Source organism: Rattus norvegicus, chromosome 19, assembly GCF_036323735.1.
Source record: "Rattus norvegicus strain BN/NHsdMcwi chromosome 19, GRCr8, whole genome shotgun sequence".
Taxonomy (NCBI): Eukaryota; Metazoa; Chordata; class Mammalia; order Rodentia; family Muridae; genus Rattus; species Rattus norvegicus.
The window spans coordinates 49,095,842-49,167,930 of record NC_086037.1 but is presented as its reverse complement, the minus strand read 5'-3'; the positions used below and the strand labels follow the sequence as shown (position 1 = coordinate 49,167,930).

At 37.9% G+C, this 72,089-nt stretch overlaps 1 long non-coding RNA gene across 1 annotated transcript; it reads left to right on the top strand.

Annotated features, from left to right (window-relative positions):
- The first annotated feature begins 13,504 nt into the window (after nucleotides 1–13,504).
- Nucleotides 13,505–65,147, top strand: Cdh7l1 (cadherin 7 like 1). The gene is made up of 3 exons (XR_010060203.1): nucleotides 13,505–13,710; nucleotides 53,392–55,844; nucleotides 64,628–65,147. It is a non-coding gene; the product is annotated as a cadherin 7 like 1 (long non-coding RNA).
- The last annotated feature ends 6,942 nt before the right edge of the window (nucleotides 65,148–72,089 follow it).

Here is a 72,089-nt window from a genome sequence, read left to right as displayed (position 1 = left end):
AGAAATAAACCAGGAAACACATCCCACTCATAATAGATTCATCCTGTACAAATATCAATTTCAAACTGGATACCATACTTTAATTTAAAATTGGGATCACTGAAACTGATAAGAGAAAACCTAAGGGAACAACATCAGGACATAGCTATAGGCATCATGTTTCTGAATAAAAGCACAATAGGAAAGGAGAGAATTGATAGGTGCATGAAGTTAACAACTTTTTGTAGCAAAATATACTGCTAACTGACTCAACAGTCTATAGAATAAGGAAAAATCTTTTCCAATAAGACCTTATCTCAGAGGTTAGTATTAATATCCATGGTATACAAAGAGAGGTAGAAATTAATCACCAGGGAAACAAAGTTGCGAATAAATAAGTGACACAATGATCTGGGGAGATGTTGATCAGTAAGTGCTAGGATGGCATTCTGGTATATTACTACTGCATAGGATGCCACCTTTAGGTAATGATAATAAGTTGTATATTTTAAGAAGCTAGGAGAAAATAATTTGAATGCCATACAGTGAAATAATGAAAGATGTATGAGAAAATTAGACACATTTGCTGAATTAAATATTAAATAGTGCACCTAAGTATTGAATCATCATGTAGCATCTCATAGATATATGCAATTATTATGTTTTATGTATCAGTTAAAAATAATCACAATTTAGAAAAATTAAGAGTTAGAAATTAGTTCAACATTTAAAACAATTAAAGGAGACTAGAGACAAAACACTAAGACAAGGTGCTAGGGGTTAGAGCACCAGGAGTTACCCCATCAGGTCTGTATTAGTTATTTTTCTCACTGAGGTGACATTATAGGAGCAATGCTAGGGAGAAAGGATGTATTTCGTCTTTCAGTTTCAGAGGGTAGTCTCTTATTGCAGAGAAGGTATAGTGTCACACTGTAGCTTACATCATGAACTGGCAGAAAACAGAGAAAGGGTCAAGTTAAGATATAGCTATAGGGACATGGCTTGAGTGACCTCTGTCTTCCAACAAGGTCACATCTTTTCATACATTTTACTGTTCTACTGATACCATCAAATTACAAATCCATCAAAGGACCAATTCCATTCATTAGGTCAGAGCCCTTCAGATGCTAGCATCTCGGTCTCTGGAAACCCATCATAAAAACCGTCACAAGTATGCCTTTTTAGTCTCCTAGATGTTTCTCAGTTCAATCAGGTTGACATTCAAAATTCGCTCTCACAATCATTCCAAGAGACAAGTTCCAAACTCATAACAGTCAATTCACCATTTTGTTGCTTTTGAACAGAAGGAAACTGTTGTTTTTCTATTAGCTCAATCATGCATTACAAGTATAATTTAGTTTTAGTATTGTCTTTAGATTTTTTTGGTATGGTCATGGGATTTGTTATCATGTACATATTTTGGGAAATGACAGTTGCCTTACCTTTTTACAAATAGCTCCATCTTTCAGATAGACTTAATGGGAAGCAATCTCCTCCCTGCCTCCTTTTAGCCTTTGTATCTAAGTGCTGTATTTAAATCCTGTGTATAGGGAGGTAGGCTGGGGGTTGTGGGTGGGGAGGGTACTGGTGGAGGTGGGAGGATGGAAAGTAGAGGGCTGGAGGGGTGATAGAGTGCTTGCTAGGTACATGTTAGACTCAGATTCCAGAATGGACAAACACAAGGAGTAAATCCCTACACTTTTGGTTTTGGAGGTTGGAGTGAAGTTTGCTGAGTCATCTGGTCTAACAGCCCCTATTCTGAAAGGCAAATGGCTAGTGTAGAGTTACTGCTTTCTCTTTGGAACTTGTGGTGCTTTTTCTGTAAAGATATAAAAGGAAATAACGCAATTGAGATCACCTTTTGTACGGAGGTGAGTTTGGTTTTGGGAACAGGTTTGGTGACATATACCTGTACTTTGAGGATTACAGCCTGCATTGAAGATGCTTGTATGCTTTCAAGGCTCCCCTGTGGTTTATGTGCATTCTGGATACTCTTAAATTCAAGAATACAAAAGAAGTGATTTTATAAAACCCATCCAAAATGTATTTGGTGACTTTTGATGCAGCATGTGTGATAATGATTAACCTTTCTTCGCACTCAAGTCATTTCTCACACAGCAAGCATTGATATTGTAAGAACCTTGTCTCACTGCTCCTTTGCAATTGATAGGGGCATGGCTGACTTCCACAGAACAAGCTGTTAATAGTCCAGTCTGGCAGGAAAGCTTCTCAGATAATGTCTCATGGTTTTATGTGCAGCTTAACTTCATATGTATATACTAGAAATGATCTCTTTTTACAGATGCCTCTTTGAAAATTTATTATTTTAGTTTGAATGGTATATTTGTATATCACATTCTATATGTAGTCAGGCAAGGACATAAGACTGTTTAAAACTATGAAAATTCTTTATGGTTTAGAAAATAACCCTTTAACCACATTTGGGATGCTAGAGAATAGTATGTCAATTATAGAATACCTTTTTATAGCAAATATATTTCAGATATTCACAGCAGTAGAGTAAAATAGCAATCTGTGTAACAGTAACATGCAAAATGGAAGGCTAGAGGGGTTCTATAGTTAATCAGTGTAAGAGTTTAATCATTAAACTGTGAGGAACTGTCAGAAAAAAAACAACAAATTTTCGGGAGAGGATAGGAATTGATAGCTTAGGCAGCTGTTTTTTTTTTAAAGGAAGCCTGAGGTGCATTAATATTGTGTAAATTCCAGAACTGATTCTCTGTTCCAGCTACTTCTGATATTTGAAGGGAAATGTGGGGCAAGGAGTCTGGGAAGTGATGGGGATAAATCTATTCAAAATAATTGAAAGCAGTGTCAGGAGAGTTTGATTAGCAGCTTATATATTCTTCATCCAAGTTTTTAGGGAACACGAAAGCTGTGTTGCTAGGCAGAAAGATGGAGCTTAAGGAAGCAGGTGGCAGCTGTGCAAAGCATTTCAAGGGAAATGCAGTTGAAATATCGAGGGAGAGTGCACTTGAGATTTGAGTATAGAAGTCTGTAGAAGACTAACACTTAGGAGGGAAAAGCTTTTAAATAAAAACTGGCATTTATGGTTCAAAAAAGAAACTACAAACAAACAACAAATTAATCAGGAAACCAAAACCAAATTCCCAAATCTTTTCTAGTTAGCTTAGGAAAGAAGACAGGGCACAAATGGAGGAAGTGACTCCATGAGTTTACAGAAGAGGAAAGGGCAATGACCAGGAGGCATCCTAGGAAGGGTGGTCCTCATATTGCACCCTTTGTTATGGACAGCAAGAGGCAAGACAGAGAACAAACCACAACAACAGCAGTTAAAGTACTACCCTCACCGGGGCAGGACGTCCCAAGCTAAAACTAGTTCCTGCAAAAGGTTGCAAATACTAAGAGTTAAGATTTATGAACCATTAGTAGTTTGGTAGCTAAGAGTATCTGTCATGGAACATTATGAAGGCAACAGTGAAAAAAGCTTGGCTTTGGGGTTTAGTCTTGTTTATGGATTGTGCATAAATTTAAAAATTATATTATTTTCGGAGAGCTGTTTACTTTGAAAAAAATGTTTTATCCAGATAATCTGAAAGTACCAATCTGTTTTCAAGGCTCTTGTTTTCTCTTTCTTTCTTTTTAATTTTTAAATTCTCCCATACATTACATCCTGATGACAGTTTCCTCTTCTGCCACTCCTCCCAGTCCCTCCCACCAACTTCCCCTCTCTCTCAGACCAATTTCTCCTTTTCTCTTAAAAAAAAAAAAGAGTGCTTACATCCCTACCCACCCCTTTACCCCCACCCAGGGATATTAACTGAACATAGCTTTACAAGTTATAATGAGACTAAGCACAAACACTCATATCCAGGCTGGACAAGGCAAACTAGTAGGAGAGTCAGAGATACCTACCATTTCCACTACTGGAAGTCCGACAAGAACACAAAGCTACACAACCATAATGTATATTCAGAGGACCTAGCTCAACACATTCAGGGTCCAAGTTTGTGGCTTCAGTCTCTGTGAGCCTCTATGAACCCTGCTTAGTTGATTCTGTCATCTATGTTCAATTGGTGTCCTCAACCACACTAGCTTCTACAATCCTTTCTCTCCTTCTTCTGCACAGTTTTCATGGCCCTGTCATATATTTGCTGTGAGTCTCTGCATCTGCTCCTATCAGTTGCTGGGTGAAGCTTCTCTGATGACAATTTGGCTAGGCACTGACTGATGAGTATAGCAGAATATCATTAGGAGTCATGTCATTGACTTCTTTGGGGGGTTAATTAAATTTATTTATTCACTTTACATCCCAATATCAGCCTCTACTCTCACCCAGATCCTCCCCACATTCCTCCTAGCTTTCTCCTTTGAGATGGGGAGTTCCCACCTAAGTTACAGCCTGGAAATATCCCCTCCATTGAATTTTCTGTTTAGCTCTGTACTCCATTTTAATTGATTTATTTGGTTTGTTGGTATTGAACTTACTGAATTCTTTATATATTTTGAAAATTAGCTCTCTGTCAGATATAGGGTTAGTGAAGATCCTTTCCAAATTTGTAAGCTGCTGTTTTGTCCTTTTGCCTTAGAGAAGATTTCAATTTCATGAAATCCCAGTTACCAGTTGTTGATCTTAGAGTCTTAGCCATTAATGTTCTATTTAGGACATTATCTCCTGTAACAATGTGTTTAAGACTATTTCCCCACTTTCTCTTGTATTAGACTTAGTGTATTTGGTTTTATGTTGAGATTCTTGATCCACTTGGACTTGAGTCTTGTGCAGGGTGATAAATATAGATCTGTTTGCATTCTTCTACAGGCAGAGATCTTGTTAGACAAGCACCATTTGTTGAAATTTTCCCTATTGTATGGTTTTGGCTTCTTTATCAAAAATTAAATGTCCATAGGTATGTAGGTTTATTTCTGGGTCTTCAATTCTATCCCATTGAACAATCTGTCTGATTCTATACCAATATCATGCAGTTTTTTATTGCTATTGATTTGTAGTACAACTTGAAGTCAGGGATAGTGATACCTCTAGAAGTTCTGTTACTGTTCAGGACCATTTGGTTCTCCTGAGGGTTTTTTTGTTTGTTTGGTTGGTTTAGTTTTGTTTTTTGTTTTTTGTTTATTTTTCAATATGAAGTTAAGAATTTTTCTTTCAAGATCTGTAAAGAATTGTGTTAAAATTTTGATGGGAATTGCATTGAATCTATCAATTGCTTGTGGTAAGATGGCCATTTTCACTATGTCAATCCTACCAATCTATGAGTGTAGTAATATTTAAATTTTCAACCCAGGGCTTATTCCCAGCCTTAGACCATGCGTGGTCCTGGATGAAATACACAGTCTTTATATTTTAATATGCCTTGGGCAGCACAATAACTGGGCCTACCCTCTGTGTTGTTAGAATGTGCTTTCCTGTCGATAAGCCCAAGTTATCACTTACTATTTACTATGTTCCATATGAGCTGCTTTTAGTTTTAATTGGAGAGTCCAAATGGCCATGTTTCTATGGCTCAGTACTCCTATGGTGGTTCTCCTCCCTCCTGAATATTCTTCTTCCATGGTGGCTTCTCTGTGCTTTTCCCTCCTCGAGGTCCTCTCTTCCCAAGCCTATGGAACTTCAACCCCACCTATGTCTCTTCTTCCCAGCTATTGACTGTCAATAACTTTACTCTCCAATCAGAATTAATTTAGGGTCCCAGGGGCTATATGCAGATTCCAGGTCTTGGGGGCCCCCATTTAGCCTTACAGTAGAAGGTAAAAGACAAAACCTCAATAATTTTTCCTTTAGTCCCATTAATTATAATTATAATTATGAAAATTACAAGGTATGACACAGTTATAACATCCAGTGTACCATATTTAACAATTTAGATATTCTATTTTTTATCCTAACTTAATGAGTTATAATTCTGTAACTCAATCATGTCTGATTTTAATTTGTATTACCATCTGGAAAACAACTTTTTGAATCTAGAATAGCTTCTGTATTGTGATATAACTTAAGTTCAATTGTGAGACTGTAACTATCCTCAATCCTGTCAGATATTTGAGAAGGAATTAAATAAACCTGAGTATGCAGGGAGCACAAAGACACAGCTTCCAAACTTAAGTAATTGGCAGAGAGTGCCTTGACAGTCCTTAATATTCCTATTAGTGTTTTGGCATCTAGCTTCAGCTTTCTGGCCCAGAACATCTAATAGACCTTAAGTGAAGCAGGAATTATGAAGAAGTAGTCACCTGTCTTGGGAGAGCTTACCTTTCAAGTATCCTGCATTCATTTGACCTTTTAGTATTCTGTCTGCAAATATAATTAGGGCATTGCTTGCCCAGTGGCTAGCCTGGCACAACTGAAGCATCTCCACATGAAAGTATTAATGCCCATTATCTTCTTTGAGGTGGAATGGGGGAACTGTCAGGAGCATGCCTGCCGCATAATCTACAGATCTTTAAACAATGAAATTATTTTAAGTATCATATTTTATGGATCGCAACACTTTTGAAGACCATCTATGTATTTAAAGATGTTAAACATTAATTTATTTTTAGCTATTTACTATAACCTTGAAAACACTTTATTGTAACTAGCTAAATTAAAATCTAATATGACTATGAGTTTACTATGTATTAACTTGCATTGCTTAATAATCATCCTAAATAGTTTTTAATAACAGCTATTAAAAGGAAAGGACTGAGTCTAAGCTTTATATTCTTAAATGAGTTGCATAGTCACAATGCATATATAAGAGTAACAAAATTAATTTTAAATTTTATATGAACATACAAAGATTTATAGCACTGAAAAACTTAAACCTGTATAAATATCTCAAATTCTGTACCAATGTAAGAAACTGTAGCTTCAATTTTGCATCAAAATATAAAGGCTTCTACCAATATAAGATTATGGCTATCCAAATCATGAGATATTTTCATCTTCTGATATCTTTCTAAATTTCAGTTTTTAGTGACTTGAAGTTTTTGTCATATAGATCTTTTACTTGCTTGGTTAGAGTTACACCAAGATAGTTTATGTAATTTGGGGTATTATGAAGGATATTATCTCCCTAACTTCTTCCTTAGCCCATTTATCATTTATATAAAGGAGGGCTACTAATTTCTTTGAGTTACTTTTGTATTCAGTCACTTTGTTGAAGGTGTTTATCAGATGTAGGAGTTCTCTGGGAGAATTTTTGGGGTTTCTTATGTATACTATCATATTATCTGTGAATAGAGATATTTTGAGTTCTTCCATTCCAATTTGTATTCTTTTGATCTCCTTTAGTTGTTTTATTGCTCTAGCTAGAACTAACATCAAGTATTATATTGAAGAGGGAGAGAGAGAATAGACAGACTTGATTTGTCCCTGATTTTAGTGGGATTGTCTTAAGTTTCTCTCTATTTAATTTGATGTTAGTTATTGGCATGCTGTATATTTTCTTTATATTTCTTCTATATTTCCTTTATTGTGTATTGCATGTGTCTTGTATCCCTGATCTCTTCAAGACTCTTAAAATGAAATTGTGTTGGATATTGTCAAAGACATTTCAGGGTTTACTACATGATCATGTGGACTTGTTGTTATTGTTGTTGTTTGTTTATACGGTGGATGAAAATGATGGATTTTTGTATGTGAACTACTCCTACATTCCTGAGAAGAAGCCTACTTGATCACAGTTGATGATATCTTTGATGTGTTCCTGAATTCTTTTTGTGTTTATTGAGTATTTTCCCTTCAATGCTCATAAAGGAAATTGGTCTAAAATTCTCTTTCTTTGTTAGGTCTTTGTGTGCTTTAGGTATCAGGGTAACTGTGGCCTCATAGAATGCATATGGCAATGTTCCTTTTTTTCTATTTTTTTAATAGTTTGAAGAATATTGATATTAGCTTTTCTTTGAAAGTCTGGTATAATTCTGCTCTAAAATCATCTGGCCCTGGGCCGTTTCCTTTTTCCTTCTTTCTTTCTTTTTTCTTTTTCTTTTTTCATTTTTATTTTTTTGGTTTGTTTAAGGATCCTTAAATACTGCTTGTATTTCCAAAGGGGTTATAGTTTATGGGACTATTTAGTTTACTTGACCTTATTTTAACTTGGTAAGTGGTATCTGTCTAGAAAATCATCCGTTTCATTTAGATTTTCCAGTTTTGTGGAGAAAAACCTTTGAAGTGAGACCTAAGGATTCTTCTATTTTTCTGACTGCCTGTTGTTATGTCTCCCTTTTCATTTGTGAATCTGTTAATTTGGATACAGTCTCTCTGCCTTTTAGTTAGTTTGAATAAGGATTTGTTTATCTTGTTGATTTTTTTCAAAGAACCAGCTCTTGATTTTTTTTATTGATTTTTTTGTATTGTTATCTTTGTTTCTAATTGATTGACTTTAACACTGAGTTTAAGTATTTCCTGAATCTACTGCTTTTGTATGTGTTTGGTTCTTTTTGTTCTAGATATTTCAGGTGTACTTAATTTCTTAATACAGGGACTCTCCAATTTCTTTAGGATGGCTCTTAGTTCTGTGAACTTTCCACTTAGCACTACTTTCATTGTGTCTCATAAGTTTAGATATCAACATATCAGTTTCATTGAATCCTAGAAAGTCTTTAATTTCTTTCTTGACCTATTATAATTGAACAGAGGACAGAGAGTTATTCAGTTTCCATGAGTATGTAGGTTTTCTGTTGTTTTTGTTGTTTCTGAAATCCAGCTTTAATCCATGGTGATCTGGTAAGATGCAAGAGGTTATTTCAATCTTCTTGTATCTGCTTTGGCTTGCTTTTTTTTTTTTTAAAGATTTATTTATTTATTATATATAAGTACACTGTAGCTGTCTTCAGATACACCAGAAGAGGGCATCGTATCTCTTTACAGATGGTTGTGAGCCACCATGTGGTTGCTGGGAATTGAACTCATGACCTCTGGAAGAGCAGTCGGGTGCTCTTAACCGCTGAGCCATCTCTCCAGCCCTTGGCTTGCTTTGTGACAGAGTTTATGGCCAATTTTGGAGAAGGTTCTGTGAGGTGCTAAGAAGAAAGTATATTCTTTTTTGCTTTGATGAAATGTTCTATAAATATCTGTTAGTTCCATTTGAATCATAACATCTGTTAGTTTCATTATGTATATGTTTAGTTTTGGTCTTGATGACCTGTCAATTGGTGAGAGTGGACATTGAAGTCCCCCACTATTATTGTCTGAGGTTTGACTGTGATTTAAGCTTTATTTAATATTTCTTTTATGAATATGGGTGCCCTTGCCATTGGGGCATAGATGTTCAGAATTGAGGTATCCTCTTTGTGAATTTTTGCTTTGATGAATATGAAGTATTCTTCCACATTTTAAAAATTAGTTTTGGTTAAAGCTCTATTTTATTAGATATTAGAATGATTACTCCAGCTCATTTCTTAGGCCTGTTTACTTGGAAAAGTTTTTTCTTGTCCTTCACACTGAGATAATGTCTATCTTTGTTGCAGAGATATGTTTCTTGTACACATCAGAATTATGGCTTCTGTTTATGCATCCATCTTGTTAGCTTGTATCTTTTTATTGGAGAATTGAGTCTACTGATATTGAGAGATATTAATGTTGGTTATTTTTTGATGTTATTGGTAGAGTGTAAGTGTATGTGTGCTTCTTTTCTATTGGTTTTAATGATGTGGAAAGATTTATTTCTTGAGTTTTCTAGAGTGTAGTTAGATTCATTAAGTTGGAGTCTTTTTTCTAGTATCATTTTTATGACTTGATTAGTGGAAAGATATTGTTTAGATTTGGTTCTGTCATGGAATATCTTGGTTTCTCCACCTATGATGATTGAATGTTTTGATGTATATAGTGGTCTGGGCTGACATCTTTCGTCTCTTATGGTCTGCAAGATCTCTGCTCAGGACCTTCTTGCTTTTAGAGTCTCTGTTGAGAAGTTTGGTGTAACTCTGATAGATCTGCCTTTTTATAATAGTTGAGGTTTTTTCTTGCAGCTTCTTTCTTTCTTCTGTAATTTGTTATTTGATTATTATGTAGATGGAGAATTTTCTTTTCTGTCACAATCTGTTTGGTATTCTGTAAGCTTCTTCTACTTTATAAGTGTCACTTTCTTTAAGTTATGGAAATTTTCTTCTATGATTTTGTTGAAGATATTTTCTGGACCTTTGAGCTGGAAATCTCCTTCAATTTCTGTTATTTTTAGGTTTGGTATTTTCATAGTGCCCCAGATTTTTATGTCATGAACTGTTTGAATTTAACATTTTTTTCAGCAATGTATTGATTTCTTCTATGCCTGAGATTCTCTTTTCTACCTCTTGTATTCTGTTAATGATGCTTATATCTGCAGTTCCTGTTTTCTTTCTGATGTTTTCCATCTCCAGGATTGCCGCAGCTTGTCTTTTCTTTATTGCTACTGTTTCTAGTTTCAGGTCATGGACAATTTTATTCATTTTGTTCATCAGTTTGATTGTATTTTCCTTTGTTTCCATAAGGGATTTATCAATTTCCTCTTTAAAGGCCCCTATTATCTTTATAAGATCGAATTTAAGATCTTCTTGTGGTTCAGATTCATTAGGATATTCAGGGCTTGCTGTAGCAGGATGCTGATTGTGTTCTCATGCTGTCCTATAGGCATCTAGATTTCCCTGGTGTTGGCTAGATGATCTTGATGGTAGTAGGACTTTTTTGGAAGGGAGGCACCACAGGCCTGACTATGGAGGTCTGGGCACTGGACTCTGCTGGCTGTGCCTCTGGCAGACCCCACTAGCAAGGGATTTGTGGGGCAATGTTCCAAGCTGGTAGTTCTTGGAGACCCTTGCTGGCCTCTATGTGGAGGCAAGAAGCTCTTAGAGTTCTGCAAGGCTCCTCAGGACCAAAGAGCAAGCCCAGTGCTAGAGGTCAGTGGATTGTGTACACTCACCTCTGCCAGTTCTGACACACACAGACCCACCTGGGAAAGGATTGGTGGGTTACAGTTCCAAGCTGGTGAGGCTTGGGTCCCCAGAGGCCTTCACAGGGGAGCAGTACGCTCTTGGCCAAGGCTCCACAGGATGGAAGAGTGAGCCCAGTGCCAAACAATGGAGGTCAGGAGACTGTGGACAACTCTACGCTGCTAGCTCTGAGAAAGGATCTTCTGTTTAATTGACTTCTTTTCTTTTTTTACCAGTCCTGTTTAGTTCTATCCTGCGTCTCTGGGCTATACTTAACCTCTGATTTCTGTTCTTTTAGGCAGTGCAGGCATGGGCTCCCTCTCATGGCATGGTCCTGAAATTTGGCTAGTTATTGGTTGGCTGTTCCTACAAATTTTGTGCCACCTTTACTCCAGTACATTTTGCAGGCAGTATAGATTATAGGTCAAAGATTTCGTGGTTGGGTTTATGTCCCAGTCCCACTACTATGAGCCTTGCCTGGTTATAAAAGATAGAGAGTTTGAGCTCCATAGCCTCCATTAGTAGAGTCTTTGGATAACTCTTATAGATTGCAGTGATCTTTATCAATGCTCCCTATCTCTTCCCTGGTCTTATCCCTCCTGTTCCCATCCCCACCTACCCTAACTTCACCTGAAAAATTTATTTCATTCATCCTTCTCAGGGAGATCTGTTCATCACCCCTTGAACACTTTATGTTCCTTAGCAACTCTGGGTCTGTGGATTGTAGCATGATTATTCTTAACAGCAGTATCCAAAATATACAGAACTCAAAAAACTCGATGTCAAAAAACAAACAAACAAACAAACAAACAAACAAACAAAAAAATGATCCAATTAAAAATGGGTACACTACATTTAAATAGAAAACTTGAAACAGGAATTTCAAATTGCTATAAAACACTTAAAGAAGTGTTCAATACCCTTAGATATCAGGGAATTACAAATCAAAACTACTTTGAGATTCTGTCTTGCACCTCTCAGAATGACTAGGATCACAAATAAGTGACAGCTCAGGCTTATGAGGTTGTGCAGCAAGGAGAACATTCCTCCACTGCTGGTGGGAGTGCAAATTTGTACAGCCACTATAAAAGTTAATATGGAAGTTTCTCAGAAAGTTGGGGGTCCATCTATCTCAAAACCTAGCTATACCACTTTTGTGTATACATCAGAGAGAAGCTTTATCTTTTCTCAAGCACACTTACTCAACTATGTTCATAGCGGCTTTATTCATAATAGCCAGAAACTAGAAACAACCTAGATGTCCCTCAACTGAGAAATGGATAAAGAAAATGTGGTACATTTACACAATGGAATATTACTCAGCTGTTGAAAACAAAGACATCATGAAATTTGCAGGCAAATGAATGGAAGTAGAAAAGATCACCCTGAGTGAGGTAACCCAGACCCAGTAAGACAAACATGTTATCTTTTCATGTAAAAGGTCTTGTTTTCTAATGCAATTGTAGAAAAAGAATCGTAGTAAATATCACAAGAGAGTATGAATATATACAACTAAGATTGTATCTGAAGAAATATAAAATGAAGCTTAGCTTTGTAGGTGAGAGCTATAATTTCAAATAAACAATAAATGTGTCTTCAAACATTTGCAACATCTTTACATTTAATCTTTATGTTGCCTTTTATATTTTCTGAGTATTTATATAAGGTATGTTTTGGCTTTAGTTATCAAATACACACTTGAAGCTTACCTGTGAATAGAAAAGACAAATTTTCCAGACAGTATGTACATGCGATATTACACCACAAAGCCTTCTATTAACAATGACCTTCCATGCTCCATTTTTCACTCAGTTATCAGGATTACTTCAAGTTTCTCACACCTATTTTTTTTCAAAAGTAATGATCATGGGCAATTATGAAGTGGATGAAGTGTATTCACTTCACCTTTGCCTCACACTGATCGGAGACAATGACTGGTTATTCAAAGCTACTATGGGTGATCTTCCCATCTAGTCTTATCATTGATTAGTAATGTAAATTGGTTTCTCTTACTGAACTGTTTTCCTGTGTGATTTTATATTAGTATTCTAGGGTTGTGGTAACAAAGCACAACAATGTATATGACCTAACAAACAGAGTCATTATCTCATAATTCTGGAAGCTGAAAGTCTAAGTTTATGCTGCCAGCAAAAGTATTTCTCTCCCCTTATTTGGAGCTTTTTTGCCTTTTTGCCCAGTGTCATCACAGAATCTTATTCTGGTATCTGTTCCTTTTCTTACAAGTCCTGTTAGATTAGGACCTCACCCTTGAACTTCACACAGTTTTTGAAGCCTCCGAGAAAAATATATACATAGGAAATTGAGGCTTTAAGAATTTGAGGGTAATGCAGTTTCATCCATAATTCTTTGACACCTAGGAATTTGATATCTAAATCTGATAGACATACAAAATAATATCAGGAAATATTTCATATCATTCTTCTACTTATATTTCCTTATTAACCTGATTTAAAGTTATTTTCATTTTTTATAGATGACATTTGTTTTGTAAAATGTTACATCAGATCTTTTGTAAAATTTTAAAGATTTATGTGCAGAGTCAAATAAATAAACGTTATCTGTAATACATTTAAAAACACTTGCTTGCCCAAATTATTACTAGAAGTTATATATCTGGGTGCAAAAAGACACTGAAGAAGATTCAACAATTATACTACTTTTAGCATACATAGATGTTCATATGAATATGTGGGTTTATGATATATATTAGAATAAAAGTTTATAGGTAGCCAATTTATTTTCTTCTTATCTCAACTCTTTCCAGAGACCCTATAAGAAGAAAGAGCTACAACCTATCAAGAAAGAACTGAAGCCTCTAGACAAAAGGTTGGTCTTTTATACCAGAGAAGAAAGACACTAATCAGTGTGTTTATTTTTCATGTTGACAAATATACCTGGTGACTTTAATGCTGAAATATAAGAAAGCATAAGTTGTTGAGCACTCAATTAATTGTGTTACATGTATGCAAGTATGTGAATCTTTGTGTATGCATGCTGAAGCCAGAGTAAGACATTGAGCATCTTTATCTATTGCTAGTCACTTTATTACTTTGAGACAAGGTTTCACATTGAACCAGAACCTCAGCTAGACTGGCTAGCCAGTGAGCACTTCAGATCCACCTGTCTTTTTGCCATGAGGATGGTATGTGACTTTTTACATGAGTGCTAGGGATTTGAAATCAGGTCTTCTTGCTTACAGAACAAATTCTATGAAAAGGTCAGCGTCCAGATGTGTGCTTTTTCATAAACTTGGAATGTATTCATTTATTAATGTTATTGGAGAATCTGAAGCTATAGAGTGATTGGAAACTAATTATGGGGTTCTCCAAAGGAGAAGAGTTCAGAGGGGGAGTTCTAGGTCCGAATGTAAACTCTTCTTCAATGACTAACTGGCCTCTGACCTATACACGTGCAAATCAAACCACAGAGTCAATCCTAAAGGAAAAACTTGAACAATTAATTTTTAGTTGGATTAATTGGCTACATTAAAAGGAGAGGATTTAAGCTGAAAAGATTGCTCAGTGGTAATGATCCTGTGCTACTCGGAAGAAGATGTTGGTTCAGTCCCTAATACACACATTAGGTGGATCATGGCTGCCTGTAACTCAAGGGCATATAATATTCTTTCTGGCCTCTGTGGGTGACAGCATGCATAACCCCTTCCCATATACACATATTTAAAAATAAAAATAAATCTTTAAAGAATTAGTCTAGATATTGGAATATGTTTATCATAAAGAAAATTTAATGCATAAGATGATAATAAAGACAGGGCCTCTCCAACATCGAAAATGAAGCTTTGTTCTTCATTATTTGTTAAAATAATGAAGAAAATTCTAGACATAGGACATTTAAAGACAAACCACCAATTAATTATACCAATGTAGATGTAAACAAGCCTACATTCAACACTTTATTTTTAAAAAACAACGAAACATAAAACAGAAACAAAAGCAAAAGAAAACCCCAAGCAAGCCCAAGAGACCCCCAAACCAAAAAACTAAACCAAAAAACTAGCACAATTATAAAAATCAAACAAAAAATTAAAATTTAAGATGATGAAACAATTAACAAATCCAAAAGTTCTTTGAAAAGATGAATGAAATTTATAAGCTTCTACCACATTTGATTTTCAAAAGGATTACAGAAGATGCAAAATGATAACATCAAAAATGAAAGAAAGGCTTATTTTATACCCTGTGACATGAGACGAAAAGTAGACAGTATGCAAGATATTTCATGACAAATACATTCAGGCAAAAGACAAGGATTAAATTTTGTAAGAAAAAATATGACAAAATTGATACAAGAAGAAATAGAAAATTAAGCAACCCATGTCTGTTAATTGGATGCTATTCCAACTTCCCATAAACTTGTTTTAAAAATAATAAATGTTAACTGTCACAAGTGAGTCATTTCTGAAGTATGTGATAGTGTTTTTCTCACAAATATTTTTCTGCTGGATAGTTTGATTGGGAAGTCCTTTTTCCTTATAGGTGTTACTGAATTAAAATTATTATAGCCCTATCATTAGTAAAAATTTCACATTCTCAGATATTATCATTTGTTACAGCTGCTTTCATAGATCTAGCCAATTAATCTGAATTCTAAACATTTCCTTATATAAGCCACCACCTGCTAGAGCAATGGTTCTTAATCTGTGGAGTGTGTCCCCCACAGGTGTTGCATATCAGATAACTTACACATCAGTTATATCCAATATTTATTTAACATACATTTAATAGATGATAATTCATGAAGTCAAAATTAATAAGATCCGAACAAACGTCTTTATTTCTTTAAATAGGTTATGTCTGTGTGTTTATGTACATGTGCATACCGATACCTGCAGAAGCTAGAGTTGGTCATCAGATCCCATGAAGCTGTAGTTACAGGTTGTATCATGGATATTGGGCACAAAACATCAGTCTTCTGAAGACCAATAATTGTTATTAACTTCTTAGTCATCTATTTCCATCCGTTTAATTAAAAAACCTTTTATACAATATATTTTGATTATATTTTCTCCTCCATCAATTTCAACTAGATTCTCCTCAACCCCCTTTTTCACCCCATTTATGTTCTTTCTCTTTTACAAAAACTCCCACAAAAGTGAAAATCAAAGCAAACAATCAAAACTCTAGTAATATAAAAAGTGCCCAAGCAAAACAAAATAAAAAGCATATATATCTCAAAACTGGAGTGTATTTGTATTATCTAACTACTTTTGGGTTTACGGTCTGCCCTCTAGTGTGGGTTATAAACCTAGTGACACTTTTTTTGGAGAAAATTGATTTTTCCTTTTGCTAGTGGATATCAAGGGTAGATAGCTTCTTGGTTAGGCTTCACGTTGATTTTCCCAACTCAGTGCTGGGACCCAAGCAGGACCCCACGTATACCCCATGCTTGGATCCTTCTTGTTTGGAACTGAGCAGCTCTAGTGCATGCTAACACAATCTGTCTGAATGTATATATCCTGTTGTGTTTGGAAGATCATCCTCAATCTCCTACAGCTCCCTCCTCTTCCGCAGAATCCCCCAAACTTGGGGGGGGGGAGGTATTGGATGAAGACATCTTTAAATTATAACCTTTGAAAGCTTTTAAGCTCTGTGTATGTTTAAGAGGACTGTTAGAAGCTGATAAGATTAAGATATGCTTGAGAAAGCTCTAACTATTTTTAAGGAGAAAGAAGAAACATTTTGAAGAAGATCAGTCAGTTTCAGTTTAGACAGAATTGCCTAATTAATATTTTTGGACTTTAACTGAAATAAGCAATGTTGAATTTTCTAAACCAGAAAGAATAGTTCTCAAGGAGGTGACTTTTTTATTTCTAATTTTTAGAAAATAAAGTGTGTGCATGAATTTCATATATGTACATTCACAGATCTCAAATTTTCTTAAATACATGTAAAACTTATTATTTTGTACTGACACTGAAGTGAAGTCTCCTTTCTGAGAATACTATTTGACATTTTGTAATTTCTCTAGGCTTAATCTATTTTTTCACTATTCTTATACTTAAAAATCACCAAACACCAAGCTCTTTGACTCTATGTCTAATGTCAGAGGGCTTAGATGGAGTTGGTTCTCCATCTTTGCTACCCATAGCATGCATTTATCTTGGGCTTGCTTGACTCTCTGCCTCCAGTTTTCCTTGGCAGATATCTCATGGTCCTGCCATTTTTAATATCTTATGTTCTGTAACACAACCCAGACTTCACTTCACAACTCCACTCAATGGCCTCTCAGGGCCTCTTGCCTCTCAACAACTTTCACCCAGGGACTGCCCTGCCACATAGTACTAAGAAGCAATGGCTCTCTGAAACCATGGGAAAGACCACAGAATCACTTATCTTTCTAAACTCTGAAGCTAGTGCCAAATGGTGATTACTGCCAGGATGACTGTGAGCTTGGCATGGCCTTGGCCCTTGAACTATCTTGCCATTAGCTTTTGCTTGCAGTTGTCTTCCAGGAGCAGAAAAATGTCTTGTGTTCTCTTTCACAAGTTGGAAGCTTATTGGGGTAGGATCTTGACCTGAGAACACAAATTTTTCCAAGGCAGATCTGTCCTCTCCTTCTGACACTTATCTTAATAATTGTTGCTTCTCTTCTAGCATAAACCTTGACTGGAATATTAATCTTGTGGTGTTCTTTGTTCCTCTCTGTACATTTTGTATTTCTTCCTGAACCATTGTAGGTTGATTTCAATTGTAGCTTCAGGTATAGTCTTAAGTCATGGACAGAAAGCATTGCCAATATAGGAATAGTGGGTCTCTACCCCAGATACCAGTAGTGTTCTTCTCTGAAACCTGTTGAGCAAAGCCCACACAGTCTTCATTACTCTCAGTGCTGTATCCCAGACGCTTACATAATTGTTCTTCTAGTACAACCACTAAAGCCTTCCACAATCCTCTAAGAAGTAGCATGGTCAGCAAACATTTCTTGGCATCTGCAATAGTGACTGGGTTTGGTGTCTGTGTATGGGATGGATTCCCAGGTGGGGCAGTCTCTGGATGGACTTTCCTTCAGACCTTGCTCCACACTTTGTCTCTGTATTTCTTTTAGACAGGAACAATTCTGGGTTAAAAATTTGGAGATGGATGGGTGGTCCCATACTCCAACCAGGGGCCTTCTCCCTCCCTTTTGTGGAGTATTTCAGCTTAGAATTGCTTGTTGACATGAGTCTGATATAGCTGTTTTCCAGAGTCTGACAAATACAGATGTGGATGCTCACAGCCAACTACTGGACTGAGCATGGGGTCCCCTATGGAATAGTTAGTTAAAGGGCTGAAGGAGCTGAAGGGGTTTGCAACCACATAGGAAGAACAACATCAACCAACCAGATACCCCAGAGCTCCCAGGGACTAAACCACCAAGCAAAAAGTACACAGGAAGGGGACCCATGGCTCCACCTGTTTATGTAGCAGAGGATGTGCTTTATCTGGCATCAATGGGAGGGGAGGCCCTTGGTCCTGTGAAGGCTCCTTGTCCAGTGTATGTAAATGCTAGTGTGGTGAGGTGGGAATGGGTAGTTATGTAAGGGAGCACCCTCATACAAGCAGGGGGAAGGGGAATGGGATGAGGGGTTGAGGAGGTGAAACAGAGAAATGGGATAATCTTTGAAATGTAAATAAATAAAATATCCAGTTAAAAAATAAAATAAACAAATGGTAACTGTAAAAAGGAGAGAAAGGAAAAAAATGTTCTTAGACAAATACAGGTAAGACTAACAGTAAAACCATCTTAACACCTACTGTGGTGATATAGAAGTCATTTCCTCTTTTCAATCTGTTTTCTTTTTTCTTTATAGGTTTCTCTCTTGATTTTAATTGTAACTACAAAAATATACCATGTAAGAAATTTTTAAAAAATTAGAAGAAGGAGTAGATGGTCAGACCTATCATAGAAATAGTCCATTCTCTTGTACCAAATTCTGCATTATTTTTCTATTACTGTAAAAATATACCAGTGACTAAGGCACCTTATAGAAGGAAGAGTATATTTGGGCTTATGGTTCCAGAGGGATAAAAACTCATGATCATTCTGGTGGGGAAGCAGGACTGGAGCAGGAAGCTGGGGACTCCCATCTTAAACTTCAAGCATGAAACAGAGTTGGCACCAGGATGGTGAGGGCCAGCTTTGAAAGTTGCAATTATGAGAAGCTATAAGCATGGTGTCAGTGTGTGGTACAGCAAGTTTTCAACCTCCTGGCAGCTGAGGAGCTAAAAATAGAAGAGGAAGTAGAGAAAGAAGGCCAGGGGGTCACTGAAATCTCTTCAAGAACACACCTCAAAAATGACCTCACTAGATCTCACCATTTAAAGTTCCCATCACTTTCCAATTGCATGTGCTGGGCCTTTGAACTACAGTCAAAGCACAGAGTCTACCTGGGATGTATCTGAAACCCCAAGTGACTCCAAGTATTAGCACTTGAGTGGAAGCTCACTTGACTCAAAGGCCGTTCTGATTTCAAACAGTTTTCCATAATAAACTGGGTGCTCCTGTTTCCTGGACTACACAGTCCTCCTTTCCCTCCTCCACATTCTCTTCCTTGTCTCTGTATGTATGAATTGCACAAAATAATGGTCTTCATTGTGACATTGTTACTTCATGACATAACATGTTACCAATTTTCTCTTGTCATCCCTCAGTCTATCTCAAATAATTACATATGTAAAACAGTCTAATTTTTTTTTCTGATAGGAAGGTACTTCACACTGTCTTTAAAAAAGACAGCTGGAAGTTATAAAGCTTCTAATAGTGTGCACATGTGCTTGCTGGCTCTGTTCCATGAAGGTTCCTGGACCTTAAGTACTGATTTCAGAATTTGTTTTCCTTATATTTTAAACCCTAGCAATTCTCTCCTGCATTTCAATGCCTCTCTTTACAGCCCCTGCAATCACCACTCCCCTCCCCATCCCTCTCCCCACCTCCACCCGTGCCACAAGACCAGAAAAGCAACTTAATTCATCCCTACTATCACACAAAATCTGCTTATTTCTAAGAAAATCAGACAAAATAAGAATAACAATCCCACAGAAGAAACACCGCTTAAATAACAAAACTAAAAGAACGAACAATGCTTTGGATTACTCCATGGCTTATTAAGATTGTCCCTGGAGAGACCATGCATGACTCCACAGAACTGGAGCTGGAGACGCTTAGTCCCCCAAAGAAAGGGGAAGCACTATATCAAAGACAAAATGATGTCCACTGCCATCAACAACAACTCAGAACAGGTGGTGCTTTAGAAACAGTTCTGTGTTTCCAACATCCTTTCCTGAGCTATAACACTAGAGTGAGGTGTGGTCTTATGGAACAGATCTGCTCATTAAGCTTTAAGAGCCAACCTCTAGAGAAAGTAGCCCAGTAAAAGAAAAGAAAATGAAGGTAGATTATTTTTCACATAGCTTATTCTTTATTTTTTTTATTAACTTGAGTATTTCTTATATACATTTCGAGTGTTATTCCCTTTCCCGGTTTTCCAGCAAACATCCCCCTCCCCCCTCCCCTTCTTTATGGGTGTTCCCCTCCCAACCCTCCCCCCATTGCCGCCCTCCAACCAACAGTCTACTTCACTGGGGGTTCAGTCTTAGCAGGACCCAGGGCTTCCCCTTCCACTGGTGCTCTTACTAGGATATTCATTGCTACCTATGAGGTCAGAGTCCAGGGTCAGTCCATGTATAGTCTTTAGATAGTGGCTTAGTCCCTGGAAGCTCTGGTTGCTTGGCATTGTTGTACATATGGGGTCTCGAGCCCCTTCAAGCTCTTCCAGTTCTTTCTCTGATTCCTTCAACGGGGGTCCTATTCTCAGTTCAGTGGTTTGCTGCTGGCATTTGCCTCTGTATTTGCTGTATTCTGGCTGTGTCTCTCAGGAGCGATCTACATCCGGCTCCTGTCGGTCTGCACTTCTTTGCTTCATCCATCTTGTCTAATTGGTGGCTGTATAGGTATGGGCCACATGTGGGGCAGGCTCTGAATGGGTGTTCCTTCTGTGTCTGTTTTAATCTTTGCCTCTCTATTCCCTGCCAAGTGTATTCTTGTTACCCTTTTAAAGAAGGAGTGAAGCATTCACATTTTGATCATCTGTCTTGAGTTTCGTTTGTTCTAGGCATCTAGGGTAATTCAAGCATTTGGGCTAATAGCCACTTATCAATGAGTGCATACCATGTGTGTTTTTCTGTGATTGGGTTACCTCACTCAGGATGATATTTTCCAGTTCCAAACATTTGCCCATGAATTTCATAAAGTCATTGTTTTTGATAGCTGAGTAATATTCCATTGTGAAGATGTACCACATTTTCTGTACCACATTCCTCTGTTGAAGGGCATCTGGGTTCTTTCCAGCTTCTGGCTATTATAAATAAGGCTGCTATGAACATAGTGGAGCACGTGTCTTTTTTATATGTTGGGGCATCTTTTGGGTATATGCCCAAGAGAGGTATAGCTGGATCCTCAGGCAGTTCAATGTCCAATTTTCTGAGGAACCTCCAGACTGATTTCCAGAATGGTTGTACCAGTCTGCAACCCCACCAACAATGGAGGACTGTTCCTCTTTCTCCGCATCCTCGCCAGCATTTGCTGTCACCTGAGTTTTTGATCTTAGCCATTCTCACTGGTGTGAGGTGAAATCTCAGGGTTGTTTTGATTTGCATTTCCCTTATGACTAAAGATGTTGAACATTTCTTTAGGTGTTTCTCAGCCATGCAGCATTCCTCAGCTGTGAATTGTTTGTTTAGCTCTGAACCCCATTTTTTAATAGGGTTATTTGTCTCCCTGCGGTCTAACTTCTTGAGTTCTTTGTATATTTTGGATATAAGGCCTCTATCTGTTGTAGGATTGGTAAAGATCTTTTCCCAATCTGTTGGTTGCCGTTTTGTCCTAACCACAGTGTCCTTTGCCTTACAGAAGCTTTGCAGTTTTATGAGATCTCATTTGTCGATTCTTGATCTTAGAGCATAAGCCATTGGTGTTTTGTTCAGGAAATTTTTCCAGTGCCCATGTGTTCCAGATGCTTCCCTAGTTTTTCATCTATTAGTTTGAGTGTGTCTGGTTTGATGTGGAGGTCCTTGATCCACTTGGACTTAAGCTTTGTACAGGGTGATAAGCATGGATCGATCTGCATTCTTCTACATGTTGACCTCCAGTTGAACCAGCACCATTTGCTGAAAATGCTATCTTTTTTCATTTGATGGTTTTGGCTCCTTTGTCAAAAATCAAGTGACCATAGGTGTGTGGGTTCATTTCTGGGTCTTCAATTCTATTCCATTGGTCTATCTGTCTGTCTCTGTACCAATACCATGCAGTTTTTATCACTATTGCTCTGTAATAATGCTTGAGTTCAGGGATAGTGATTCCCCCTGAAGTCCTTTTATTGTTGAGGATAGTTTTAGCTATCCTGGGTATTTTGTTATTCTAGATGAATTTTCAAATTGTTCTGTCTAACTCTTTGAAGAATTGGATTGGTATTTTGATGGGGATTGCATTGAATCTGTAGATCGCTTTTGGTAAAATGGCCATTTTTTATATATTAATCCTGCCAATCCATGAGCATGGGAGATCTTTCCATCTTCTAAGGTCTTCTTCAATTTCTTTCTTCAGTGTCTTGAAGTTCTTATTGTACAGATCTTTTACTTGCTTCATTAAAGTCACACCAAGTTACTTTATATTATTTGGGTCTATTAGGAAGGGTGTCGTTTCCCTAATTTCTTTCTCGGCTTGTTTCTCTTTTGTTTAGAGGAAGGCTACTGATTTATCTGAGTTAATTTTATACCCAGCAACTTTGCTGAAGTTGCTTATCAGCTTTAGTAGTTCCCTGGTGGAACTTTTGGGATCACTTAAATAAACTATCATATCATCTGCATATAGTGATATTTTGACTTCTTCTTTTCCGATCTGTATCCTCTTGACCTCCTTTTGTCGTCTGATTCCTCTGGCTAGAACTTCAAGAACTATATTGAATAAGTAGGGAGAGAGTGGGCAGCCTTGTCTAGTCTAGTGGGATTGCTTCAAGTTTCTCTCCATTTAGTTTAATGTTAGCAACTGGTTTGCTGTATATGGCCTTTACTATGTTTAGGTATGGGCCTTGAATTCCTACTCTTTCCAGGACTTTTATCATGAAGGGGTGTTGAATTTTGTCAAATGTTTTCTCAGCATCTAATGAAATGATCATTTGGTTTTGTTCTTTCAGTTTGTTTATATAATGAATCACGTTGATGGTTTTCCATATATTAAACCATCCCTGCATGCCTGGGATGAAGCCTACTTGATCATGGTGGATGATTGTTTTGATGTGCTCATGGATTCACTTTGCCAGAATTTTATTGAGTATTTTTGCGTCGATATTCATAAGGGAAATTGGTCTGAAGTTCTCTTTCTTTGTTGGGACTTTGTGTGGTTTAGGTATGAGAGTAATTGTCGCTTCATAGAAGGAATTCGGTAGTGCTCCATCTGTTTCAATTTTGTGGAATAGTTTGGATAATATTGGTATGAGGTCTTCTATGAAGGTCTGATAGAATTCTGCACTAAACCCGTCTGGACCTGGGCTCTTTTTGGTTGGGAGACCTTTAATGACTGCTTCTATTTCCTTAGGAGTTATGGGGTTGTTTAACTGGTTTATCTGTTCCTGATTTAACTTCGGTACCTGGTATCTGTCTAGGAAATTGTACATTTCCTGCAGATTTTCAAGTTTTGTTGAATATAGGCTTTTATAGTAAGATCTGATGATTTTTTGAATTTCCTCTGAACCTGTAACTATGTCTCCCTTTTCATTTCTGATTTTGTTAATTTGGACACACTCTCTGTGTCCTCTCGTTAGTCTGGCTAAGGGTTTATCTGTCTTGTTGATTTTCTCAAAGAACCAACTTTTGGTTCTGTTGATTCTTTCTATGGCCCTTTTTGTTTCTACTTGGTTAATTTCAGCTCTGAGTTTGATTATTTCCTGCCTTCTACTCCTCCTGGGTGTATTTCCTTGTTTTTGTTCTAGAGCTTTTAGGTGTGCTGTCAAGCTGCTGACATATGCTCTTTCCTGTTTCTTTCTGCAGGCACTCAGCGCTATGAGTTTTCCTCTTAGCACAGCTTTCATTGTGTCCCATAAGTTTGGGTATGTTGTACCTTCATTTTCATTAAATTCTAAAAAGTCTTTAATTTCTTTCTTTATTTCTTCCTTGACCAGGTTATCATTGAGTAGAGCATTGCTCAATTTCCATGTGTATGTGGGCATTCTTCCCTTATTGTTATTGAAGACTAGTTTTAGGCCGTGGTGGTCTGATAGCACGCATGGGATTATTTCTATCTTTCTGTACCTGTTGAGGCCCGTTTTTTGTCCAATTATATGGTCAGTTTTGGAGAAAGTACCATGAGGAGCTGAGAAGAAGGTATATCCTTTTGCTTTAGGATAGAATGTTCTATAAATATCTGTTAAGTCCATTTGGCTCATGACTTCTCTTAGTCTGTCTACGTCTCTGTTTAATTTCTGTTTCCATGATCTGTCCATTGATGAGAGTGGGGTGTTGAAATCTCCCACTATTGTTGTGTGAGGTGCAATGTGTGTTTTGAGCTTTAGTAAGGTTTCTTTTGCATGTAGGTGCCCTTGTATTTGGGACATAGATATTTAGGCTTGAGAGTTCATCTTGGTGGATTTTTCCTTTGATGAATATGAAGTATCCTACCTTATCTTTTTTGATGACTTTTAGTTGAAAATTTATTTTATTTGATATTAGAATGGGTACCCCAGCTTGCTTCTTCTGACCATTTGCTTGGAATGTTGTTTTCCAGCCTTTCACTCTGAGGTACTCTCTGACTTTGTGTCTGAGGTGTGTTTCCTGTAGGCAGCAGAATGCAGGGTCCTCGTTGCATGTCCAGTTTGTTAATCTGTGTCTTTTTATTGGGGAGTTGAGGCCATTGATGTTGAGAAATATTAAGGAATAGTGATTATTGCTTCCTGTTATATTCATATTTGGATGTGAGGTTATGATTGTGTGCTTTCATTCTCTTTGTTTTGTTGCCAAGACGATTAGTTTCTTGCTTCTTCTAGGGTATAGCTTGCCTCCTTATGTTGGGCTTTACCATTTATTATCCTTTGTAGTGCTGGATTTGTAGAAAGATATTGTGTAAATTTGGTTTTGTCATGGAATATCTTGGTTTCTCCATCTATGTTAATTGAGAGTTTTGCAGGATACAGTAACCTGGGCTGGCATTTGTGTTCTCTTAGGGTCTGTATGACATCAGTCCAGGATCTTCTGGCCTTCATAGTTTCTGGCGAAAAGTCTGGTGTGATTCTGATAGGTCTGCTTTATATGTTACTTGACCTTTTTCCCTTACTGCTTTTAATATTCTTTCTTTATTTTGTGCGTTTGGTGTTTTGAGTATTATGTGACGGGAGGTGTTTCTTTTCTGGTCCAATCTATTTGGAGTTCTGTAGGCTTTTTGTATGCCTATGGGTATCTCTTTTTTTAGGTTGGGGAAGTTTTCTTCTATGATTTTGTTGAAGATATTTACTGGTCCTTTGAGCTGGGAGTCTTCACACTCTTGTATACCTATTATCCTTAGGTTTGATCTTCTCATTGAGTCCTGGATTTCCTGTATGTTTTGGACCAGTAGCTTTTTCTGTTTTACATTATCTTTGACAGTTGAGTCAATGATTTCTATGGAATCTTCTGCTCCGGAGATTCTTTCTTCCATCTCTTTTATTCTGTTGGTGAAGCTACTATCTACAGTTCCTTGTCTCTTCCTATGGTTTTCTATATCCAGTGTTGTTTCCATGTGTTCTTTCTTGATTGCTTCTATTTCCATTTTTAATTCCTTCAACTGTTTGATTGTGTTTTCCTTTAATTCTTTCAGGGATTTTTGTGTCTCCTCTCAATGGGCTTCTACTTGTTTATTTATGATTTCCTGAAATTCTTTCAGGGATTTTTATGACTCCTCTCTATGGGCTTCTACTTGCTTATTTATGATTTCCTGGAATTCTTTCAGGGATTTTTGCGATTCCTCTCTGTAGGCTTCTACTTGTTCTCTAAGGGAGTTCTTCATGTCTTTCTTGAAGTCCTCCAGCATCATGATCAAATATGATTTTGAAACTAAATCTTGCTTTTCTGTTGTGTTTGGATATTCCATGTTTGTTTTGATGGGAGAATTGGGCTCCGATGGTGCCATGTAGTCTTGGTTTCTGTTGCTTGGGTTCCTGTGCTTGCCTCTCGCCATCAGATTATCTCTAGTGTTACTTTGTTCTGCTATTTCTGACAGTGGCTAGACTGTCCTATAAGCCTGTGTGTCAGGAGTGCTGTAGACCTGTTTTCCTGTTTTCTTTCAGCCAGTTATGGGGAGAGAATGTTCTGCTTTCGGGCATGTAGTTTTTCCTCTCTACAGGTCTTCAGCTGTTCCTGTGGGCCTGTGTCTTGAGTTCACCAGGCAGGTCACTTGCAGCAGAAAAGTTGGTCTTACCTGTGTTCCCGAGGCTCAAGTTCGCTCGCGGGGTGCTGCCCTCGTGCTCTCTGTGGCGGCAGCAACCAGGAAGATCTGCGCAGCCGTTTCTGGGAGCTTCAGTGCACTAGGGTTCCAGATGGCGTTTGGTGTTTTCCTCTAGCGTCAGAGATGTGTGCAGAGTGCAGTCTCTTCTGGTTTCCCAGGTCTGTCTGCCTCTCTGAATGTTTAGCTCTCCCTCCCATGGGATTTGGGTGCAGAGAACTGTTTATCCGGTCTGTTCCTTCAGGTTCCGGCGGTGTCTCAGGCGCAGGAGTCCTGCCGCTCCTGGGCCCTCCCCCACGGGAACCCAGAGGCTTTATACTGTTTCCTCTTGGGCCAGGGATGTGGGCAGGGGTGGGCAGTGTTGGTGGTCTCTTCTGCTCTGCAGCCTCAGGAGTGCCCACCTGACCAGGCGGTGAGGTCTCTCTCCCACAGGGTCTGGGAGCAGAGAGCTGCTGCGGGCCGGGATCCGTGGGTGTGGGACTCCCAGTAAACACAGGAGGTGCCCAGTCCTAGAGGAATTCTGCCTCTGTGTGTCCCGAGTTCACCAGGCAGGCAGGTCTCTTGCAGCAGAAAAGTTGGTCTTACCTGTGGTCCTGAGGCTCAAGTTTGCTCGCGGGGTGCTCCCCATGAGCTCTCTGTGGCGGCAGCAACCAGGAAGATCTGCGCTGCCATTTCCGGGAGCTTCAGTGCACCAGGGTTCCAGATGGCGTTTGGTGTTTTCCTCTGGCGTCTAAGATGTGTGCAGAGTGCATTCTCTTCTGGTTTCCCAGGCGTGTCTGCCTCTCTGAAGGTTTAGCTCTCCCTCCCACGGGATTTGGGTGCAGAGAACTGTTTATCAGGTCTGTTCCTTCCACATAGCTTATTCTTATTGTATTCTTTTCTTCTCTTTTCTCCATCTGTGTCATCTATCCGTTTACCTGTTATACGAAGGAGAACAATTTCCTTCAGTGTATTTGGGAGGAGAAAGAAGATATATCTGGAGATAATAAAGATAGTTGTAATTATGTAACTATGACAGTAGGAGAAAAGTACTTGTGATCAGTGATAGTTGGTAAAATGAATGACTCACCCCTGGGCAAGCCTATGTGGTAATCTTGATTGCATTAGTAGAGAACAAGAGTTAAACACCAGCAGGCATCCATATGACTGGGTATGAGTTGACCAGTAGTGTTAAACCCTTGTTGCCTTAATTCTACACCATGATGAACTGAACCTTCAACTCTTGAGTTAAAATAAACTCTCCCTTAAAGAGTTTTCTCACAGTATTTTACCTCAGCATAAAGAAAGGGTAAATAGACCATACTGAGCATATTTATAGGCTAAATGATAATGTTGCATGAGTGCATATGCATATAGATAAACACATATATGCACACATGAATACAAAACTTCAGAAGTAATGCTATTGCATTTTGACGTAACCCTGGTCATACTTCCCTCAGACAGTTATATTTCAGGGGCTCTGTAACCCACTCTGACACACTGTTTAGAATAACATATTCCACCACACCCATCATCCCTCAAGTCCATGTTATTTTAGTACAATCATTCCCCATTAGACATCTGTCATTATCTTAGGTTTCATAATTACTATCCTATGTTATTCAATAAAAGCCCAAAGAGGACAGAGCAGCAGTTCCTGTCTTCTGGTGTTCTGTATTCACCAGTGTATTCTCAGTACTAAACCTGCAACTTGCACATTATGCTCTAAGTAAATATTTACAGGAACAATCAAATACATGCTCAATACCAGAATCAAATTTAGATCTTATCTCCACTTCAGTAATGTAATTTAACAGATGACCCAATACCATAGCAAGTATGGTCTCCTGGCAATTCTAATCTTTTCACCTCTTCTTCTGAGATGCCCCCTGAGCTGTAGGTGTAGTGTTTTATCATACATGTCTAAATGAGTTGGCCACCCCATTGTCAGTAATTCATTGACCATTGTGGGTATCTGTAATTGTTTCTAAATACTTCTTTGATGGGGGTTGAGAACTATACTTATCTATAAGAATTAGGTACTTCACATATTTAACCCCATAACACATTTAAACCAGAGAACAATTTTATGAAGACAATACTATAAACCATTCCCATATTTATATAAGAAAACAGAAACTAATTAATTAATTACCTCAAAATCATACATTTTAAATAACAAAAGGAGCTTTAACCCAGGCAGGCAGTATTTAAGCTCTTTATCAACCAAACATTGTACAGATGTATAATGGAATGGAACTATAGGGGAAAAGAAATGAATGTGAATTCAATCAACATGTGTTCTTCATCTGGATGCATTACTTCTATCAATGTGGTGTTTCCTTTTGAATGTTCACTTGGCACAAAGAAGAATCACTTGGGAAAGGAGCCTTTATAACGAGTTGTATAGATTACGTTATCCTATGGACAGGTTGCTGATATATTATCTTAATTGGAAGACACACCCTGAGTGGCACCACCTCATTGTGAATGAAAAGGAAAGAGTTCTTGAGCACGAACATACAAGCATTAATTCGTTGCTCTCTGTTCCTAACCATGAATGTGATTTGAATAATTGCTTCAAGTTCATGAACCTTGATTTACTTGCAATGATAAACTGTAATCTGGGATCATAAGCCATATAAACCTATCTCTGTCTGTCTGTCTATCTATCTATCTATCTATCTATCTATCTATCTATCTCTATCTATCATCTATCTATCTATCTATCTATCTATCTATCTATCTATCTATCTCTCTATCTCTCTATCTCTCTATCTCTCTATCTCTCTATCTCTCTATCTCTATCTCTCTATCTCTCTATCTCTACCTACCCATCCATCTACCCATCATCTTCTATTCTTCTCTCATACATTACACACTGACCAAAGTTTCTCTTCACACCTTCCTCTTTCCCCAAGATTCACTTCTTTACGCCATTAAAAAAAGCATGCCTTCCAGGAATATAATAACTTACATTAAGACTAGGAACAAATCTTCATATCAAGGCTTGATAAGACAACCCAGTAGGAAGGAATAGGTCCACAGAGCAGGCCAAAAAGTCAGATATATCTCTCACTCACACTGTTAGGGAGTCCTATAAGAACTCAAACTATACAAACATAATGTATATGCAGAGGATCTAGCGCATACACATGCAGGGTTGGTTTCTGAGATCCCCTATGATCCCTGCTTAGTTGATTCTTGGGAGGTATTCTACTGGTGCCCCATTACACCCTCCTACAGTCCTCCATCTTCATCTTCTGTGGGGTTCCATTGGCTCCCCTTAGTGTTTGCCTGTGGGTCTCTGTATCCATTCCATCACTTGTTGGATGTTGCCTCTCTGATGACCCTTGGGCTAAGCACTGTTCAATGGAAATATCAGAATATCATTAGGAATAAAAAATATTGAGTAATAGTAATAATATAAGCATTTGGCTATTTCTTAATCTCGTTATTTGTATGAAAATTAACATAAGTTCTTGAAATAGAAAGTAGTTATTTAGTGCTCACCCAGAATACTAAGGTACACTAAAGAAGGAAGTTCTCTTATGATTGTGCCTTATTATTGTTGTCATATATGGTAAGTGGAAAAGTATCAATAGTCTTTAACATAATTTGGTGGCACAATCCTGTAACCCCTGGATAGAGGCCAGTCAGGCTTACATAAAAGGTTCTAGACTAATTAGGGCCACATAATAACCCTTTATCTCAAAAGAAAAAACAAAGGAAAAGAGAAAGGGCATGGTTCTTCAATAGTCTGGGCTTCATGCTAAGGTTTCTGTAAGGTTTTAATTAACTAATGTAGCCTTCAATTCTTTGACTTCTTTTATGACTACATAGCTCACTTTTTAACATTAGGAATCACAGTTACATGCTATAGCTTTGGAGTTAGACCTTTAGCATGTAAAATGGCAACCCAAGGTGCCTGAGACTTATCCACAATTAAGTAATTATGATATCTTTAAGTAGCCAGAAAATATATTTTAATGTTTTTGATTCTATACAACAGGGAAAACTTAAATAATTTTCATTCTGATGAAATCTTGTCAGTTTACAGAAATAATGTGATTCACATGGAATCACACAGCTGATCAAGTGACAATATTTAGAACTGGTCTCACATTTACTTATATATTAATAATTTTTTATAGTTACAAAGATGGTATAAGTGAGAATGCTTACCACCAATTCTCATTAACTGAGTGTGATTCTTGAATCCACATGATGGAAAGAGAGAACTAAGTCTTGCAAGTTGTTCTTTGATGTCCACATGCTTCCCTAAAACTGCTAGTAAACAATTTCTTATACAGTACACATAACAGTTCTACTTTGGTAAAGCTACATTTTTATCATACTTAAAGCACTAGTCATAAAATGATTCAGAGTCAGGCTTGTGTTAATAGTTGGTTTTGCTGGAATTGTTGGGATTTTACTATTTGGAATCGTCAGACTCCTTGATGTTAGATTATTTGCCAAATATGCAAAGAAAGTACTTTTTCTTAATTTTTGTTATGAGGAATATTGTCTTTGAAATATATGCATATAAAAGAAGTACTAAAATGCAATAAGAGATTATACTGTTTCAGGGAAAAGCCAATAGTAAGTTTACCTCTAGGTTCCGTAGCCTGACCACACATGAGTAATTGGGTAGGTTTATAGTGCTAGACATGAATTCCCTCCTATTGAGCTGTTCTTAAGTCCATTAGACAGCTATTGGTTATTGTGTAGACATAAATTGTTGCTTTGACATTTTTGGAGATATCTTATCATTGTGGCCATTGTTGTAGTGTATAGGTGTCTTTTTTCCTTGGTAGCTTAAGTATATAACTTTCTAGCATCACGAAAGCCAATCCTTAGAGAGGACATTTCTAGCTATAGCCAATATGATTCTCCCAAATCTTGTGTCTGAAGTGTATTTTCTCTACAGCAATAGGTTCTTACCTTCAATTAGTAGTAGGAAACCCAGTATGCCTTCTGGCTATCGCTGTAGACATGTTCTATAATTGTGTTTCAAACTTAAAACAGTTGTGTTCCTTTTCCCAGTCTTTTCTTCAATATACCTTCTTCCAGTTTGTATTCATATTGTCCATCTAGTTACCTCAAGACTAACCAATCAGTCTATATTTCTCCATTGTTAGGTTTTTGGTTGTCAAATAGATTCAAGTAAGAAATAGGCAAGGATGAATGAGGTGCATATTTGAATATTCCTGTGAATGATTTTCTAAGGGGGATTAAATGAAGGGAGAATACTTGCTTTGAATGTGGTAGAGCCATATCATGGGCCAGGGTCATAGAGTGACTGGAAGGCTGAATATATAGTATTATCTTTTCTCTGCTTATTAATTTAAGATATGAGGAAGTGAAGAGTAATGGCCACAACTATTTCTGTTGCCATGACTTCCCCATCAGAGTGAACTGTGAGCTCTGTCTAGTTTCATTTCTATTGCTGTGATAGAATCCCAACAAAAAGCAGCATAGGGGAGAAAGGGTGAAGTGGAAAAAAATTTGTTTTGTGACTCAGTTGTGTCATGCAATGTTTTTCTGAAAACTGTCTTATGAAAGGATGTTTTGCTGAAGCAGACACATGGGAGGAAGTTTTGCTGAGAACATACATGTGTTGTTTTTCCGAAAGCAGCCTGGAAAAAGGGCATGTAATGTTTTGTTAAAGCATATGCTTGAAAAAACTCATGATGTTTGGAATGGATATAAATATAACCCAACAGACAGGACAATGCTGTGTGGTATTAATTTAGCTTGCCACTCTTTGCTGATCATCATTTGTGCTGATTCCATGGACATCAACCAATTTCATAGACTTATATGATTTCTTCTGGATTGAACTGCCATTTCTGATTTGTGAATGGTGTTTGCAAGTGGATCATTGATTCAACTACTACAGCTATGAACTGAACTACTGATATTCTGACAATGCAGATTAGATTTACTACAGAAAAACAAAACAGAACAAAACAAAAACAAACAAACAACAACAACAACAAAAAAAAAACAGGTCTACATACTTCTTTGCCCTGATAACCTTTCCTTACCTCTGGTGGGGATGGGCTAAAAGAGAGATTATAAAAAATTTAAGTACACTTTTTAAAGTAAAGTGTTTTTTAAATAACCCTATGAAAAGAAATTGTGTTTTAGCTCACAATTTCTGGTTTCAGACCATCATACAAAAGATTTCAGGACAGGGCATTCTGGGCTTGTGTGGTGCCAAAACTATTACTTCCTTTCTTTATTCTCTTTCTTTCATCCTTCCTTCCTTCCTTCCTTCCTTCCTTCCTTCCTTCCTTCCTTCCTTCCTTTTTCCCCAAGCAGGTTATTTCTGTGTATCCCCAGCTGTCTTAGAACTTACTATGTAGGACCTGGAGAAATGGCTCAGTGGTTAAGAGCACTAACTGCTCTTCCAGTTCAATTCCTAGCACCCACATGGTAGCTAGCTCACAACTGTCTGTAACTCCAATATCTGACACCCCCACACAGGCATTAATGTAGGCAAAACACAGTGCACATAAAAATTTAAAAAAGAGAAAAGATATCATAGGCAAGTACCTGAAATAGTTGATCATTCAGAATCAAGAACTGAGACAAATGAAATATAGACATGCTCATTTGCTTATGTACCTGCTTCCAACTAGCTTTCTCTTCTCATATCCTCTTCAGTACCTCCTGCCTAGGGAATGGTGCCAACTATAATGAGGTGTCTTTCTACAGCAAAGAACAATCAATAGTGAACCCTCCAAGGTGTGCTCATAGGTCATGCTCATCTTGATAATTGCTCAGTTGAGGCTCTCTTCCCATTTGTTTCTAGTTTGTGTCAAGTTGACAGTTAAAACTAACTACTACAGGGTCTCTTTAGTGGCCTACATCTGGTATTCTCTCACAGTGATGAGAAAGTTTCTAAAGATTGTAGGTAAACTTTGAAAATAGCCTTCCTGAGATTTACACATATTAAAAGTCATTTCCTGGACTACTAGTCTAGTAACAACAAAGGTAATAAATAGTTAAACTTTAATAAAGCAAATGGATTTGGGAAAACATTTCTTATTCCTTTTTTGCTTGATTTAATACTTCGTACCCTTGCTTTGTGTGTAAATCCTTACCTATCATCAATCTGATAACAGACTTGGACATTAAATGTGTAGGACCCTGCTTTGCAAATTTTATTTTCCATTTCTTTCTAAAGTGAAACCATTTGGTATTCTTTAGAATTCTCATATCATATTTATTATCCAGTTTCTCATAGTAAACAAATAAACAGATAAATGTGGAAAATTGCTCCTGTTAGCCCAGAACATTTAACCACTGAAGGGAAACTTCAATTTTCTTGATGAGATCTTTTCTTAGCTTCACCCTCATTCTCTCTTCCAATCTATTAGTCCCTCCTGTTCAGGATAGCAGAATCAGTCTAGCAGAATCAGTCTAGCAGAAGCTATTTCATTTCCAGTACATTCCGAGACACTGTGTAACCAGCAAGCTAGAAGATGCATAAAGTATATACAGCCTTTACACACTGCCCTCTGCCAGGCTAATCTGGGCTCTTGGCATGGCGTAGTTACTTTCTCCAATGTCTTCAGTCTAATAAGTAGAGAGAGCCAGAGAAGATTACCTTTACACTACCTCATTAGCATGCAGTTGTTATAGCTAGCAGGGAGTAGCTAGAAGAGGAATGCATTTTCAAGCCACAGTTCTGTCTCCATGCTTCACACGTACCTCCAAGCTTTGCTCTCGTCTGCCCCTTCAGTGTTTGAGGCCCACTTTCCCCCTTCTTGTGGAAGTAAAACTAAGTTTAAGACAAATGAAATCATCCTGGGGTATTTGGTTTGACTTTGTTTCTGATTGCCTTGACATGAGTTTGCCTGCTTGCCCATACTTTCAGTAATTACTGGTGTCTTGCTTACTACTATTGTCAAAGTATTTGAACATTCTCTTCCTCATGGAGTCTGTGCTTTTCATTTCCAGTATTTTTTTCATGTGGCGTTTCTACTCAATAAACCTACACATCCCTGAATGAGCAGGATCGAGCAGTGACCTATTGTAGCACAGATCTCAGTATGATCAGTGACTGCTATGCAAGCAGCACCACAATTCCAAATCTAGTCTGATCAGATTAGAAGAAGCATTGCACTGTCAGGGTGAGGAAGAGAACACAAAGTGACTAAGTACCAACAGTGAGAATCTCTATGAAAACTGAGTAGTCTATTCGGTACAGCTTCAGGTTGAAATGAAACCTTCTGTTATTTCCCCTGGAGCCAAGTGACCTGGTCTATATACTCAGCCATGTGTACAGAACAGACATATTTCCACTAAAATCTGGTGAAGGATATAACAGCAAGTAGAGAACATACTGGTCCTGGGAAATGTATAGATGAATGGCTGGGGGTGAATGGCTATGATTGTTGCCTGGAATCAGAAGGAAAATGACTGAGGAAGAACAAATTGTGAAAGAAAGGATACATGAAAGTCCTCACCTTTAAATTACAGCACTACTCCAAAAGCAGTGAGGAAGAATGAAATACCAAGGATGGAAAGTCAGACTTGCAATAACTTTTCCTTAGAGACACTTACAAAAAGTGCTAATAGAGGGGCAAAGACCTAAGGTGAGGGCCCTCCTGACTCCATGGTGCTGCTCTGAGAATGTCTGCCTTTCTTACCTTTCTACTACCCTTTGGCTTATTATTGCTGTCTGGTTTTTGGAGGTATTTTATTTGTTGTAATCAGTCTCTAAATGATATATCTCACTGGGAATGTCAAAATCATTCTTAATTGTTAAGGGAATTCATTACTGTCATTTGTTCTCTAAGAGCAATAGAGTCCATGAACAGGAATCGGATCCTGAACAATCCCACTTCTGCATAGAGAACAGAGAGATGGAAGATAGTTGGGAGAACTAGATTTCCTGCCAGAAAAGCTTGGTTTGGGATCAGAGGGCTGCCACAATAAACATAAAACACCTTGCCAAGGGAAAGAGCAAGAAGACTCATTGGGTTCTCAATTCAGAGACAAAATTATAAAAAAATGTGGGCCTGTAGCTAAAACTATCCTCAACAATAAAAGGACTTCAGGGGGAATCACTATCCCTGAACTCAAGCAGTATTACAGAGCAATAGTGATAAAAACTGCATGGTATTGGTACAGAGACAGACAGATAGACCAATGGAACAGAATTGAAGACCCAGAAATGAACCCACACACCTATGGTCACTTGATTTTTGACAAAGGAGCCAAAACCATCAAATGGAAAAAAGATAGCATTTTCAGCAAATGGTGCTGGTTCAACTGGAGGTCAACATGTAGAAGAATGCAGATCGATCCATGCTTATCACCCTGTACAAAGCTTAAGTCCAAGTGGATCAAGGACCTCCACATCAAACCAGATACACTCAAACTAATAGAAGAAAAACTAGGGCAGCATCTTGAACACATGGGCACTGGAAAAAATTTCCTGAACAAAACACCAATGGTTTATGCTCTAAGATCAAGAATCGACAAATGGGATCTCATAAAACTGCAAAGCTTCTGTAAGGCAAAGGACACTGTGGTTAGGACAAAACGGCAACCAACAGATTGGGAAAAGATCTTTACCAATCCTACAACAGATAGAGGGCTTATATCCAAAATATACAAAGAACTCAAGAAGTTAGTCCGCAGGGAGACAAATAACCCTATTAAAAATGGGGTTCAGCCCCAGTGAACTAGACTATGGGGGGAGGGCGGCAATGGGGGGAGGGTTGGGAGGAGGACACCCGTAAGGAAGGGGAGGGGGAGGGGGATGTTTGCCCGGAAACCAGGAAAGGGAATAACACTTGAAATGTATATAAGAAATACTCAAGTTAATAAAAAAATAATAAAAAAAAGAAATGTAAATAAAAAATATCCAATAAAAGAAAAGAAAAAAATGGGGTTCAGAGCTAAACAAAGAATTCACAGCTGAGGAATGCCGAATGGCTGAGAAACACCTAAAGAAATGTTCAACATCTTTAGTCATAAGGGAAATGCAAATCAAAACAACCCTGAGATTTCACCTCACACCAGTGAGAATGGCTAAGATCAAAAACTCAGGTGACAGCAGATGCTGGCGAGGATGTGGAGAAAGAGGAACACTCCTCCATTGTTGGTGGGATTGCAGACTGGTAAAACCATTCTGGAAATCTGTCTGGAGGTTCCTCAGAAAATTGGACATTGAACTGCCTGAGGATCCAGCTATACCTCTCTTGGGCATATACCCAAAAGATGCCCCAACATATAAAAAAGACACGTGCTCCACTATGTTCATAGCAGCCTTATTTATAATAGCCAGAAGCTGGAAAGAACCCAGATGCCCTTCAACAGAGGAATGTGGTACAGAAAATGTGGTACATCTACACAATGGAATATTACTCAGCTATCAAAAACAATGACTTTATGAAATTCGTAGGCAAATGGTTGGAACTGGAAAATATCATCCTGAGTGAGGTAACCCAATCACAGAAAAACACACATGGTATGCACTCATTGATAAGTGGCTATTAGCCCAAATGCTTGAATTACCCTAGATGCACAGAACACATGAAACTCAAGACGGATGATCAAAATGTGAATGCTTCACTCCTTCTTTAAAAGGGTAACAAGAATACACTTGGCAGGGAATAGAGAGGCAAAGATTAAAACAGACACAGAAGGAACACCCATTCAGAGCCTGCCCCACATGTGGCCCATGCATATACAGCCATCCAATTAGACAAGATGGATGAAGCAAAGAAGTCAGGCCGACAGGAGCCGGATGTAGATCGCTCCTGAGAGACACAGCCAGAATACAGCAAACACAGAGGCGAATGCCAGCAGCAAACCACTGAACTGAGAACAGGACCCCCGTTGAAGGAATCAGAGAAAGAACTGGAAGAGCTCGAAGGGGCTCGAGACCCCTTATGAACAACAATGCCAAGCAACCAGAGCTTCCAGGGACTAAGCCACTACCTAAAGACTATACATGGATTGACCCTGGACTCTGACCTCATAGGTAGCAATGAATATCCTAGTAAGAGCACCAGTGGAAGGGTAAGCCCTGAGTCCTGCTAAGACTGAACCCCCAGTGAACGTGATTGTTGGGGGGAGGGTGGTAATGGGGGAAGGATGGGGAGGGGAACACCCATGAAGAAGGGGAGGGGGAGGGATTAGGGGGATATTTGCCTGGAAACCGGGAAAGGGAATAACACTCGAAATGTAAATAAGAAATACTCAAGTTAATAAAAATAAATAAATAAATAAATAAATAAATAAATAAATAAATAAATAAATAAATAAAATGAACAATTATATGCCCATTAAAAAAACGTGGGCCTGGTAACTGTGTTTTTGAACAATAACCCCGATCGTCCCTCTTTGGCATGAGTGCTGTAGTCATTTCAGATGTCTTCCAGGATAATTTCCCAGAGTTACTTACTAGTAAAGCATGTAGGTACGATAAAAAGGATTGTCAAACGTCTCCACTGTAAAGAGCATTTCCAGAAAGCAGGACCTTGTACATGAAGTTGGAATCAGTTCTGAATTAATAGAACACTATTTCATTTCTGCTCCTACCTGTGCATTGCACGCAACAATCCTTTTCTCTAATTCATAAGTGATATTCCTCCAGAATGCTTATCTATACTAATTAGAAGAAAAAATTTAGTATTTGAAATGAATTTGGATTTAAAATTTGCTATTGTATTTTAAGAAAAATATTGGAAAACTGAATCTGAACATCAGTGGCAGCAGTAATAAACAAACTCATCTTTGCTTAAATGCTAACAAGGTAGGAGAATTGTTTCTGACTCATCTCACCCATACTTCCTCTTTCTTTGACTGACTTCTGTCATTTACTGTCTGGAATGTTCTAGAAATGTGTTTAAGTTTTAAAAAACTAATCTATTCAGAAATTCAGAAACTCTTAGGGACTTTAAATAGTATTTCAGCTTCCATTTTTAATATGGCCACGATAAAACAGACTATAGACCCTTGAGTGGTCAAAAATAGATTGGCACATTGTGGGAATCATGGGGGAGATGTTGGAACACAGGGCAGCATTTTGAGTAGTAAAGGTAACAAGGAGAAAAAAAGCTCAGAAGAAAACATACCTCATTCGGTATGTTTTAAAGTGCTTTAAGATTTTGCCTAAATTAAAGTGACATTATCTTCCACTTCAGGAAGATTGCATCTCATTTTAGAAAGTCCCAGGAACCTCTTCTGATTTCTGAAGTGATCAGGTTTTGATGGCATGAAGTACTCAACCCTTGGAGAGATCTAGAAATAGATAATATGGAGACAGAAGATCCCTTTTCTTAAAATCCAGGTTGAATTCAATGCATCGTTTTCCTACTAAGTAGATTTATTTAGGGGATTCAAGTAGCCTGCTAACTTGTTTGCTCATTCCCAGACTGCGCTCAAATCCACAGTTAAAGCACTGGGATATCACATGCCTGTGCTTCAAGGCTGCACGTTCAGGAAATGGAAGCCCTCGACACAGCTTGGTAGCAGAAGATCTGAATCAAAGTAAATGGTGTAAATTATAACTAAAGTGCAAAGCATTTGGACAAAGCGGCATGCTAGTCTAATCAGAAAAATGGTGATATTTCCTTTGTGCAGGCTGGAAAAGAAATTGGGGGTGGAAGGCATTCATCATCAATTCTCAATGTATTTCTGAACTTGGCCACCTAGACTTGTTTTCTCATGTATTTCCAGCTTAAAAATATTTGACTTTAAAATAGCCAAAATAAGTATCCTTTAATCACATTCAACCTATGAACAGATGGACAAACTGCTTTTTATAAATGGGGCATACAAAATACTTGCATTTGAGCCAAAAATTGGGTAGTAGCAATAGCTGAACCAATCTTTAAAAGTGATTTAGTATTCAATATATTATCATATAAGCACCAGCAGTTAAAAGGAAATTTCCTATTTAAATGTTTGTCAAGCTCGGGGTCTATAATGCTCAGACACAATTAACTTACTAATTAATTTCTTGTTTCTTTTCTCACATGGGTTTTTACTTAATGGTTGCTTCTGTCTCTGAAACCCATGTGATGCGACGCTTTGATTATGCATTTGTCGACTTTAACTGACAACGCAAATGCAGATGTGGCTCTTTGGTCTTTCTACTTTCTTATAATGAGGGAAGATTATGAGGATCTGTAGACAAACAGCATGGTCTCTCAAGGTGAAATCGGTTTCTGTATGTAGCCTCTAATGACTCATCACTTCTGCTATAAAGACAGCTACATAGACTCTTTGGTGGCCAAGAATCTTCATGAAATGTGTCATTTCTCCCTTTATCACAATTTTATAAAGACATGGCAAACAGATAATTTTCAAAATTTCATTTGGAGGTAAAGACCGAGGCTGGTTTCTGTTTATTCTCTAACTCAAAGGGGTTCTTTGACCTCTAGACATCACTGTCATACACAAATATGCATTCTGTGCTGACCTATTTCTTTGCCAGCCTATTTCAAATGGCCTGACAGTATTTTTAAAAAGTTATAATAACTGATTTTCCTTTGCAATCCAGTGCTCTATTTGTATTCTAGAGATTAGTGGAATATTTGCACTATTTTGGTACAATGAGTTAGAATCATGCAAGGCAGGCATTTCTTCTGTCAGAAGAGTCCAGTCTACCTGTGATTCAGGAACCCTGTTAATATACCACAGGAATATTTTTGCATGTTGCTTCTTATTCCTATTCATATGCATTTTAAACAAAAGATACAAGCATCAAAGCATGTAGTTTAATGTCTTTATTCTCCTAATGTCAAAGACATAATCAACATTGGTTCTGTGACTTTATCATTTTTGAATTAGTATAACAGCTTATTTAGATATGTATAAAATCATTCATTATAAATGAAGCCATAATGAATATTTTCATGCATGTAGCTTTTATCATAGTTTTCAGAAAGGGTAGTGATAAGTTTTTATTCTCATTATAATAAGACATTTTCTTGAATAGTCTACGTAGTCAAAAATAACGTTGGGACTGTTTCATTAAAAAAAAACTTTTTAAAACTAAAAATAGATTCTTCTCTCATACAGTACATCCTAACCATTTCCCCTCCCTCCACTCCTCTAATCTCCCCTCCACCTTCCTTCCCTCTCCCCAATATCCACCACCTCTTCATTTCCTTTTAGGAAAGAGCAGGATTCCAGGACATAACCAAGACAAATGCAACAAACGAAGATAAAGTAAAACAAGGCAAAAGCCTTACTATCGAGGCTGGATAAGACAATCCAATATAGGGAAAAGTTCCAAGAGTAGGCAAAGGAGTCAGAGACACACCAATTCTCCTGTTAGGAATCCCACAAGAACACCAAGCTATCAGCCATAACAGAGGACCTTGTGCAGACCCATGCAGGCCCTGTGCTTACCACTTCAGTCTCTGTGAGCCCATGTGAGCTTTGTTTAATTGATTCAATATGCCATGCTCTCCTGGTGTACTCTATCCGCTCTGACTCCTACAGTTTTTCCCCACCTCTTCTAAGGGCTTCTCCATTTCCAAGGGCAGGAACCTGATGGAGACCTACAATTTAGACTCTCTACATAATGTCTGGGTGTGGGCCTCTGCACTCCTCCTATCTGCTGTCAGGAAAACTTCTCTGATGATGACTGAACAAGGCACTGATACATGAATATAGCAAAATATGATATTTTATCCAATCCTAATTGGTTCTACACAGATCTCTGGGATATCCAGTCTTTGGTTTCTGGGCATTCAGATGGTATAGGGCATGGGCTTCCTTTCATAGTGAGGGCCTCAAATTAAACCAGACATTGGCCCCCATAGCCCCAGGAAATCTTGCAAGCAGGATAGCTTGTAGGTCTGGGGTTTTGTGATTGGGTTGGTGTCTAGGTTTCTCTTTTTGTAACCTGAAGAATACTTTCCTGCATTAAAGAGATGAGAATCTTTAATGAAATTGGACAGTTTTATGTAGTATTTCCATTTTAATTTTGAAAATGAAAAAATGGTGTCATATTATTTCTATTTTAACAAAGTTGTTGGAACATGTTCCTTTATGTTTCTCATAAAAAAATTGAAGAACCAACTCTGTGTTTTAATTAATGACAATAAAAAGTGTATTTGAGAACATGATAATATCTTGAATATACTTTGGTTATCACAAACCAGGCTTAGAAATTATTGTTCCTAAATTAGGATATACAGCAAGACACTATATAGTATGTATGGTTTTATGAGAATATAATATCATTTCCTAGAGATACAATTCTTTCTTTAGTAATTGAGTTAAACACAATTTTATAAAGAGAGATTTGAATAGTAGGAACTTAAAAAATAACTATTAATTTATCATTTAGAAAATGAGTATTATCTGAGGTTTGTGAAAGGTGGTAGCTACTTTCTTTTGCCTATGTACACACAATTCTTGTATTATGTTCGTGGACAACAGGTACATGACTAACTGAAATTTGAATTTATATTTGAGGTTATAAAAATTAGCACTGAAGGAGTTAAAACAATTTTTGCTATGGATTCAGTCATAGCTTATAGAAAAGAATTTGAGATTGCAGTTATTTAATGGATATGCATCTGCCTTGTAGATGAAGATTCATTCACAGGCACAATTTGGGGCCACATAATTTTGTTCAGCAACTGATGCTTTAATACTACCTTATTAGTCCAAACTCACTAACATATGAAGGACAGGGAATGCATTAAACACAGAAATGTATTCGTTAAGAAATATTACATCAGATGACACTGATTAATGCATCAATAACTATAACCATTTGGGCTTTTTTTAAGCACAACCAGCTTGTGAATAATGTTACAGGGGGTTATTTTTATTTATGAATGCTCTTGGCCTTAGCTTAGTTTTGCTCCACAACTAGCTCTAATTTTAATTTACATGTTCATTCTAGTCTGTGTCTGACACATGGCTGGCTAGTTATCTCTCCTCCATTTCATACCTCTGACTTCCTCTGAGTCTGGGTGGCGAATTCCTCCTCTTTTTCATTGTTTCTCTCTCCATGATGTCCCACCTTCTACCTCCTATGTAGCTATTGGCTGTTTAGCCCTTTATTGACAAGTAATGCTTTTGCATAGTGCTTAAGAGAATTTCCCTATAACATCCTTCAAGAAGATTGATTCATTCTTTAGTGTCTTATTATTTAAAACAGTTTTTAGTGTAGCATACAAGGCAATGGGGTTCAGCATGTTTTTGTCGTGTTTACATATAATTATTCTTTGTTCTCATTTACTCTCATCTCTCCACTGTCTTTCCATATGCCCTTTTCCTCTCCAGCTAGTACCTCATTTTCAGTGAATCCCAGTCTTTTTTGTTCTTTCTTTCTTTCTTTTTTTTTTTTTTTGGATGGATGGACTGAAGGATGGAGCAAAGCCCCCCAGGCCAAATCATTCAACTTTATTTTTTTCTCTGGTTTTTTTTTTTTTTTTTGGTTCTTTTTTTCGGAGCTGGGGTTCTCTGGTCTTTTTATACCTTATGTTACAGGGAATGGGAGTTATAGAAGGATGTTGATATTAGGTTTTTACCAGGGTTGCATTATACTATAATCATAAGTTCCAAAAAAACAGGGGTTTTTTTCTGTCCATTTTTATTAAATTAGAAATTTCTTATTTGCATTTCAAATGTTATTCCCTTTCCTGGTTTCCATTCCATCAGCCCCCAAACCCCTCCGCCTCCCCTTCTGTAGAGTGTGATCCACCCCCCATTTCTGCCACCCCAACAATCCCATACATAGTAGGTCCAACCTCCTTGGCAGAAACAAGGGCTTCCCATTCCACTGGTGCCCCTACAAGGTTATTCATTACTACCTATGAATTTGAAGCCCAGGTCAGTTCCTGTATAGACTTTGGGTAGTGGTTTAGTCCCAGGAAGCTTTGGTTGGTTGGCATTGATGTTCTTATGGGGTCTCCAGCCCCTTAAGCTCTTTCAGTCATTTCTCTAATTCCTCCAACGGGGGTCCTGTTCTCAATTCAGTGGTTTGCTGCTGGTATTCACCTCTGTATTTGACATGTTCTGGTTTTGTCTCTCAGGAGAGATCTATATCTGGTTCCTGTCAGCCTGCATTTCTTAGCTTCATTTATCTTATCTAGTTGTGGTGGCTGTATACGTATGTGCCTCATGTGGGATAGGCTCTGAATGGACATTCCTTCAGTCTTTGCTTTAAACTTTGCCTTCCTTATCCCCTCCTATGGGTATTTTGTTACCCTTTTAAAGAAGGAATGAAGCATCTGCATTTTGGTCATCCTTTTTGAGTTTCATGTAGTCTGTGCATCTTGGATAATTCGAGCATTTGGGCTAATATCCACTTATCAGTGAGTGCATACCATGTGTGTTCTTTTGTGATTGGGTTACCTCACTCAGGATGATATTTTTTAGTTCCATCATTTGCCTACGAATTTCATGAAGTCATTGTTTTTGATAGCTGAGTAATATTCCATTGTGTAGATGTACCACATTTTCTGTATCCATTCCTCTGTTGAAGGGCATCTGGGTTCTTTCCAGCTTCTGGCTATTATAAATAAGGCTGCTTATGAACATAGTGGAGCATATGTCTTTATTGTATGGGTATATGCCCAAGAGAGGTATAGCTGGATCCTCAGGTGGTACAATGTCCAATTTTCTGAGGAACCTCCACACTGATTTCCAGAGTGGTTGTACCAGTTTGCAATCTCGCCAAAAATGAAAGAGTGTTCCTCTTTCTCCACATCCTCACCAGCATCTTCTGTCGCCTGAGTTTTTGATCTTAGCCATTCTGACTGGTATGAGATGGAATCTTAGGGTTGTTTTGATTTGCATTTCCCTGATGACTAAGGATGTTGAACATTTCTTTACGTGCTTTTCAGTCATTTGATATTTCTCAGCTGTGAACTCTTTGTTTAGCTCTGTACACCATTTTTAATAGGTTTATTTGTCTCTCTGCAGTCTAACTTCATGAGTTCTCTGAATATTTTTGACATTAGCCCTCTATCAGTTGTAGGACTGGTAAAGATCTTTTCCCAATCTGTTGATTGCCGTTCTGTCCTAATGACAGTGTCCTTTGCCTTACAGAAGCTTTGTAGTTTTATGAGATCCCATTTGTCGATTCTTGATCTTACAGCATAAGCCATCAGTGGTATGTTCAGGAAATTTTCTCCAGTGCCCATGTGTTCGAGATTCTTCCCCACTTTTTCTTCTATTAGTTTGTATCTGGTTTGGTGTGGAGGTCCTTGATCCACTTGGACTTAAGCTTTGTACAGGGTGACAAGAATGAATAGATCTGCATTCTTCTACATGCTGACTTCCAGTTGAACCAGCACCATTTGTTAAAAATGCTATCCTTTTTCCATTGGATGGTTTTGGCTCCTTTGTCAAAAGTCAAGTGATCATAAGTGTGTGGGTCTTAAATTCTATTCCACTGGTCTATCTGTAACAATACTCTACAGTTTTTATCACTGTTGCTCTGTAATACTGCTTGAAGTCAGGGATGGTGATTTGCCCGTAAGTCCTTTTATTGAAGATAGTTTTAGCTATCCTGGGTTTTTGTTACTCCAGATGAATTTTCAAATTGTTCTGTCTAACTCTTCGAAGAATTGGATTGGTATTTTGATGGGGATTGCATTGAATCTGTAGATCGCTTTTGGTAAAATGGCCAGGTTTACTAAATTAATCCTGCCAATCCATGAACCTGGGAGATCTTTTCATCTTCTGAGATCTTCAATTTCTTTCTTCAGAGACCTGAAGTTCTTATCATATAGATCTTTCCTTTGCTTGGTTAAAGTCACACCAAGATATTTTATATTACTTGGGACTATTATGAAGGGTGTCATTTACCTAATTTCTTTCTCAGTCTGTTTGTCTTTTGTGTACAGGAAGGCTACTGATTTGTTTGAGTTAATTTTATACCCAGCCACTTTGCTGAAGTTGTTTATCAGGCTTAGTAGTTCTCTGGTGGAACTTTTGTAGTCGCTTATCATATCATCTGTAAATAGTGATACTTTGACTTCTTCCTTTCCAATATGTATTCCTTGACCTCCTTTTGTTGTCTGATTGCTCGGGCTAGGATTTTGAGAACTATATTGATTAAGTAGAGAGAGAGTGGGCAGCAATGTCTAGTTCCTGATTTTAGTGGGATTGCTTCAAGTTTCTCTCTATTTAGTTTGATACTAGGTAGTGGTTTGCTGTATATGGCTTTTAGTATGTTTAGCTATGGCCCTTGAATTCCTCTTCTTTCCAGGACTTGTATCATGAAGGGGTGTTGAATTTTGTCAAATGCTTTCTCAGCATCTAATGAAATGATCATGTGATTTTTATCTTTGAATTTGTTTATATAGTGTATTACGTTGGTGGTTTTCCATATATTGAACCATCCCTGCATTCCTGGGAAGAAGTCTACTTGATCATGGGGGATGATTGTTTTGATGTGTTCGTGGATTCGGTTTGCCAGAATTTTATTGAGTATTTTTGCATCAATATTCATAAGGGAAATTGCTCTGGAGTTCTCTTTCTTTGTTGGGTCTTTGTGTGGTTTATGTGTAAGAGTAATTGTGGCTTCATAGAAGGAATTTGATAGTGCTCTGTCTGTTTAAACTTTGCAAAGTAGTTTGGACAGTATTGGTATGACATCTTCTGTGAAGGTCTGATAGAATTCTGCACTAAGCCCATCAGTTCCTGGGCTCTTTTTGGTTGGGAGATTTTTAATGACTGCTCCTATTTCTTTAAGAGTTATGGGTTTATCTGTTCCTGATTTAACTTTGGTACCTGGTGTTTGTCTAGAAAATTGTCCATTTCCTCCAGATTTTCAGGTTTTGTTGAATATAGGCTTTTGTAGTAGGATCTGATGAGTTTTTGAATTTCATCTGATTTTGTTGTTATGTCTCCCTTTTCAGTTCTGATTTTGTTAATTTGGACACACTCTCTGTTTCCTCTGGTTAGTCTATCTTGTTGATTTTCTGAATGAACCAGTTTTTGGTTCTGTTGATTCTTTGTATAGTCCTTTTTGTTTCTACTTGGTTGATTTCAGCCTTGAGTTCGATTGTTTCCTGCCCTCTACTCCTCCTGTGTGTATTTACTTCTTTTTGTTCTAGAGTTTTAGCTTTCCTGTCAAGCTGCTGATATATGCTCTCTCCTGTTTCTTTCTGCAGGCACTCAGAGCTATGAGTTTTCCTCTTAACACTGCTTTCATTGTGTCCCATAAGTTTGGGTATGTTGTACCTTCATTTTCATTAAATTCTAACAAGTCTTTAATTTCTTTCTTTATTTCTTCCTTGACCAATTTACCATTGAGTAGAGCATGGTTCAACTTTCCATGTTTATGTGGGCATTCTTTCCTTGTTGTTATTGAAGACCAGCCTTAGTCCATGGTGGTCTCGTAGGATGTATGGGATTATTTCTATCTTTCTGTATCTGTTGAGGCCTGTTTTGTGACTAATTATAAGGTCAATTTTGGAAAAGGTACCATAAGGTGGTAAGAAGAAGGTATATCCTTTTGTTTTAGAATGGAATGTTCTATAAATACCTGTTAAGCCCATTTGGTTAATAACTTCTGTTAGTCTGTCTCTGTTTAATTTCTGTTTCCATGATCTGTCTATTAATGAAAGTGGGGTGTTGAAATCTCCTATTATTGTGTGAAGTGCAATGCGTGCTTTGAGCTTTAGTAAAGTTTCTTTTACGTATGTAGGTGCCTTTGTATTTGGGGCATAGATGTTTAGGATTGAGAGTTCATCTTGGTGGATTTTTCCTTTGATGACTATGAATATTCCTTTTCTTTCTTGATGACTTTTGGTTGAAAGTTGATTTTTTTTATATTAAAATGGCTACTCCAGCTTGCTTCTTCAGACCATTTGATTGGAAAGTGGTTTTCCAACCTTTAACTCTAAGGTAGTGTCTTCCTTTGTTTCGCAGATGTGTTTCCTGTACTCAACAAAACACTGGGTCCTCTTTACATATCCAGTCTGTTAAACTGTGTCTTTTTATTGGGGAATTGAGTCCATTGATGCTGAGAGATATTAAGGGATAGTGAATGTTGCTTCTGGTTATCTTCATATTTGGAGGTGGGATTATGTTTGTGTGCTTCTCTTCTTTTGGTTTTGTTGCAAAAAGATTATTTTCTTGCTTTTTCTAGGGTGTATCTTGCCTCCTGGGGTTGGGCTTTGCCATTTATTTCCTTTGTAGGGCTGGATTTATAGAAAGATATTGTGTATATGTGGTTTTGTCATGGAATATTTTGGTTTCTCCCTCAATGTTAATTGAGAGTTTTGCTGAATATAGCAACCTGGGCTGTCATATTCTCTTAGGGTCTGTATGCCATCTGTCCAGGATCTTCTGGCTTTCATAGTCTCTGGTGAGAAGTCTGGTGTGATTCTGATAGGTCTAATTTTATATGTTTCTTGACCTTTTTCCCTTAATGCTTTTAATATTCTTTCTTTGTTTTGTGCATTTGGTGTTTTGATTATTATGTGATGGGAGGAGTTTCTTTTCTGGTCCAATCCATTTTGAGTTATGTAGACTTCTTGTATGTTTATAGGCATCTCTTTCTTTAGGTTAGGCAAGTTTTCTTTTATGATTTTGTTGAAGATATTTATTGGCCATGTAATTTGGGAGTCTTCACTCTCTTCTATACCTTTTATCCTTAGGTTTGATCTTCTCATTGTGTCCTGGATTTCCTGTATGTTTTGGGCTAGGAGTTTTTTCTGTTTTACATTATCTTTGACAGTTGTGTCGATGTTTTCTATGGCATCTTCTCCCCCTGAGATTCTTTCTTCTATCTCTTATATTCTGTTGGTGATTCTCACATCTATGCATCCTGATCTCTTCCCTAGGTTTTCTATCTCCATGTTTGCCTCCCTTTGTGTTTTCTTTATTGTTTCTATTTCCACTTTCAACTCCCGGATCATTTTGTTCATTTCCTTCTCCTCTTTGGTTGTTTTTTCCAGTAGATCTTTAAGGAATTTTTTTTTTGTGTTTCCCTTTAAGGGCTTCTAGTTGCTTACTTGTGTTGTCCTGTATTTCCTTAAGAGAGTTATTTATGACCTTCTTAAAGTCCTCCATTATCGTGATAAAATGTGATTTTAAATCCAGATCTTGCTTTTCTGGTGTGTTTGGATATCCAGTGTTTGCTTTGGTGGGAGAACTGGGCTCTGATGATACCAAGTAGTCTTGGTTTCTGTTGCTTGATTTCCTGCACTTGCCTCTTGCCATCAGATTGTCTTGCTGTTTCTGATAGTAGCTTGACCCTCCTATGGGCCTGTGCGTCACCACTGCTGTAGACCTGTTTTTCTGTTTTCTTTCAGCCAGTCATGGGAACAGAGTGTTCTGCTCCCAGGGGTATAGTCATTCTTGTCGGCTGGCTTTCAGGTCTCTGTGTGGGCAAGAGCTAGAAGGGTCTTGCCCCTACTTCTCCTAAGACCCTGTGCTCAGTTGGCACAGATGGCACAAGGTGTTTTCCTCTTGAGTCTGGAATGTGGGCAGAGAGTAGACTCCCCTAGTTTCACAGGAGTGTCTGCCCCTCTGATGGTCCAGCTCTTCCCCTTATGGGATTTGGGTGCAGAGAACTGTTTTCTGGTTTAGTTCAAATCCAGGCACAGATCTGGAATGCAGGGTTCCTGCAGCTTGACTGCTCCTATATTCCTGTGTCCAGAGGCACTATGCAGTCTCCTCTTGAGTCAGGGATATGGGCAAGTGTGGGCAGAAGTAGCAGTCTATCCTTCCCTGCAGTCTCAGGATTGTCTGCACTTCTGGGTGTTCAGCTCTCTCTCTCACAGGATTTGGGAGTAGAGAGTTATGGACTGGGATCAGAGAGTTTCAGGCCCCAGCTAGAAACTAGAAGTACCTGGTCCCAGAGGAATTCTAACTTTGTGTGTCCTCAGTCCACCAGGCAGGTCACTTGCAGCAGAAAAGTTGGTCTTACCTCTGCTCTCAGGCATGTAATCGCTCCTCAGGACTGGCTTTCAGCTCTCTGTGAGGGCAGTAACCAGAAGGGTCCTGACCCTACTGCTCCGTGGTGCTAGGTGTTTTCCTCTTGAGTCAGAAATGTGAGCAGAGTTCTCAGGAGTGTCTGCTCCTCTGAATCCCAGTCTTTTATACCCTGGGCTGACCTCAAACTTGCTTTATAGCCTAGGTTAGCCTTGAGCTCCTGATGCTTAGTAAATTCTGTGATAACAGGCAGTGGGACCAAATCCAACCATGACTGTTATTAAAAATTTAGAAATACTGACACAATAGTAAAAATACTTAGTAAAACCATTTTTATAAATTTAACTTATTTCACAGATGAAGTAGACTATCCTCTATTCTTAATTTCTAGTAAAATATATATCTGCTGATTTAATAACTTAGTATATATACAAAAATTTCACTGGGAATTTGTTCTCTTGAACACTAATATGTTAGTTGGAAAAATGTCTGTATCACTTAGAAGTCATTCATTCAATTGTGTATAAATAAAGGCAATTAATAAATTAATAATTGTGTAGGGGTTCACAGGGTTTTGCTCAAAATTTGGTAGAAAACAAATAGGAAGTATAAGTTAAATATCATCAGGATGATTTTGAGTAAAGAAGCCTCTGTTTGTGGATCTGAAATCATCCTGATATCCTTGTTAGTCCTTTTGCCTCAACAAGCAGATGCATAGTTGTGCCAGCAGCTTTACCCTAAGAGCCTGTATCCATAAGTCCATTCTTTCTGTGATAAATTCTTAAGAAAATACAGTCTTCATAAAGCTGTCATACTTCCACTGTTCTTTTCAGGAAACACAATTGATGATTTGTTTGCACCTTATCACAGGGCATATGGGAAAATGTAAGGGAAAGGCAAGATTGGCCTTTTGGATATTTGAATGAATAGGACCAGCTATGTTCAGCAGCAATCCCCAATAACCATGGTTCTCTATAGAATGCCCATAGGAATGTAGCCATTTGTCATTTGGAACTAATAAAATATCATTGACCCCAAGGGCAGTGACAAACTTTGTCACTATATAATGTCACCTCAGGAAGAACTTGTAGCTGCTCTTTTTCAAAATAAATAAAAAGTAGTTCAGGCATAAATGACAGTAAATATCAGGGATACCAAATTGTGCAAATTTCAATCACAAAAAGGAAGTAAAGGATTTACAAGCATTAATAAAATGAATGCTTTTTGTATATCAGGTGTTTTTTTTATCTAGGAAAATTATATTAAAGTCACAAAATAGGTCCTCCTCTGTCAGACTAAGGAGAAATTGTACTTGAAAATCAGCTAGTCAGTGTAACAGAAAGAATTTCACAGTGAATTTTACTCTCTTTTTTCCAATCTGAATAACATTTGTGATTGGTTTTTCAGTTTTGGGAACCAATCTCAGGGCCATGTTCATGCCAGACAAACATGTTTGCTGAGTTAAATGATTTGCCACTCAATTTAGTGTTTTATAGGCATGAATTTGTAAGTCTTTGCCTATTTTATTATCTTCATCAAAATTCATCTGCCCCACTTTTTATCTGTCGAAGCTTCTTTTCAAACACTTTGTTTGTAAGATGAGTTCAAGTCGTTCTAGGAAGCTCTCTATAAAGTATTCCATCTCATCTTTGTCTTTACTTTAAAAGCTATTAATTATCTATCCATTACTGATCAATATCTGTATGTTTAGGCCCTAAGCAAAAGTTTTCTTTACATTTTCAGTTGTTAATAATCATTTCCAATATGTTTTAAATGTTTGCATTTCCTAAAAAATGTTTAGAAAACAGGAGTCATTAACTCAGCAGTTGTATCAGTTCTATCCCTCTTCTTTAACTCTTTCTGTGACCTACCTTTCGCTTCAAATGTATGATCTCTAATTATTACTGTTGCATGTCTATGTGTGTTTCTGTTTGTATGTTTGTGTTTGTACATGCACACATGCATGTGTATGCGTATGTGCCTGTGTTTGTAATGTACTGTGCTGATAATTACTTGGATTGGACAACTTACATGGGAGCTTTTTTCTGGAGAATACTGCTTTCTTCTATCTCAACATTAATTGACCATCTCTAGCTCTTCATCTAGGGGTGGGGCCTTGAGGAATTTCTCCTGCCCACACTGGCAGGTCAATTGAGTTGCCACTATGTTGGTTTTTCAGGCAAAAATGCTGTTGAAATTTCATGAGTGCATTCCCCTTGTCATATCTAGGAGATCCTATGTAGTAACAGATGTTTCTGGGGCCCTTGGAACTTAAAATATTTCTTAGAAATCATTGACTAACTAGAGTTCTGCTTCTAGGATTGAGAATTTGTGAAATTTCCTCCATCTTGAGACATTGGCATGGCAACTGATGTTGTCATTGTCTATGTCTTGTTTAAGCAATAACACTGTTGAGATTTATGAGTATAGTTTCCCTACCACATTGCAAAGACATTGTCTAGTAGCCAATGACCAGACCTTCTGGCTCTTAAAATCTAGGGTTTATCTACATTCTACTTATTCTACAGAATTATCTATGAATGATATTGAAATTCAAATTCCAGAATAGTGTTATACTATAATTCACATGAGATATAATACAGTACATTTTACAAGTACAAAAGTCAGATTTGAGATTTCTTGCAATTCTACTGACAACCAAGCTTTTATGGCTATACTAGATATCAAAATCAGACTTTCAACTCCTCAAAATACCAAGGAACAAGAAGTAATAACCATGTGTAAACAAAACAAACAAACAAAAAACCAGAGTTGCTCAAGAATTTGCTTAATGTAGAAATTAAATAGACTAGAGAAAATAAACAAAGCCAATGCCAGTTTGAAGAAAATAAAACAAAACCAATGTTAATTTGGAGAAAATAAAATGAAACCAAAGTCATTTTGAGTCAGAGATTTACTCTCTGAATTAAGAAAATTAGGTTTGAAATTCCCTGGCCTGTGTCCAAAAGAGAGAACTGTGGTGGGTGGGCTACACTATGATTCTCCTTTAAATATATGCCCAGAAGTCATAACAGTAGTGGTTTTTTGTTTCTATAGGCTAAGAATTTGCAAGATAAGTAGAATCCGAGAGACATTGAAAAAAGACTCACCACGTTAAACATAAATCATATCTCTAAAGAAAAACATTAGAATACAAAGTTGCCCATACTACATACATGATCATAGTAGAGAGCTCACATTTTCTTCCATGCTTACCATCACTGTCATGAGTTTATTCACCTTAATACTGACAGCCCATCTTCATTTCTAGTATGAGCCCACTGTGACTTATTCTGTTGCCTATCACCCTGCTTATTCCCTGCTTGCCACACTGCTGCCTTTCTCAGGTTAGGATCAAAAGTAACTTTCAGCTGATGTTGGGTTGACATATAAGTGATAAATGGCTGACTTATTCAGAGTAGTAGTCATTCTAATATAACTGTGTGGGCAGGAAAATTATTTGGACTACCCTGCCCTTTTGAATAGTTGTGAATCAGTTTGAAGTATTCTCTTTCTTTTAGGTTTCCTTCCTTTAAAAGTTCGATGTTATACACGATATATTGACTCTAGCATCTTTATCCATTTTTTTGAAAATTTTTTCACTTAGTTGAATGAGATTATATGTTAAATTCTATATACAAGTCCTAGTATATTTTTTGTTTCAGGTGATTGTTATTGAAGGTTGAATAGTAAAGGTCTGTCTGTAATTCCAACTTCTCTAGAATCTGAGGCCAAAGTTCATTAATCCAATACCTGCAAGGGATACATACAGTGAGTTGAAAGCCAGTTTGAACAACCTAGAAAAACAATGTCCAACAACAACAACAACAACAACAACAACAACAACAACAACAGCAACAACAACAACAAGAAGCAGAACAAAAGACCACCAAAAAAAAAAAAAAACCCAAAACACAAAAGCGAAAACAAAAACAAAACCCAGACCAAACCAAAACAAACCAAAACAAAAAAGCTGGGCATATAACTCAATGGTAAATCACTATAAGGTCATAGCTTCAATATTCAGTTCTAAAGTGTGTGTGTGTGTGTGTGTGTGTGTGTGTGTGTGTGTGTGTGTGTGTGCGTGCGCGCGCGCGCGCGCAGGTATATATTCATCGTCAAAAGAGTTTAAGTTATTTCTAAGACGTTTTTACATTTTATTTTCAGGTCAAAGACTATTATAAAGTCTGATAAAATCAACGGCAAAGTTAGAAGAATTGGACCACACATAGAAAATTTCCAACTGTTCCAGGGAAGAAACAAATCTATATTTACTAAAAGAATTGTTAAACTGATCGTCACTGCACAAGCATTTATTGAAAGATCCCCAGAGCGGGGAGACCCTCACTCAAATCTCCACCAAGAACTCACACATGACCATCCTTGCTGTAATCACATGAGGTTTATCGATAGGAACCAGTGCACTAGGGTCGAGATTCATATCCCATGCAGTGGCTGTGGAGTTGGACCCCGAGAGGCTGGGAGAAAGAGTATTTAAAGGAAGAGACTGTGAGCCCCAGAGGATGAGGTGATGTCAAAGGGGAATGTCAAAGATACCACAAGTTACAGGATTGTTTTATGGCTCTAGTAGATAAGGGGATGCCAAAAGGTTTTATGGTCCACTGGTTCCTGGAACAGAGCTACTAAATCAGGAGAAGGGTCAGGTCCTCAGGTCCTCATTATTTTTATCTCTTGTCCTGTCAGGGTAAAAGTTTGTCAGAGTTGATGAAGCATCTGCATTTGAAACACATCTGGTTAGGCTTGGGCCCCAGGTTTCCCGGAGTGCTCTCTGCAGGGGGCTTAAACAAACAATACAGGGGCCCGAACAGTTACTCACACCTGGTGATAAGCAAAGTAGTTCTCTTGCATTTTTAACAATCTGTCTTCCTGAGTCAGGTCCTGTTGCTGAGTTTTGGGCTAATTTAAAACTCTCTCATTATCAGGGGGTGGCTTGAGCGCAAAAGACTTCAATGAATAAAGAGCAAGGTAAGGGTTGCCCTGCAGATAAGAATGTCTTTAAAATTGTCTATGTAGACTTCTGGTTGTTTGATGTGGGTTTGTTGTTATTATTGTTTTAAGACAGGGTTTTTCTGTGTAGTCCTGGCTGTATTAGAACTTGCTCTGTAGACCAGGCTGGCCTTGAACTCAGAGATCTGCCTGCCTCTGCCTCTTGAGTACTGGGATTGAAGGAGATACGCAGCACTACCATCTTGCTTCTTATGTATACTTAATTATAGAATTCAAATAGTTATCTCTAAGAAGAAGAGATATCTCTTCTATCTCTACAAAAATCTATACATTTGGATTGAGAAAATCAAATGAGTAATTTAATTTATTCTGGTAACAGTTTTGCCTTCTGAGAATTTGGGCACTTAGCAAAATATTATCTTTAGCTCTTTAGCCAGTGTTCAGCAGTTCTGGGACTAGAGGAAACTGTCTTTCTTTTTTTTTTTTTTCTGCTATTTACTCTCTAGCTAGAATAATTAGAAGCTTTCTGCTTCCCAAACTCCTGGGTACTCTTGAAGTGCATTAAACATTTCCTTTGGAAATAACTGTGTGTAACTCTTCCCTCTACAACTGTCTTGGCAGGTTTTAGAAACAGCAATATTGGGTTTCATAATAAACCACAAGTATGACTTTTGGCTGCCCAAATACAAGAGAGTCCCAAATGGATGTGTTCTGGTAAAACTATGAGGGCATGAGAAATGTATTCACCTTGAGGATTAAAGCTTGGCAAACTATAAAGACATGCACACATTGTTTTCAGAGTAGCCCATTGGAAGGACCTTGCTGTTAGGTCCCCAGAGTACCTATTTTTAAGAACATGGTTATCTGCTTGTTCGTAAGTGGAAGTGTATCCATTGCTTATATCATTCTGATGTGAAATCTGTCTTATTAAAAGTAAACTCTTTATACTGAATTCATCACTAATTCTGTTAGGTAGCCACTGTATATTTTATACTTGAAAAAATACAAGCTCCAATAATAAAATCAACTGCTCAAAGTCAAGTCAAACAGCTGATAGCCTGATAGTCAGACACCAAGCACTAGACTTTATTCTACATAGCCTATTGCCTACTAGAATTACTTCTGGCAAGAGTATTTCCTAATCCAATAAAAGCTACATCATAGACATTTCACTGTAGCTTAGGCCCAGGTATTACATTGCTTACTTGAAGTTTCCTTAGGTCACAATTCAAGTGATCCAAAATGAACTCATTTTCTTACTTTCCCAGGTACCTTTGCTCCTGCATTGCATATGCAGTATGTCCATTGTGCAGTCACAGCCTAGAATTGTCTGCATTTTGACATTTTTGTTGCCATACCCAATTGCTGTGAGTTTCACATATTTTCCTAGATTCTTTTTCTCTGCCTTTTCCTTTAGATTTTATTTTCACCTGCTCTCACATGAAGGATCACAGTAGGTTTCTCATTGATTTCCTTGATTATGGGCTTACTTTCATTTAGTTCTCTATAATATCTGCCATATTTTATACTTGACACATTTCCCTACTTCTCATAGTCTTATGCTGCCGTGCACTGGATAAGATATGAACTGTGAACTTCCTGACATGGACAAAGGACCTCCTGTCTCTGGTTTCTGTAAAGGTAGTCACAAGGTACTTCTTCACATACTCTTTAGGAATTAATAAACTCCAAATTTTGATTGCACATTATTGTTCTGTGGCTTTGACTTCTTTTAATATTAGCCAGGAAAACTTTTATCTCCTGCTTCTCCTGCTTCTCCTGCCTCTGCCTCTGCCTCTGCCTCTGCCTCTGCCTCTGCCTCTGCCTCTGCCTCTGCCTCTGCCTCTGCCTCTGCCTCTGCCTCTGCCTCTGCCTCTGCCTCTGCCTCTGCCTCTGCCTCTGCCTCTGCCTCTGCCTCTGCCTCTGCCTCTGCCTCTGCCTCTGCCTCTGCCTCTGCCTCTGCCTCTGCCCCTGCCCCTGCCTCTGCCTCTGCCTCTTCCTTTCCTCCTCCTCTTCCTCCTCCTCCTCCTCCTCCTCCTCTTCCTCCTCTTCCTCCTCCTCCTCCTCCTTCTCCTCCTCCTTCTGTTCCTGCTCTTCCTTCTCTTTCTCCTCCTCCTTCTGCTCCTCCTCCTCCTCCTCCTCCTTCTCCTCCTCCTCCACCTCCTTCTCATAAACTTCAAGTCATTTAGGCACCTAACCTTTCCCATCCCTGGTCCATAGTGCAGAGCTGACTCTTTAATTCTACATCGTGATCATCCTCACCTTGTATATGAGTGCCACTGTGTATGTAATGCTTAATATTGTCAAATTGACAGGATGTACATTCTCCAAAGAAGCAAATTTCTGGTTATGAGGTGAGAAAAGCCACCCTGAATATAGGCTTTATCATTTTATGGACTGAGTCCTAGACTGAGTTAAAAGGAGAAACCCAGCTGAGTACTAGCATTCATCCTTCCCTGCTCATAACTATAGACAGATTGTGATCAGCCTCCTCTTGGAAATGAAGTATAAAAATACTACTACTACTACTACTACTACTACTACTACTACTACTACCACTACCACTACTACTAAACAACAACAACAACAACAACAACAACAACAACAAGCCCTTCATTCCACAGTTTGCTTTTGTCAGTTATTTAATCATAGCCAAAAACCAACTAATTAATACAGGAAACACAATTTTTATGATTTAATTGGGAGGTTCCAGATTCATTTTTGTATTCATATCAGCACATACTTCCTTGACATATAATACATAGTCTCTAGCATTTCAACCATATGACAATTTTCTTGTTCATTTTTCTTGTTATTTTCTTGTGCTATTTTTCTTGTTCATTATCTCTGTATGTGTTTAAATTCTTTATTTGGCAATTACAACCTGTATCTTGTTTGCTACTGTTTTAAAATATAGAAAACAGTGTTTAACCTATGGTCTTTCTCTTTACTCAAAAGGTAACTATGAAATAAATAAGTTGATTCAATGAAACATTATGTTAGAAGTTTGTCATGCTTTCTAATGAGGCAGAGCTTTAATGTTCTTTGTGCAGTTTTTATATCTTACATAATTTAATTGTATTATTTCCTGCTGTCAGAAGGAACAGTAGTCATTTATAACCTCTTGAACAAAATTGAATCTAGAAAACTTGGCAACATTGTGACTAAGACGAAGCTTAAATGGAGAAACTGGTATGGAGACCATTGACTTTCTCTGAGGCAGTAGTGTGTGAGGAAAACAGTGGGATGTACCTTAGGGGATAGAACCAATAGAAGGAAGATCATAGACTTTTATTTAGTTATAAATTTTGTTATGATCATTGATTTTCTGTGCTTGTTCTATCACAGGCATGGCATTTAGTGAATCTGATGGTTGCTTCATTGATATGGCTACAGTTGTTTCCCTACTGACAAAATGCTAGAGGGACAGGCTTATAGCACTATAAATGATGCTTCCAAGACCATTCCTACATGAAAGGTTGCTACTGGGGAATCTTGAGATAAATTCTGCTCTAGGGGCTGCACAACAAATCACTGAATAATTGCCAGCACTGTGACTATTCCTCTTCTGGGAGACTTCCAACTCATCGCCGTGGACACTGTTTACTACAGTGATGGTTTGGTTTTTCACATTTGCTTTTGACATCCTCTCAGTTTGTGCATATTTGGAAATAACGAAGCAGTGTTCAATTATCTTACCAGTCATAAATAAGAAGATCATGGAAATTTTGACCAGCATAATTTCTAAAGAATTCAAATAGTTTTTTCTTTAAAAGGAAATGTTTGTTGGTATTTTATTACAGTATAATAATCCTAAAAAATGAAACAATGCAAAAACAATATTTCTCAATGTGAAATCTTACTTAATATCAATATTTTTATAACTTAAATAATTTTAGTTCTTAGATGAGATTAGTCAGAATTTTAGGGTTAGGTTAAGAAACTATTTAAAATCTTTTGAAAATCCGAGTTTTTTTTTTCTTTTTTTCGGAGCTGGGGACCGAACCCAGGGCCTTGTGCTTGCTAGGCAAGTGCTCTACCACTGAGCTAAATCCCCAACCCCCGAAAATCCGAGTTTTAAAGTTACTATAGCAATGGACAACACATGGGTCAAATGTCTTTAATATTGTGAAATTCATAAAATCCTTTGAAAATTTGATAGAGTATTAATTGTCTCTCATTACGCGTGTCAAAATCTATAGCAACAGCGTAGTCTGCTTAACCTACTCAGGGCTTCCATGCTAATTTCATGTAGAATAGGTTTGTTCTATAAATGTTTTGTTCTTAGTCACCTGTAGAACATTTACTTACCATTTTAACCTATTTTATTCAATACGTTTAATGTGAAAGAGAATCACAGCAACCTAACAATGTTACTGGATATTGAGTTCAATTTCCTGCTACATGTTGTCCTATAGTATACATCCAAGTTAAAAGTACAGATGACTTTTAAAAATCTTAGGTACTCTATGAAACTTAATTATGAATACTTAATTAACAAGGCCAGTCACTTAACCCAAATTGCTATGTCTGTGTAGGGGTTGGTCAATGCCAATATACTGAGATGTAGAGAGTTCTATTTTGTCAGATGGTTGTGGAGTCATAGAGGCAAGAGGAAGGAATACCAATGTCCTTGGGTGACAGGGAACACTTATGAGACAGATGGAGTCTTGTTAGGGCAGTGGAATTGGAGGAAGCTAAAGATAAGAGGCATTCTAGGGGGCTCTTAGATTAGTACATGAGCTATTCTGAATGATGTGTTAGGGGCAGAGAGTGACAAAAGAGAGGAAGATGGTTTAGTGTGCTCTTTTAGTAGCCTGGTGCACGGTGAGGATGGCTTGAGGCATGAAGAAACATCAATGGATAGGACTTAGTGTTGACTAGCTGAAGACAATAGTGAGGGAGTAGTCAATAGAGTACCATCATTCTGCTCTGGGTGGATGTGTGAGCAGCTCAGAATTTTTGAGATTTTTCAGGTAAAAGAGTAGGGAGGCAAAAAGAAAATGAAGTAGAATACAGATTTCAACACTGTGTTTGAAATGCCTGTTAGAAATCTTTGAGATAGCTAGATATCCATTGAGAATGCGGATCTAGAGGTCAGGAGGGAACCTGGCCTGTAGGAAAGGATGAAATATCTTTTGATCTTAAATTCCTTTTCAAAGTACCTCCCCACAAAAGTTTTTTATTTTGCTAATTCTTCTTGCCTTGTCTCTAGTAAAGTGTTTCCCCTCCTTAGCATGGTTCTCTTGCTTCAGTCAAGTCACTGTTCCTAGCCTCTTTATCAAACAGCTGCCCTGTTGTCCCTTACCTGAAACACTCTCACTCTGGAAGCTGTCCCCATGCCACCTAATGTACATAACTCTTTAAAAATAGCCTTGAAATCATATACACATAAGCAACAAAACTACTCTGCTGGTTATATGTGTATATAACAATAATAAAGACACTATCAGTTTGAGAGGAAGTGAGGAGACATGGAATGAGCTGGAATAAAGGCACCTAATAGTGGGGAGAACTTACATAATTATATGCTAAATAAAATATATATTTAAAATAAACTTTCACTTTGAAAAAGAACTTGGTCTTTAGAATACATTATGAACTTATTATAAAGCCAAATCTTTACCACAGTTATTCCTAGAAATATTGCAGTCTACTCACCTAGCCTAACCTCTTTTTTTGAGTTTAGATGATCAAGAATGTTCTAATTTTCTTTTTTTTCTTGCTACTGTTTTTATATTTATGGAACAGATCTAGTTGTCTTTGACTTGGCTCCATCTCAATCTTTCATTTTTCAGGATTCTTTCTATACTGCATATAGTTTCTTAGAACAATGATGTCTATTCCCATGACTCTAACGACCATCATAAATAATGATTGAAAAATTTATGGGAGTGAGCAAGACACAGAAACAGCATTCTTGGCTAAGAGACTACTTTAAAATATTTAGAGCATAAAAAATTCCCCTGATTCTAATGTCTGATTATACACTTCTACTTAGTTATTCAAAAAACATGCATTAGGTTCCAAATAAGTCATATGAAAGTTCTGGGTCTTGTAGACAATTGAATGGACATCTAAGATTCTTATTCTTAAAGAATTGTTTTCTACTAGGCTAATAACCTAATAAAAAATTATGAAATAGGTACCAAATCAAAGAAAGCGACAACATCTTCTTCATCTAAGAAGTGGCTAAGAGTGTCAGTAACTTTTCTTTGGCTGGAAAAATTGATATCAGAATCATAACTGGTATTTTCTGTCTTTGTTACTTTTGTATAAACATATGATTATGTATATAAACTTAAGGTGGATATTTAAAAGGTTTTATTTTCTTTCACCTTGTTATTTTAAATTTTATTTCATGGATTTAGTCGTTTCAGTATGTTTTCCTCCTTACTTTATGAGGTTTTGGTATAAAAACTCTCTTGGATATTGCCATATGTCAGTGTTTAGACAGGGTTAGATCAGCAGACCAGGTAGATATTTCCTCATAGGGTTAGCCCATCATTTTCTAAGAGCTGAATAAAAGCAACACAAAAGCATTCACTGAGATAGATACTAGGGTTAATAAAACATACCAGTCTTCGAAGTTCTCTGAACAAGTCCTGAGCTTAACAGAGAATGATAAACAAGCAAACAGGACCAGAGCCTGTACTTCATGGCAGGAAAGAATAAATGGGTAGTTAACAGGGAAGGGTCTGCTCTTGCTAATAAATAGAGGAACCACTTCCCACAAAGTGTGATTGTGCTAATGACCTGATAGAATCAAACAAAAAACAGACTGAAGCATCTAGGAAGATAGTGTAGACATGTCCATTTTGTTAATACAAATTGGAATATTTTATCAGTAATTTATGTTAACTTTTGTATTATGGTGTTAGAGAATTTAATTAGTATTTTCTCATATATTTTGTATTTGTTACTTTTTTTCAATATTACCAAATACTTGACAAAAAGCAATGTAAAGCAGAAGGGTCTACTTTGCTTTGATACCAGGACCAAAGGCAACTTGTGTTCCTTACATTATTTTGTTTACACAGCATGATCTCAGTCTATCATGAAGGAAGGCAGGGAAGGGATTTGTCAGGAACTAAAGCAGAGGGTTGGGGATTTAGCTCAGTGGTAGAGCGCTTGCCTAGGAAGCGCAAGGCCCTGGGTTCAGTCCCCAGCTCCGATAAAAAAAAAAAAAAAAGCAAGGAACTGAAGCAGAAGCCCTGGAGTAATGCATACAGCCTTTCCTTTGGTGGCTTGTTCAGCTTGTTTGATCATAAGAACTTCAAGACTCTGAAGAAAGAAATTGAAGAAAATCTCAGAAGATGGAAAGATCTCCCATGCTCATGGATTGGCAGGATTAATATAGTAAAAATGGCCATTTTACCAAAAGCGATCTACAGATTCAATGCAATCCCCATCAAAATACCAATCCATTTCTTCAAAGAGTTAGACAGAACAATTTGCAAATTCATCTGGAATAACAAAAAACCCAGGATAGCTAAAACTATTCTCAACAATAAAAGGACTTCAGGGGGAATCACTATCCCTGAACTCAAGCAGTATTACAGAGCAATAGTGATAAAAACTGCATGGTATTGGTACAGAGACAGACGATAGACCAGTGGAACAGAATCGAAGACCCAGAAATGAACCCACACACCTATGGGCACTTGATTTTTGACAAAGGAGCCAAAACCATCCAATGGAAAAAAGATAGCATTTTCAGCAAATGGTGCTGCTTCAACTGGAGATCAACATGTAGAAGAATGCAGATCGATCCATGCTTATCACCCTGTACAAAGCTTAAGTCCAAGTGGATCAAGGACCTCCACATCAAACCAGATACACTCAAACTAATAGAAGAAAAACTAGGGCAGCATCTCGAACACATGGGCACTGGAAAAAATTTCCTGAACAAAACACCAATGGCTTATGCTCTAAGATCAAGAATCGACAAATGAGATCTCATAAAACTGCAAAGCTTCTGTAAGGCAAAGGACACTGTGGTTAGGACAAAACAGCAACCAACAGATTAGGAAAAGATCTTTACCAATCCTACAACAGATAGAGGCCTCATATCCAAAATATACAAAGAACTCAAGAAGTTAGACCGCAGGGAGACAAATAACCCTATTAAAAATGGGGTTCAGAACTAAACAAAGAATTCACAGCTGAGGAATGCCGAATGGCTGAGAAACACCTAAAGAAATGTTCAACATCTTTAGTCATAAGGGAAATGCAAATCAAAACAACCCTGAGATTTCACCTCACACCAGTGAGAATGGCTAAGATCAAAAACTCAGGTGACAACAAATGCTGGCGAGGATGTGGAGAAGGAGGAACACTCCTCCATTGTTGGTGGGATTGCAGACTGGTAAAACCATTCTGGAAATCAGTCTGGAGGTTCCTCAGAAAATTGGACATTGAACTACTTGAGGATCCAGCTATACCTCTCTTGGGCATATACCCAAAAGATGCCCCAACATATAAAAAAGACACGTGCTCCACTATGTTCATAGCAGTCTTATTTATAATAGCTAGAAGCTGGAAAGAACCCAGATGCCCTTCAACAGAGGAATGGATACAGAAAATGTGGTACATCTACACAATGGAATATTACTCAGCTATCAAAAACAATGCCTTTATGAAATTCATAGACAAATGGTTGGAACTGGAAAATATCATCCTGAGTGAGGTAACCGAATCACAGAACAACACACATGGTATGCACTCATTGATAAGTGGCTATTAGCCCAAATGGTTGAAATACCCTAGATGCATAGAACACATGAATCTCAGGACGGATGATCAAAATGTGAATGCTTCACTCCTTTAAAAGGGGAGCAAGAATACCCTTGGCAGGGAATAGAGAGGCAAAGATTAAAACAGACACAGAAGGAACACCCATTCAGAGCCTGCCCCACATGTGGCCCATGCATATACAGCCACCCAATTAGACAAGATGGATGAAGCAAAGAAGTGCAGGCCGACAGGAGCCGGATGTAGATCGCTCCTGAGAGACACAGTCAGAATACAGCAAACACAGAGGCGAATGCCAGCAGCAAACCACTGAACTGAGAACAGGACCCCCGTTGAAGGAATCAGAGAAAGAACTGGAAGAGCTCGAAGGGGCTCGAGACCCCTTATGAACAACAATGCCAAGCAACCAGAGCTTCCAGGGACTAAGCCACTACCTAAAGACTATACATGGACTGACCCTGGACTCTGACCTCATAGGTAGCAATGAATATCCTAATAAGATCACCAGTGGAAGGGGAAGCCCTTGGTCCTGCTAAGACTGAATCCCCAGTGAATGTGATTGTTGGGGGGAGGGCGGCAATGGGGGGAGGGTTGGGAGGGGAACACCCATAACGAAGGGGAGGGGGAGGGATTAGGGGGATGTTTGCCCGGAAACCGGGAAAGGGAATAACATTCGAAATGTAAATAAGAAACACTCAAGTTAATAAAAAAAAATAATAACACTCAGCACTACTTGACCAGAGGTGGTTGTACCTCTAGTAAGCTGTGCTGTGCTGCATAAACAGTTAATTAAGAAAATGTCCCAGGTGCAGTTCTGGGTTAATATTTTTGAGATGGGTGGTTGGCCCCATCCCTCAAACAGGAGATGTGCCTGACCTCTGGATATAGTCTCTACATGTTCTCTCTCCCCTTTGTTGGGTATTTTTGTTAATGCCATTCCCATTGGTCCTGGAAGCCTCTTGCTTTCCTGGCATCTGGTACTTTTCTAGTGGCTATGCCCAGTTCCCCATCCCCCAATGCTACACACCTCCATTCAATTTCCTGACCTTCTGTACATCTCTCCTGTCTCCTCCCATACCTGATCCTGCACCCCTTTTGACTTCCCTTCCTCTTTCCCTCCAAGATCCCTCTTTCCCTCTATTTCCCTCTATTTTGTTCCCCCTTCTAAGAAGGACTGAAGCATCTACACTTTGGTCTTCTTTTTCCTTAAGTTTTCTATGTTCTGTGAGTTGTATTGTGGGCATTCTGAACTTTTTCCTAATGTTTACTTATCAGTGAGTACATAACATGTGTGATCTTTTGTGACTAGGTTGCCTCACAAGGATGACATTTTCAAATTCCATCCATTTGCCCTCCTGTTTCATGAACTCATTGTTTTTAATGGCTAAGGAGTACTCCGTTGTGTAAATGTACCACATTTTCTGTATCCATTCCTCTGCTGAGGGACATCTGGGTTGTTTCCAGCTCTTGGCTATTATAAATAAGGCTTATATGAACATGTGTCCTTGTTATATGTTGGAGCATCTTTTGGGTAAATGCCCAGGAGTGGTATAGTTGTGTAATGAGATAATAATACTATGTCTAATTTTCTGAGGAACCGCCAGATTGATTTGCAGAGTGATCGTACCAGTTTGCAATATCACCAGCAGAAATATTAACTCAGAATTTCTCCTTTCTAAAGGAAATGCAGGTACAAAAAGAAGAACAGAGAATGAAGGAAAGGGCATCCAGAGACTGCCGCACCTAGGTATCCATTCTATCCACAGACACCAAACCCAGACAGTTTTGCTGATGGCAAGAAGGGCTTGCTGACAGCCTGATATAGCTGTCCCCTGAGAGTCTCTGCCAGAGCCTGACCAATACAGATGCCGATGCTCACAGCCAACCATTAGACTGAACACTGGGACCCCAGTGAAGGAATTCGGAGGACTGAAGGAGCTAAGGGGGATTGAAACCCCATAGGAAGAACAACAATATCAACCAATTAGACCTTCCAGAGCTCCCAGGAACTAAACCACGAACCAAAGAGTACATATAGAGGGACCCATGATTCCAGCTGCATATGTAGCAGAGGACTGCCTTATCTTGTATTAATGGGAAGGGAGGCCTTTGATCCTATGGAGACTTGATGCTCCAGAATAGAGGAATGCTGGATTGATAAGGCTGGAGCAGGTGGATGAATCATGGAGCACCCTCTTAGAAGCACGGGAGAAGGGCATGGGATAGGGAGTGTTCAGGATGGGAAACTGGGAAGGGGGATAATATCTGAAATGTAAAATAACCAATTTTTTTAAAAAAGAAAATGTCTCAGTGCTCTACAGCCAATTAAATATTTGCATTTTCTCAATTGGGGTTTCCTCTTAAATGAATCTAGCTTGCATCAAAATAACAAAGAAACTGCCCAGCACAAAAGGTCTGGTGATGGGAGTGGCTGTCAGTGCTCTGAGGACAGTGCATATTTCTGTGCAGATTTTCAAGAATGGCTTTTACCTAAGCTGTTTACTCTGGGTATAATAATAGAAATATATGATATAAGAACATAATAGTATGTTTTTACTCTTCATAGGTTTTTATATCATGGGCCAAATTTGAAAACAGTTATAAAAATGTATCAGTGCTTAATCCACCATGTTAGACATTGTCTTAGTCTTTGGAGAACAAGACAAATTACATACTTTGGAGAGTTAGAAGAATGGATGGACAGGAAAAAAATGTAAGCATTACAGTCACTTCCTCTTGGTGCAAGGTTTAGAACCAATTTTTACTTAATGAAAAGACCTTTATATCTACTCCTAGGAATGGAAGGGAGATTGTGCTTTTTCTGTATTTCCATTTTCATCTTAAAGGGGCGTGGTAAGTACTTAGATTAATTCATTAGGTTTTTGTGTTTCTAAACAACAGAATCCTCATTCGGCTACGCAAAGTGTGAAAGGAAATTTAAAGGGAAAGTGTTGGAAACACAGATAAAGAAATCAGATTCCACAGGGGATATAAGCAATAAGCTGCTCCAGAGACCTGTGGATCAGAAAATAAAGAAAAAGAGTATACTGTTTCCTAAAGAAGAGAAACAGACCAACGTTGTTACTTAGAGACTGCTTTCTGTCTGTCTGCCTTCCTGTCTGTCAATCCATCTGTCCATCTGTCTATCCATCCATCCATTTACTCACCCACCCACCCACCCACCCACTCACCTACCTACCCACTTACCTACCTACCTACCTACCCATCTACCTCCCTACCTACCTGCCTGCCTGCCTGCCTACCTACCTACCTACCTACCTATGTATCTTCAACCTATTTATATATTGTGACAGGGCTCTTATCTGCCCAGGCTGACTTTGAACTCTTGATGTAGCTAAGAATGACAGTGAACTCAAGCTCCTTCCCCCTCTACCTCTCAAGTGCTGGGACTACAGGTTGTTATCACCATGTCTTTTTAATGCTGTGTTGGAGAGCCCAGAGTTTCATGCATACTAGGCAAATGGTCTATAAAGTGATATATTCATAGTACATATTACTTTAAATTTTAGGGATTCTGCTCATAAATATAAGGATGTACATTTTTTATCTTGTCTTTCTAGTTAATCAGTTGAGTGTAGCTGAGGTACAATGTATTACTAGACAAATCGTCTTAAGAATTAAAATGAATGATGCAAGTAAGTTATACTTAATTGGCATCATTTTATGGTTTTATGAGAATCAATGTGCTACTTTTTGGTAGTTTCAGCTAGTTGTAACATGTTTATTCTCTATTTGGGACTTCACCTTCATCATGAAGATGGGGCTTATGCCTTTCTTTTTTTTTTTTTCGGGGCTCTTTTTTTAAGTGCTCTACCACTGAGCCAAATCCCCAACCCCGGCTTATGCCTTTCAATGAACATTACTATTTAACGTGTGGCTGGTATATTAGAAAAGCAAAAGTTTCTTTTTTCAAAAGGCTATTTTCATTTAGTTTATATGCAAAATATACTTTTAAAATGAGTCATATTTGTTCCATTCTGTTGTTAGATATAAAAGAAAGAAGAAGCCAAATAGAGAAAGAGACCCAGAGAGACAATTCAGAGGTCTGCGATACATAGATCTTGAGGACCCAGTTCAGGAGATCTAGTCTCACAGATTGATTTTCAGAAAGTTAGATAAGGCATTTGTAGAATTCTCAAGGCATCTCCCAAACAGATAATACAGCAAAAAGTCAGACAGATGGAAAGCTATGAATGAGAAAGAGAGAGAAATCATGGAGAAGACAGAGGTAGAGGCATTGAGAAATGTTTTCATTTGGGAAACTGCTGGGACTTAGTTTGCAAACTTGAGGGACGAAGGGGAATACGGGCCCCACCCACATGTACTCAGAGATTGGAGATTTAGTCATGAGTGCTCCAGCCACTAGTATAAAATCAGAAGATTTCTTAATAGTCTTCTGTGAATAGTAGTTTTATATTCTGTTAAGCTTTGTAATACAGATTTTCTAATACTTATCAAAATGTGTGATAGGATTTTGGTTTTTGTCCCAACTAACTTGCCCCCAGCCCCCGTTTTATTTTATTGTATTTTGAAGGGCTGATTATCTGTTACACTTCAAGACTTATATTTTACTGGATTCAGATTTAGAAGTAGAAGTACTCAGGAAGGGCAGCCTATGCCTCTTGACAATCTGTTCCTGGCATTTTTTTCTTTGGCTTCCTTCATTCTCTTGGCCAAAATTTAGCATATTCTACAAGATTATAGTGTTTTCTTTAGTATATTACTTCTTCAGAGAACTATGTCAGTGCTTCTGTTGCGGGGCGCATGGAGGAAGAAGACACTTCATCTTGGCTGTTTTGGTCCCGGGCTTCTTACCTTCTTTGTTTAAGGGCTTTCTGACAACATATTGGGGGGCATTATCTCCTTTAGAGAGATTGAAAAGCTTTTGGATTCTGCTGGTTCTTTGGGGTCCTAACAACTGAGGCACAACAGTATCTGTCAGTTCAGGAATATCCTCTCTGTCTCTCTGTCTGTCTGTCTGTCTGTCTGTCTGTCTGTCTGTCTCTCTCTCTCTCTCTCTCTCTCACACACACACACACACACGCTCACGCACACACACACACACACACACACACTAAGAACATTCAAGTTGGCATCCTCAATAGATACAATGCATCTATATTGTTAAACTTCCTCTTTCCAGCCTGCTTGGTCTTTAAGAAGAATGAATGACTCTTATTCAACAGCAGATATGCTCTGATGTGGGTCAAGACATATTGCTTTATGGGAAACTCTTGTGTGTGGTTCCCAACACTGATTTAGACCACATGACTCTTCTACTCTTTATCCAGATTATCGACAGTACTTCTTTGGCCATTTCTGGAGGTACCATGAAAAAGTCTATTTTAGTATTCAGGCACAGTATTCCCAATCACATGGATTTTTATTTTTGAAATGTTCCCATTTCTTTAAAACCTGGTATTATCATCATATTCTAAATTCTGTCACAATGCTTTTTAAAATTAGTTTTAAAGTAACTTGTTTATTTTAGTTTTAACCCTACCTCCATGATGTTTACTCTTAACTTGTAATAACAGATTTAAAATTTTTTGATTATTATTTTTATTTTATTTTTAGTTTGGAAACTCACACATATGGACACAAGCACACACATGTATATTTGTTTTTCCAGACTGGATTCTGATGGTATCTACCTGATAAGGTTATAGAGTAAAAGTCTTAAGTCTATGGGTAACTTACATGTGTTTCTTGGTTTGATTCCTAGTCAAGCTGAGAAGACACTAGAAGATTACAGAGAACCACAATGCAGTTTATGAGTACATATCAGTGTGGTTAGGCTGGCATGAGACAAAGACAGAATAGAGGCATTTGATTAGACAGACGGTGCTCTGTCCAACATAGAATCTGCATAGCTAACAAATTATGAATAAATTATCAATAGCCTTCACTTATATTAGAGCTAGAGCTTACATAATTTGCAAGGTATTTATGTCATTTTTTCATAGAACTCTCTTCTTTTCCTGATCAATTATTGTTATTTTTTTATTTGGAAAATACCTGTGTACTTTTAAAGTATATTTAAATAATTTCAAACTGTATTAATACTCACAATTTCAGTTATGCTTTTACTGAAACTGACTAACTAGCTTTGTTCATTAATTCTGCTAGTGAGCTGCAGGAGGTTTGTATTGTACACTATGCAACACATAGTCACAGAAGTATGATATTAAAGATATGAGAGGATTCTAAAGATGAGCAAAGAAGAAATTAACAAAAGTTCATGAATCTTTATAAAAATATATTCATGTAAAGGACAAAAGTACATTATTTGTGTCTTAATTTTAGTCTTATAGAGAAACAAACCCTGAGACAAGGATTCAAGCACAGCTAACTTATTGGGAAGTAAATCCCATAAAGTACTCTTAAATGGCATAGAAAAATGCAGTAGGGACAGGATGAAAATTTAAAAAACAAAAAACAAAGCAAAAAACAAAAAACAAAAAACAACAAAAGAAAAAAAAACCCTGTCATGGGAACTCTTAAGATTGTTGGGGGAAGAGTGGTAATGGGGGGAGGATGGGGAGGGGAAGCCCATATAGAAGGGGAGGGGTAGGGGTTAGGGGGATGTTGGCCCGGAAACCGACCGGGAAGGGGAATAATAATCAAAATGTAAATAAGAAATACTCAAGTTAATAAAGATAAAAAAAATAATAATGAAGCCAAGTTTCTCAAAAACTAGATTTTTCCTACATCAGTTGCCCCCACTCTCTTCCACTACAGCAGGGGTTTAGGGCCACTCTGCAGGGGTCTGAGACTTTTGGCTTATTGCCCAGAAGTCAACATATTGAAGCCCTGTGCTACAAGAAGCTTTGAGGCAATGAAATGCAGATGCTGGCACTTCTGAATCAAAAAGCCCAGAAACTGAAGGAGAGCCTCAAGTTCCATGCTCCAATCAGATGAGAAGAGGCTCCAAATACAGTAGCTTTAGTTCATAGATTTGAAAAGAGAGAAAAACACGTAACTATATCAAATATTAATTTGTATGTGTTTCCAATGGCTTTGAAGATTTGGCAGAGCCATTCGTATTCAGGAAGGATATGAATTTTTTTCCCCTCTTGCTGTGAAATCACTGAACAAAATGTGAACAGTGTTCCTAACTCTATTTCTGAATCAGAAATCTAAAGTATAATGGAAATCCCAGTGATTAGTGTGGACTGGGAGGTGAAAAGAAGTGAGAAGTTTACAGGAGACATGGCAACTTCTGACAGGAGTCATCGCAAATCAGAAACCTGAGATTCCTGTCATTGGTAGTGTGGACAAAAGGTAACAGACAATATGGAGATTCAAAAGATAAACAAATAAAATACAAATGAAAAATGGGTCGATCTGGCTTTATAGACCTATAGTGGTTAGAGCAAGGAGTTTATAAGTTCCAGGCTAGCCCCTGATGCAAAATAAGGTTAAAAAAAGTTGTGGTGGCAAGAGATTCAGCAGTGGTGGAGTTCATGCCTTGTATGCATGGTACTCTAGGTTCAGGGGCCAGTATCACAAAATAATTATTAAAAAAAAAAAGAAAGAAAGAAAAGACAAGCAAATCTCATGTGATCCAGGTAAGCCACTCTCATTATATATCTGAGTAATCCAAAGCAGCACCCCAAAGAGATTCGCTACTGTCTCATACTTGTGGGTGTTGTCATAGCAACTGTTAGTACATGAGAAGAGATACAGAGGGATACATTAGATCCCTAAGTGCTGTGTATATGCCTTGAATTATCACAGTGAGCCCCATTAATGTGTACAAGGAGCACATCTTAAGAAAAATAAAATATCCCATATTACAGCTAATGATGTAGTTTGTATGTTGATATGTGTAGGTTCTGTGATCATTTGCCATGAAGCTAGAGTCCCCACCTCTGTCCTGTGTTTTCATGGGAAACCTGACTGAATGTTAGCCTGAGGAAATTCATACTTTGGGAATGGGTGAGAAAGAGAGGCTCTGCCTCTTGCCTGTTAGCCAGAAGACAACACTAGCTTCTAGACTGCCAGAGACCCTTCCCCGGGTGCAAAGATCAACCTGGCTGACTTCAGTTAACTTCAGTACAGAAGAACTTTGTAAGTGACTTGTCCACAACACATTATTTGTGAAAAAAAAACTATATTATTTTCCCTTTTGATTTTTAGTCTATGAAACCATGTTTGCCAAGAGAGAAGACTGGCAAGGATTAGAAGTGAGCTGCTGAAGTACTTCAACGACTGGGGTCATTTCCCCACGCAGAAGCAGATCGATGAGTTCTGGGACCTGTTCCACAGTCGTGAGTACAGCCACCCTCATCCTGGTCCCACCTTCCCTCTTCTCTCGTTCCCTCTCCTCCTCTTCCTCTCCGATTTATTGTTTAGTCATGTATATTCACTGCACATTGCGTTTTATTAAATAAGGTAGTCTTCATGTGCGCATAACTTTTATGAGTCCATTCCCCTGTGTCCCTTAACGTCTACTACACCTTTTCCTCAAATTTGTTTGTATCTAAACTTTATATAAGAAAAGGCTGGTTGAAAGAAATTAAAGTTGTATTTTGATTGAAGAGCATAAAGAAGATGATTTCAACTTTAACTTTAAAATATATATTTTGATATACCAATAAGTTACATCCAGCTAAGTATGCTAATTACTTTTTCAATTAAAACAACGGATACTTGGGAAAAGCAATTCCAATTTTGACTCTTGGTTTCAGAGGATTCAAACGCATAATAAAAAGGGAGTGAAAGAAGGAAGAACGAAGACAGAGATCCATAACAGGATGCTGTGAACAAGGCTGTGCCTTACTGATGTATTTCTGGAATTTTCCAGAACTTCCCAGAATAACCTCAACCAAAGCCTTCAACAGCAAGACCATGAGGAGGCATTTCTTTAATAGCAAAATTACACATAATATATTTAACCCACAAAATTTTAAAAATTGCTGCTAAAATCTTTTTCCTGGGTAGTTAAATTTGATACTGATAAACAAAGTCAGCTTAAAAGGCATAAATATAGTAAGATAAAGTATCTTCCCAATTGGAAAATAATTTCTTGCTGGGTGCACAGATCAGTAGTACAGAGCTTGCCTAACATGCACAAGGTCGTGGGTGAAATCCCCAGCAATTCCAGAAAAGGAAAATCA